The sequence below is a fragment of the Argiope bruennichi genome, chromosome X2, assembly GCF_947563725.1.
Source record: "Argiope bruennichi chromosome X2, qqArgBrue1.1, whole genome shotgun sequence".
Lineage (NCBI taxonomy): Eukaryota > Metazoa > Arthropoda > Arachnida > Araneae > Araneidae > Argiope > Argiope bruennichi.
Window position 1 is genome coordinate 74,997,625 of NC_079163.1, and position 66,268 is coordinate 75,063,892.

General features: G+C 31.5%; 2 protein-coding genes across 4 annotated transcripts; one reads left to right on the plus strand and one right to left on the minus strand.

Moving 5' to 3' along the window:
- Window positions 1-9,823: 9,823 nt before the first annotated feature.
- LOC129959802 (uncharacterized) lies at window positions 9,824-14,236 on the minus strand. The gene has a single exon (XM_056072694.1). It carries the CDS (start codon window positions 14,207-14,209, stop codon window positions 9,824-9,826), a length of 4,386 nt encoding a protein of 1,461 aa, XP_055928669.1. The 5' UTR covers window positions 14,210-14,236.
- A 22,157-nt stretch (window positions 14,237-36,393) lies between these two features.
- Window positions 36,394-55,074, plus strand: LOC129960927 (beta-1,4-mannosyl-glycoprotein 4-beta-N-acetylglucosaminyltransferase-like). Of its 3 annotated transcripts, none has more exons than XM_056074671.1 (3): window positions 36,394-36,714; window positions 48,992-49,089; window positions 53,588-55,074. In XM_056074671.1, the coding sequence occupies exons 2-3, from the start codon at window positions 49,084-49,086 to the stop codon at window positions 54,899-54,901; spliced, it is 1,320 nt and encodes a 439-aa protein (XP_055930646.1). In that variant the 5' UTR covers window positions 36,394-36,714; window positions 48,992-49,083; the 3' UTR covers window positions 54,902-55,074. The 3 variants fall into 3 exon arrangements, with proteins under 3 accessions (XP_055930646.1, XP_055930647.1, XP_055930649.1); XM_056074672.1 differs by having other exon boundaries at window positions 48,995-49,089; XM_056074674.1 differs by lacking the exon at window positions 48,992-49,089.
- Window positions 55,075-66,268: the final 11,194 nt, after the last annotated feature.

The following is a 66,268-nucleotide window of genomic DNA, read 5'->3' on the forward strand; positions in this document are numbered from 1 at the left end:
ATCTCAAGAATTTTATAAGAAATTTCTTTAAGCAAAATACAAATTTTATGCATTTGAAATAATTAAGTAATAGATAATTTGATGAGTCAACTTGATTAATTAAAGTAAAAATAGATATGCCACATTCGAAAAGACAAAACCAAAGAGTGGGAAGAGAGATGAATTTATATTTGCATATAATTAATCATGTAATTAAAAATAGATATCTAAATTCTCTTTATATATTTAACAATAAACTCTTGAATGAGTTAAAGTCAGTCTGCGATATATCTTTAAATAATGTATCAATGAATCCATATTAAAATTTTCCTTTACAAGTAATTGCTATAACTTAGTTAAACATAAATCTCCTTTCTTAAAAATTTCTATTCTGAATAAAAAGTCATTAATAATCATAAAATCATAATTTACGCATTAGCGTAAATCTATCCTAAAAAAGAGCTCACCTTTCCCTGCCGAATTCGAACTCCGTCATCACATTGAGCATCTTCGCAAACTGTTCGCGATGAGCAAAAATATTTTAAACCTACTGGAGTTAATTGCATAGCAAAGGTAGAGATTCTCACCAAACAAAGAAATTTTATTTCATTTCCTTCTGTCCTAGTTTTCGTATTGAGTTTACGAAATCAAATAGAAAAAAGTTCTAGAAAGGTAATCAGTAATTCATGAAGCTAAAAAAGAAAATTCATTGGCAAATTTTGAAATCTCTATGATTATAAAATCTGACTGTTGACGATCAAATGATTTTGGTTGCCTCGTGTCATAGGATGAATGGTGGGAATGCATTTATACAATGGCATCACTTCAGAAATCAGTGCTATAGTATAATTTTTTTAAAGAAAAATTTTGAATTGTTTCCTCTAATTATCTCATTTTTTACCAAACATCTTTTTGTTTTTGAGTGTCGCACATGTGAGTTTTTAAATGTAAAATAAAACAATAAGACATGAAATAAAAGAATCAATTGAAACAATTTTCTTTTATAAGTCTTATTAAGTGGTGATATTAAACTTATAAAACATCTTTATTAATATTATTTTCCTAATAAGGAAGTTAGCGACTTTTTTATTTTGATATGAAAGTTCAATCTAGACGAAATTCTCATGTGAAGAATTTTTAAAATCTGATATCTATTTTGGGTGAGAAAAAGGGAATATCTCCGGCGAATGGATGCTTCATGCATTTAAAGATATATAACGAAACTATCAGTAAATTGCGGCATATTTTAAGAAAACATACGTACGTGATAACAATTGTGACTATAACAACAAAAATAGTAAGAATAGAATGAAAAGCTATTGGAGTATTGTGTTGGAGGAAGTTTTGCAACAATGAGTAGGGCTGAATTAATAAACTGGCACCAATGAGACCGACAGCTCTGGAGAAGGAGAGGTCTCCAAAAATTTTGTTTTTCCTTTTTTTGCGATAACAGAAAAATTTAATTTGCAAGAGTCGTGCACTAGAACTTATTCAAATAAAATCAAGTACTGTTTAAATTTTAGAATGTTATTCAAACAGCATTCTTAATTAACCTGCCCGTATGTAAGTTCTATTTTACGGTGCTTTAGAATTTAAGATTAGATGTTAAATTAGATGTTCGATTAGATGATTAAATAGAATTTAGATTATATTTAAAAAGTTTTTTTTACTTTTATGAAATTATGTTTTGATTTAAATTTTTTATAGGTCATATACTAATGGAAACTTTCTTGGAAAAATAACCTTAAATAACATGATTTGTTATTGCATTTTTATTAAAAAAAATTTTTTTTACTATTTACTAATTCAAATTTTGATACTTAAAACTGTGTATACAAATTAAACTAAATTAAAAAAGTGTTTGGTTTCAGAAGTTGGGAAGGGGAAAAGGTTAATCACGATTTGCTTTTCCTAAGGGCCCCTAGAGGGTTTAATCCGATTCTGATTCTGACCCTCGGCCCCAAAATCGAAACGCTATCATAGCTTGTCGTTGTTCTAAGGGACTTTATCAAGTTTTCTGATATTTCAAAGAATAATTACTTAAAGATACAAGGTATCAACCTGCAAGTTAAGCCTTTATTATAATAATCTCTTTAAATAAAATGGAAGGGGAAGAATGAATGCTCTTTCTATGGCTTTTATGGCTTCTCTAGTAGTCTTTTAGACTACAGAACTCGATGACTTATTAAGCAATTTCTTCCTCTCTTTCTTTTAATTAACCATTTCTTTCTACAAAACCACGCAATTTTTTTTTAAATTCGTATAAAAATTGCCAACAGTTTCAGGCAAAGAGCCTGACAGTAAAAGAATACAAGATTTCTTATAACCAATACAAATCTTTTTTCAATATACTATCATTCTACAGATGCAAAAAAAAAAAAAAAAAAAAAAAATATGGGCCATTAACTTTAAGAAATCTAGCATTTATTTAAGAAATATATAGCGAATAGTTTTAACAATGTACTTTCATTCTTTTCTCACCCATTCTGGCTCCAAGTTTAGAAAGATTCTAAATTGCAAAATAAAAAATAAAAGAAATAAAAAAAAAACTTTTTTACGTAATGCGTATTTTCTGGAAAAGAATCGTTGTAAGCATCCTAAAACAAAGAATTAAAAATCTGCTCTTTCAATAAAGAAATTTATTCCTTAATCTGAATCTATATAAAACCTATATAAAGAGTAACGTTGTCCTATATTAAATGAATGAACTATTTTCTTTTTAAATCAACTTATCTGATTTATCTTTTCATAACAAATATATAATTATCGCAAATCTATATTAAGTATTAATTATACTTTCTTGATGCTACAAGTATGCATTTCGTAGCGTCCTTGTAGAAAGCAAATGACTTCATTGCAAAAGACTGATACTGTAAAACTTCTCAGTCACTGGGAGAAAGCCTCCTATATATAAGTGCCACCTGAAATAGTAAAATGCATGCATTCATTTCAGATATATTGTTTGACAACGGATTCTAAAACCCTCCGTGCTTGTGCGCATGCGTTAGGATAGGTTTAATTCGTCAAAATAGGGGTGAGAGGAAAGATGAAAGGAAGGGATGTTTAGATTTAACAATAAAATAAACTCGGATTACTCGCAGACTGAATTAAAATTATACGGCATTAAAATTATAAAAATCAAGGTCAAAGAGTGATGAAGAATTCCGGAAATGCGCTCATCCTTCCGCGTTTTTCCCCTTAATGAGATAGAATCGTTGAAAAGTGGTCGTCTCAGAATAGAAACGAACAGGACTTTTGCATTTTTACGTAAACACAAGTTTAAGTAGACGAATTGGAAACTCATAGAAATGCTTCTTAAACCTTTATATCCTGACAATACTTTCAAGCACCGCTTCAATCAAATAATTTGTAATTCCGTAATATGACACTTTTTCTGACTATATTCACAACGACACGAGTCTTCAGATAGCAGAGTAGATACTGTGGGCAGAAATTAAATTATTCTAATTATTAATTGAATTAATTATTTAAAAATATCTTCTTTACTCCGGATATTCTGCACCTTTGGAATATTCTTTGGAAATTCAGAATAAAAAGGGGTAGTTGTGGATTGCAATCATAAGTGAGCGAATGCATTAACCTTGGATTTGTCAAAACATCATGCTTAAGCTCTTGATTCAGATTCTTTATAATTAATGAGCAGAAATATTTTGAAAATGTTCCTGAAAATAAGTTATTCATTTCAGTTTTACTGAGTATTACTCTACTTCTTCAATCCTAATAATATAAAATTTAAACCATAAGTCATTGAAATGATGTGTTAGTCAGTTGTGTAAAAATTCAGTACAATATTTTGTCTAAGAAGAGCACTGTAGCTCACAAATAATTGTTCAATAGATTTGAGCACAGCCCTGACTGATGTGACAGCACATAAATGATTAATATGCATGCTCAATATACTTTTTTCCTTCCGAAAGACTAAGATGTTCTAATTCCAAAACCATTGTTTTTTATTTCGTAGAGTTTACTAAATCTTCTCTGAAACCCAGAACATGGCAACGAAATCTATCTTTGTTGCTAATAACCAATTCAGAAAAGTTAGACGTTGACCTTCAATTCGTTAACGCACTTTGCAATGACATATTGAACATTTACACTGAATATAGAGCATAATTCCATTAATTTATTGTTCTATAGTTTTCAATGCACTTTTGAGCAAAAATTATTAAATAATTACGTAAAAGTATTATTTGAAAGATCTGCAACATAAATTTTGTTCCATTCAGACTAGTAAAACGCATGCTAATCGTTTATGAATTGGGTAACTTATTTTTCGCCAGCATTGTATCCATTTCGGTTTACTGTACTCTTTATTTTATGTTACGTTTGCATTAAAATTTAGTTTGGCTTAAAATTAATGCTCCATTTTTTATGCATTTCAACGTAGTTGGAAATTTGAGAAGTTTTGTTTTATGCCAGGCGGCCTACGGAATATAAAACTCCCAATGGTGACATTTCTAAACGCACTCCGTATTTACAAGTATCAAGAATTTAATCGCAAGATTACTTAATCCAGGCCTGGAGTATCAAGAAGTCAAAGTACGCTACAGATTAGGGGCCCCGTCACTTTGGAAGGTCCCGATACCACGAAATTCTCTCGGCAGTTTCATGGTTATCTAATCTTTGGTTTTCATGATTTATTATGGGCGTATACTTAAACATATTCAAATTAAAATCGCATATTGTTTAAATTTCAGAACATTATTCTTAGGACTTTTCTTCATTTTTTCAAGATCGTTCACCAATTATTATTATTATATATATATTTTTTTTTCAATGGGCTGACTGACTCGAAAATCAAAGCCCTGGCAAACTTTGTATTCAAATATTTAGAAAGTGTTCAATAATTTCATATTTTTTATAATTTTGTTAAAAAAATTTTAACTAAATTTTAAAAAGTTAATTTAATTTCTTTTATATCTGAGATACTGAAACGAACTTACCGGAAGACATCCTCAATTAAAAGTATGTCATTTCAGTTTATCGTGATATGTGTTACGATATACTGAAATGACATATTTAAAAACTATTTACATATCGATTAAAATAAAATCGCTAAAAATATATGATTTTTTGGATACGATAACGGAGTTCCGAATCTTACTTTACCTAAGGGCTGCTACAGAGCTTAATCAGGCACTGACAAAGTATCATACTTTTCATCCGACTAACTATGACATTTTGCTTCAAGATATTCTTTTTCTTCAGCTCCTACAGATTTCTAGGAAATGTAGAGCAAACTGCAATTTGTTCTCAGAATTAGACTCATTAATTCTCTTTCAGATTTAAATCCAGATTTTGGTAGGTTATTGCTTTCGACGAATATCTCCTATATAATTGTTGCAGTATACAAGGGCTACCCTGTACCAGTTTATAGTTCTTAAGCAAGAAATTTGAGCCAGTGTTCCTCGAAAATTCCGCACATAAGAAAATAGATTCCTATCTTGATGCCTTTAAATGTACCTCCATGGAACATCTATTGAGTCGAGGAACATCTAATAAAGTCGAGGACTCAGGTTCAATGGATTCCAAATTCGAAACTCGATTTCATCAAAATCCTGAACATTAAATTCGACATCAAGTGACAAATTTTCTGGTTTGGAAGTTTGGAAAGAGGTTATCAATTGTCGTCAGATGTCGTCTTCGTCATATAATCATCGTTGAAATTTACGAGGTGTGTCTCAAAATAAATCGCATGTTGTTTCATAACGGGGCGTTAATTTAGTTGAATAAATATTGGGCCATGGAATATACACAAATGTTTGCGGCAATTTGTGATGATGTCTCCTATCTACGTAGACCATTTTCTGTCAAAGAGTCTTGCAGCGTGCGTTTTTGTATATGATGCTGTCTTTCCAATTTCTCTCAATCAGTGATGGTGATTTCCTTGCCGATTGCCTTGGTGACAGTCCTGCAAATGAGCTTAATGATGATGAGATATGAGAGACAGAAACATTACGGTGTAGTAGCACATGGTCTTGCTTTTCCTAGTCTTCTATATGTGATTTGGAACAACCACACAGTGGCTGTTGCTAGCTGTGAACACATTTAATGTTTCCTCATTAATAGTTCTAAATGCTGGTTATCCTTTGTAGATTATGAAAAACTTTGGACAGTTTCCTGATCATACCCTCAATTTGTCGGAAGGCATGTTCAAGAAGAGTACTGCCATTATTATGACACAACTATTATCTGAATTGCAATATATACTAGTTAACAACTCAGGAATTAGATGAATTATCGTTTGCCAACGAAATGCATACGAAACTCCAATATTCGATATATATATATATATATATATTATTTCATTTAATCAAATACAATAAACATTCATTAACAGCGACAATTTGCGAATGATAAAAAATGAACTTACATTTTTTTTCTACCAGTTATCTGCTTTGTGTAAATCTCATTTTGGATTACCTCGAGTAAAAATTTTCGGGACATGTGTTTTTCTACAAAAAAATTTGCGTGTCTTTTCTTATAAAACACCAGCAGGACCCCTCAGTTTTCTCGTATCCTTACACAATAAGATGCAGTTTGTAGCAACAGTAAGGTGCAGTAAGGTACACAGTAAGGTGGAGTTGAAGAAAATCGAGAAAGCATTTTGTTTCCGTGTCCTTTACTAATTATGCTCTAAATTTGATACAAATCTACGATTTTGGTGTGAAAACCACAAACCGAATTCTATTTATATAGATCTTTACATTCTTGAATTATCAAGGTCACATATACACGAATCGACGGACAATCAATGTCATTGGAAGATTTCAACATATTAGAAGATTACATCTATTTAACACGTTGCATTTTTGAGTATCGCGTTCACGTTTACATCTAACCGCGGTCACAGACTGATTTCCCTTGAAGATATTTCGTTCAAAATTCGACAGAAATGTACAAAGCAATATATCAAATTTCATCCATCTAGATGGTTGCGTCTTTTTTTTAAAGCTATCATATTTATAGATACAGATATAATCTATTTGAAAAATTCTCTTGTGCAACTCCCAAAAAACACGTTATTTGGTTATGAGATTTGGTGACACCTATAGTATTTTTCACTATCAGAACGCAAAAGATTATTTTAAAAAATTTAAAATATTCTGGTAGAATCAAAGTTCAGCTTAGAATTCTTTTTGGAAAAATGAAGTAACTTTTCCCTATCAGAATGCAATTATTTAAGGAAATTTAAATGTATTCTAGTCGAATCATATATTAGTTTTATATATTATCCTTTTTAGACCTATTTACTCTTAAGATGGCGACCACACGTCATATGCTAGGATACTGTGCTCTTGAACGCTTCGATTCAAGAAACATAACGGTTTTTTTTATGCAAAATATTATCAGAAATGCTTTGGTGAGAGATCGCTGTGTCAACAAAAATTCCATTCAGTCAGAGAGAAGAAGATTCAAAAGAAATAAAGAAATCGGCTTCAAACATGAAGTTTAACGCAGCATAAAATTAGTTTTAACTACATCCAGATTGATAATCGCTGTGTAAATTCTTGAACATATCTTCCAAAACTGTTATTTCACAAAAACCGCCTTTGCATTATCTTAAAACTCAAAAAATTGACTACTTAATGATGTCAATTTCATTCCAGTATAATTTTTTTCGTTATTTTTAATAAAACATTTAAATGCAATACGCAGTTTTTACTATGATGATTATAAGTTAAATTTTACTAGCTTATGCTTTTTGAAAAAGAAGGTTTTGCCAATGATCCTTTAAACTAAGTAGAAAATTCAGTTTTTGGCTTATTTGCCCATAATTACGCTATTTGAATAAAACACCAAATATGGTAATCAAAAAAAGCTGTAGCTATCTTTTAATGTTATGATAAAATTTAAATTCATCCATCAAATCTTTCAATTACAGGATTTTACTAGTGTTAAAATTAAGATTTTTTAAAAAAATGTTTTCTTTGCATATAAACTTCGAAAGAAGATTTCCACTTCCGCCTTTATTTCATAGAATAAATATTTTTTTAATTTACAACCACAGTAATAAATAGCATATTGATTCAATTAAATTCATTTCTTCAGCCCGAAAATCTTCAACTAACAAGGCGATTTTTTTTTTTTGAAATGCACTCCATATTCAGGGATTAATATTCTAAAAATTCAATAATCTGGCCGAACAATCTGTTTGTCAATGGCGGCTTGTTTATATTTAAATTAAGAATCATTTTATTTTTGAACAAAAAATGAAAAAATTTTGTAAGTGTAATGAAATGTGTGAAATACACTTCATGGCTGGAATTGAAAAGCACTATGAATTTCCTGTAGTCATGGCCTTAAAAGAAAATCTTTCCAAAATCATTAAAAGATTTTTTTTTTTTTTTTGCGTATTTATATTGCGAAAAGGAAACTCGATTCAGTTTGATAACGCTTAAAACATTATTCTAAAATTTCGTTTGAAAAGATATCCTGTATTCGAATTTTAACATTATAAAGAGGCATCATGCTTAAAAAATAAACAAATAATCGGGATTATTCTTTCCTTGAGTTTCTTGCATATTAATACCATTTTGCGCTTCTTAACAAAGGAAAGAACACCAAGTAGGTATTTTGAACATTCTTTTCTTTCGATTGGAATCAAAAATCTACAAATCTGATAAAATGACCACATATCAAATTTCATTTATCTAATCATTGTATTTTTTTGATTTATCGAGTTTTTAAGCCACGTGAATAATTTTGATCAAATCCATCTCTGGATTGACCATCAGATGGTCCATCCAAAGATGGATTGGATCAAAATTTCAAAAAATTTAAAATTCTGATGATAAAACATTATGCAAAATTTTCCCTTCCTGGCTCTTTGCATATTATCGCGTTCACGTGCACAGAAAATTATCGTAAAGAGTTATCGTATCCATTGTAAAGTCTCGATCCAAAAACAGGTAGCGATATGATCAAATTTTTTTATTTACAGCTTTAATACATAAAAACAACTCTTTCTAATCTAGGTTAAATGAATGATGCTATTTACAACACGAAAATTACACAAGAATAGTTCCTCGAACCATTTCGAAGGAAACAACTTTACAAGAACAGCTAACAGGCTGTTGGCGTCTTAGGCTACTCCGGGGGTAGCTCTCGGAATCCACCGAATTTTCTTCGGGTGGAATTCTACGCAGAAGTCCGATTCACACGAAGCTTCTCCTCCTTGGTTCACACGAAGCTCCTCTCCTTGGTTCACACGAAGCTTCTCTCCGTCTTCTTCCGAAAAATCTCACCTTTTATTTTCCTCTCAGACTCCCTGTTACCCAATCACCGTTCAGAACAACCTGAATCGTCTCTGGTCGCCCGTGGGAAAATGTCCATTGATGATTCACCCTCCACCATGGGAAAAATGCAGGACATCTGGAGTGTTTGACACTGTCGCCTTTCGAAGACACGATTTATTTGCCTGGGAAACGCACGTGTGGTTCCTTATCTGGATTAGCACTAAATGGCCAGATGACCGTACTTAAAAGGAGGGTCTTCCATTTGGCAATCTGGAGGCACTTAACACTGTGGGAGTTTCGTTGATGAAGAATGGCCCGGAATGTACATTATCGAGTGTGGGAAAAAGGAATGTCACAGTGGTCACCCAGGAAGAAGCTGATTCATTACAACTCTCCCCCCCTTTGAAAGGGGACTTTTGTCCAGCCTTGGACGAAAGTCACTACTGGGTCGTGGAACCAACTATCCCTTCTTAGAGGCACTCATACAATACAAATACATTTTAAAAAACAATTTACATTAAAACACTATTTACACATTAAAATACCGTTTACACATTAAAATTTATCACTAGATTTTCCTTTTTTTAAAGGTTACAGCGGCTCAAACCATCAGCATTCTGGTGCTTACTGCCCGGTTTATGTGTGACAGTATAGTTGTATGGTTGTAAAGCCAATGACCATCTCATCAATCTAGGGTTGTTACCCGCATTGGTTTTTAGCCAAACTAACGGATTGTGGTCCGTGACAATAGTGAAGTGCTGGCCATCCAAGTAAAATTTAAGCTTCTTTATGGCGTATACTATACTAGCACACTCTTTTTCAGTCGTGCTATATTTCTTTTCCGCGTCTGAAAATTTCTTACTTAGATATAAAATAGGATGTTCCTTGCCTTCGGAATCTAATTGAGACATTACAACTCCCATCCCTACATCCGACGCATCAGTTTGGACTATAAATTTTTTTGTATAATCAGGGGCATGCAAGACGGGTTTTTTTGTCAAACTCATTTTTAATTCTTGGAATGCTTGTTCGCATTCGGGCGTCCATCTAATCTGCTCTTTCGTCATCCTACCTTTCAATGCATTGGTTAAAGGTGCGGCTATGACAGAAAATTTTTCCACATAGTGTGCGTAATAACCCGCTAGCCCAAGGAAAGCTCGTATCTGAGTTTTTGTTTTGGGGGTAGGAAAATCTATCACTGCTTTGATTTTTGCTTCGGCTGGTGTTCGAACGCCTTCTCCTACCATATGTCCTAAATATTTCGTCCGGCTCTGTGCTAGCTGACATTTTGATGGTTTCACGGTTAGATTTGCCGCTCCTATTCTTTTAAGAACCTCGTCAACATGTTTCAAGTGTTCTTCCCATGTTTCGGAATAGATCGCAATATCGTCTAAGTAAGGTACTGCATACTTCTCACAATTCCCTAATATCTCAGCCATCATCTTACTAAAAAAATATGGCGCATTCACCAATCCAAATGGCATTCTTAGAGGGAGATACGTCCCGAAATTAGTTACGAACGCTGCTAACCGACTTGCGTTCTTCGTCATTGGAATTTGCCAGTAGCCCTTCGCTAGATCTAGTACCGTAATAAATTTTGCGGCGGAAACTCTTTCTACTCGCTCTTCTAAATTGGGCAAGGGGAAGTACTCAGTTTTAATTACACTATTTAATTTTCGGTAATCAATACAAGGTCTTGGGGCCTTTCCCGGTGCCTCTACTAACAGCATTGGTGATGTATAGTCTGATTGTCCCATTTCAATTATTTTCAGATCTAACATCTGCTTTATTTCCGATTTCAAAATTTCGGCCTGGCGTTGTGATGTGCGATATGGCTTCGACCGAACCGGCTGATTACTGATCAGTTCTATATCGTGCTCAACTAGATGGGTTTTTCCCGGCTTATTTGAAAAAACTGTTTTATGTTTATGTAACAACTCTTTGAGTTCCCCAATCTGCTCCGTCGTTAACCTCTCTTCTAAGTTGCTACTTCGAGATATTTCCTCGAAATCGTACGCGTTTACGTCTCCCGTCGGGTATGCGATCTCTAAATCATTTTCCGTCTCCACATTCACTTTTTCCTCGTGGAACACTAGATTCACCTCCGCCAATCTTTTATGGTAAGGTTTCAACAGATTAACGTGAAAAATTTGGGGCTTGGCCTCCTTTCCTGTCATTTTCACTATATAGTTCGTTTCCGACAATTGAGATTGAATTTCGCCTGGCCCTATCCACTGTACTGATAGTTTATTCGGCATAGATGCTGCGAGCACCAACACTTGATCACCGGATTTATATTGGCGATGGACAGCATTTTTGTCATACCATAATTTTCTCTTATCTCGCGTCTCCAACATCCTGGTTACTGCTATATCCTGACAACGTCTCATGCGGTTTATTAAGTCGTACATGTATTTGGCTACCGCCGTTTCGTTTTCTTTCGGTGCTACCCAGTGCTCGTATAACAGCACTTCTGGAGTCCTTAGGTTTTTTCCGTGAACCAACTCAGCGGGGCTAAATCCTGTGCTCTCGTGAGTAACCGTTCTCAAAGTTAACAGAGTTGCGGGAAGATTTTTCTCCCAATCCTTCCCGGACTCTAAACATAGTACCTTTAGAAGTCGCTTAATGGTTTTGTGGAAACGCTCTACCGGGTTTGTCTGGGGATGCCGCACAGATGAATGAGTGACTTTTATTCCGAACTTATCAAAAAATTCTGTGGTTAAATAGCTAGTGAACGACGTACCCCAATCACACTGTATCTCACGGGGGAACCCCATTCTACTAAAAACGTTTAACATAGCATTTATCACTGTGATTGACGTAAGGTCTTCTATAGGGATTGCATCCGGATATTTTGAAGACATACACATCGCCGTTAACAAATATCGATTGTTTTTCTCACTAATGGGTAATGGTCCTACGCAATCAATATTTAATTTGCTAAAAATTTCCGATATAACGGGAACTAATTTGAGAGGGGCCTTTGTCTTCTCCCTTGGTTTACCGATTCGTTGACAAGGATCACACGAGCGAACGTAATTCTCGATATCCTTTACACAATTTGGCCAAAAATAATATTTTAGGGCCCTATCTTTCGTTTTAGTTACCCCCAGATGTGCCGACGTCGACTCGTGGCACATCTCTAATATTGCCGGTCTGAATTTTTTCGGCACAATTAATTGAGATCTCGGGTTTCCTAAATGATCTTTTGTTACCCTAAAAAACAATCCCTTTTCCTTTTTAAATCCCTCATGTCCTTTGTTAATGCGTTCCCTACATTCTTCCAAGGTTCCGCAGTCCATTTGAGCCTTTGAAAATTCTTCTTGAGTTATCTTGAACGGAGTGAATAAATCTTCAGCTCCTTCCCCTATCTCAATGGGTGGTAACGATTCTTCTCTCAGTTGCATTTCAGGTTCTATCTCGTTCTTCCCTCCTGTCCCGCTTTCTATTCTCCTTGCTTTTCCATCCCCTTTCGCGTTTTCCCCCTTCTTTTGTGAACGAGTAGTGACAGCATTCACAGTGGCAATACTGATACGTTTGTTAAGTAACTCGGCCGTGGCGTTACTAAGAAGGTAAATTCCTTGATCGAGAGATGAATCAACAATAGCGGCCTTTGTGACGACCTCCCCGAACTCTGGGCTATTGAGCCTTACACGTGCCAGAGGCAAACACCTCAAATCTAAGTCCAATGGTTGTTTCACCCAAATTACCTCACCGGTAAAATCTGCATTACTGACGTAATTTCGTGTTACGATATCTACGCTGGCGCCTGAATCCCGGAGAATTTTAATTTCCGATCCGTTAACGGATCCTTCACTTATATAGGGAGCAAATAATTCATTTTCGTGCGCGCTTCCTACGTGATTTATCTGCTCTGTCGGTTGATTCTTTTTTAATTGAGGGCAGTTTGGCCTTAAATGCGTCGTAGACAGACATTCATAACATTGTAATTGTTTCCGCTGATCAAAATTGTCTCCCCTCCAATTCCTTTGTGGGGCTAAATTCCTCCACGATTTATTTTCATTGGGTTTAGCGTTTGCCATTCTTTCCGTCGCTTTATACTTCTCTTCTTCCTTAGGCGAAAACGGTCTGTTTCTCTCAACCATTTTTCTTTCGGGGAATTTTACAAAGTTGGATTTCGTCCGCACCGATTCGTAGTGGTCTAGTTTCTCGGCTAGAACAAAAGGATCTACGAACTCCGACCATACGTCTAGAAAATGGTCTCTTATCTGGCTCGGGACGCGTTTTTTTATCTGGTCGGTGATTAACAATTTCTTTAGCCCGGTAAAATCCGTTACACCCGATCCCGAAAGCCAACCATCTAAGAAATGTTCCAGATCAAAAATTAATTCCTTCCACAATGCGTTCGGTTTTTTCTGATGGCTCACGAAACGCTGCCTATATGTCTCAGTTTTTATCTTAAATCGTTCCAGCAAAACTTGTTTAATATGCTCGTAATCCTGAGCTTTGTCTTCCGGTTCTTTCGCTATGATGTGAGCCAAATCTAACGGCAATAATGACAGTAGTTGAGAGACCCATTCAGCCTCGTCAATCTCGGCGGTTTTTAATTGCCTCTCTAGTAATGTCAGATAAATTGACATATCAGTTTGGTTACTATCAAACTTAGGCATTAAATGCTTAATATCTCTTCGCGGTCTAGAATTTTCATTTCGGCTTGAATGTGAGCTATTAATTTCCGAGGAATTAGATATTCTTAAACGCTCCAACTCAAATTCCCGTTCGCGCTGCCTTTCAGCTTGTAATTCTGCCTCTACGCCGCGCTCTTTCTCTGTTTTTCGTTCTTCCACTATAACTTCATATCTATCTTTTACGAAGTCTAAGTCAATATCTGGGAACTCTTTAATTTTCCTGATCAGATCTACTACTTTATTTGAAGGGTCAGTCTCGATCCCTAATTCTTCCGTCAGGGAAAATAAATCTATTTTCAACGCTCTGTTTAAGAAAGCCATTTCTTAATTTAATTCTACTTACAAACTGATTAGCTATCTTACTCTCAAAAAAAAATTTAAGCTACACAAAACTCAACTGATTTTAAACACAAGGAACTCCTTTATGTATCAACACTACACATAAAACACAGTTGATTTATACAATACACAAAATAAATTCTATTAAATATTTCACCAGTTTTGAATAATTTACTGAAATCAGCAGATTTCTATTCAACTAATTACTGCAAACTGTCACACAATTTTTCATCTAATACACATTCGATAAAAGTCAAAGTTATCATTCATCGAATGCATTTGGTTCAGCCACTGAAACCTGTGGTTACATTTAGCATTTACAAGTTAATTAGCATCTACAATTTAACATTACTTCTATAACTTATTAACAGAACTTGTACACCAAAATTTTAATCTTTATAATTAGTCCCAACTAATTAAAAATTTCTTTACTGCATTGCTTTAATAGCCAATTCTAAAATGCTACACTGAAATTTCAAATTTTACTTCAGTGATCGACAGTTACTTTTATAATAAATTTACTGCCTCTAGAGAAAGGAAAGTTAGGAAGCACTCACCGGTGTGCAGGAGACTCGGAACACTTCGTCGGTTGGTTGATACCAGGTTGGAGGTAGAGGGAATTCCAATCGAAGTTGAGTCCACTCGTCGAACTTGCGGCTGGAGAATTCCTTTCTAACTTGGGTCAGTACGCTCTTGCAGCTCAGCGATTCTTCCTCGCTTTGAGTTCCACTCGTCGATCTTGAAGTTGGCAATTACCACGCAACTTTTTAAAAAGTAACTTTAACCTAGATATTGTAAGTTTTCTCAGACTAGAAATCTCTGAGTCTGAAACGCAAGTCCAGTTAGCTAATGATAGCTTACCGCGCAAAGTTCTATCAACACCGCTGCCACCAAATATTAAAGCTGTAAAGTCTCGATCCAAAAACAGGTAGCGATATGATCAAATTTTTTTATTTACAGCTTTATTACATAAAAACAACTCTTTCTAATCTAGGTTAAATGAATGATGCTATTTACAACACGAAAATTACACAAGAATAGTTCCTCGAACCATTTCGAAGGAAACAACTTTACAAGAACAGCTAACAGGCTGTTGGCGTCTTAGGCTACTCCGGGGGTAGCTCTCGGAATCCACCGAATTTTCTTCGGGTGGAATTCTACGCAGAAGTCCGATTCACACGAAGCTTCTCCTCCTTGGTTCACACGAAGCTCCTCTCCTTGGTTCACACGAAGCTTCTCTCCGTCTTCTTCCGAAAAATCTCACCTTTTATTTTCCTCTCAGACTCCCTGTTACCCAATCACCGTTCAGAACAACCTGAATCGTCTCTGGTCGCCCGTGGGAAAATGTCCATTGATGATTCACCCTCCACCATGGGAAAAATGCAGGACATCTGGAGTGTTTGACACTGTCGCCTTTCGAAGACACGATTTATTTGCCTGGGAAACGCACGTGTGGTTCCTTATCTGGATTAGCACTAAATGGCCAGATGACCGTACTTAAAAGGAGGGTCTTCCATTTGGCAATCTGGAGGCACTTAACACTGTGGGAGTTTCGTTGATGAAGAATGGCCCGGAATGTACATTATCGAGTGTGGGAAAAAGGAATGTCACAGTGGTCACCCAGGAAGAAGCTGATTCATTACACCATGTGCAAAGAAAAGGACAGACAGATAAAATTCCTTTTGGTGGATTTGGCTCAAAAATCTGATAAAAACCTACAATTTTGGTATAAAATCCACAAACCAAAATTTATCCATTCTTGCAGCTTATGTTTTTGAGGCATCGTGTTCGCTGAAGGACTGACATGATTTTGAAAATAAAATTTGTTCAAATCGTGGAAATTCATAAAAATTTAGGAAGTCGACTTTTTTTTATATTTATAACAGTTTCTTTTCTGTATAATTCCATATAAGAAAAAGTAAAAATGGCTGCCATATTTTTCACAAAATTTTAATTTAGATAGGAGGGTGTTTCAGAAAGTAAGGTAACAAGTTTTCTAAGAGAAAAGGTTTCTTCCCGAAATCAAGACAGAACGTGATACAGTTCAGTAGAAAGTCATTGGTACATTTTTTTAAAAACATTCAGAACATCGCTCTTTATTTCGGAACTAATAACAACATAATAAAAATGAAAATGCTTGTCGCTGTAGAAGCATGTTTTCTATAAGTGTGTGAAATATTTCTCCGCATAAGTGGTTTCCACTTACACAGAGACTCGATTTAAACTAAATTTTTCGCAAATAACAACACCCAATTTCGAATACATATCTGGATTTTCCAGACTGAAATAACTCGATTACATACAGCATTTTGTGATTTTCAATAAACGATTAATGACTTGCAAACAAATGAAAATTTGAATTCCTAATGTTAAATGAAAGTTCCTGTTTTTTCAATATATTTCAAGACATAATGAATTTTTGAAAATAATTTTTATTATGCATCAAAAGTTACAAGTTGAAAGTTATTAAAAAGTTAAAAAATTTTTAATAGAAACTCATAAACATGTTGATGCTAATTGACGGAGCACGATTTAAAATATCAATTCTAAAATTTTATCCATTTCCAACAAACAGTTTCAATAATTTTCAGATCAGTGTGATTTTAGCATATTTAGGGAAGCATCTCAACTTCGCAAAAAAATTACCTGATAGGAATAAAAAAAATCTTTAAAATGGAACGGAAAACAAAGTATACCTTTCAACATTGCTTTAGATTAAGTGGTTTTTTTTTTTTTTTTTTTTTTGTCTCTTTAAAATAAATGCTAAGGTAAAGGGAAAAACGATATATGTAAGGGATTCTATTCTGATGTCATTTCAAACGGAATTTCATTTTGAACAAATGGCAGCCTATTATAATTTTAGAAATCCCTTGTGAGATTTTTAATTAATTTAAAAAGGCACAGAAGCAAAATTATGTACAAAGTGCAAAATGTATACAGTCTGAAATATATGAATAAATGAAATATTACAAAAGCAACTTCTTGACAGTAGATAATGTAGTGTCAATAGATTTTCACAAAATACTATTTTTTATTTCAATGAAACAAAGGTTTATAAACGTTTCGGTAATTTTTTTATTTAATATGCTTTATAGTAATAAAAAATTATTAAAAATAATTTAAAATATCATTTGGAGTAAACGTGAATAAGCAAATCAATAGTATAATATTATTCTTGTTTAATTTAAAGTGGAATGTTTCAGAAAATAAGCATTCAAAAAATTTAAAATCATGCTTTTTTTATTAATATTAATTGCTAAACTTATTCTGAATTTTTCTTTTGTTAAACAATGTGCCTCGAACTATTATTTATCTGTTATTTATTTGTAATTAAGTATATAAATAAAAGTATGGAATTCGAATTCTTGTTTAGTCTTGTTTCATTATCAATAATGAAAAATATTAAAATGAGGAATGAAATGAAATTGAGGAATCATTCAAATGCATATAAGTAAAAAAGTAGCTTTTTCAAATTCCTATTCCGCAGATTCTTAAAAATTAAGATGCTTCCAATTAAGTGTAGAAAAATACGTAGTCCTTTTTATAACTCAAAAATCAATTAAAATTAGGTTTCCAAAAATAAAATAACAAATAGCTTTATGTTAAAGAGATTATAACAAAATAGGATGACTAAAATCAAATTTATTAAAGAAAGAAAGTTTTTACTTTAAAGAAAGTTCGTTAAAGCATTTTTAAAGATTTCTGCCTCATTGAGATTCCTGTCTCATGCAAGAAAAATGGCAGATATTTTTAGAAGAGGAACGATAATGCATCTATTAATTCCATTGGTTACTTCAGATTTCCTTACTGTATACATGTAGATAAAATGTCATTGTTCCCTTGTTTATACTGATTGGATATCACTTCTTCTGAAGTTCATGCCAAATAATTAAGAATAAATGTTGAGCTTGTTATAGCGAGTGCAAGAGACTTAACTCACAAAAAGCAAGCAATGAAAATTACCGTCTCTAATCGAAAATTTAAGTTATTGTGTTATTTTATGCTTTTATAATGCAGATTTCCTTTTTTTAATTACCGTTAGGAGAAATATATTTTATTAAAACAAAAAAAGAACAATTATATTGAAGTGCGAGAACATTCTATATTTCTTAGCATGCTTTTAAATGGCGTGATTTGGACACGCAACCTTCTGATTTGGAGTCAGCCCAGAAAGTTGCTCCCATGTTTAGTCGAGTTCCCAAGTTTCAAAATGTAGACAGAGTAAAGTATGGAAAGAAATACTTTTACTTGTTCGATAGATTTAATATTTTAATTCTTTTTAAGAGATTAAAGAAATAAAGTATCAACGTTTTGAATAAGTTTAAAACAATTCCATAAAAAACTTTCGAGACCATTTATAAAATTTAGTTTATTACACAGTTTAATATGTCCTCTTGATATCTTTAGATTAATTCTTTTAGATGAAAGAATAATCCTTATTTAATGCCGCAATACTAAAAGCAGATACGTGTGCCTTGCTATCTGCATGTCCATTGGAATCTCACAGGGAAGATACCAATTTTGGCCCAAATATACTTTAGGAAGTGGAAACTTGCTCACATTTAGTACCCTTATCTACCATGATATTTAATCATTTCTTATGAATTAAGCATTTAAGTTTGTTAACATTAAAGTAAATATTAAAAATTACATTTTTTTTTAAATGTAAAACTGTTATGTAATATAAAAAGTACAATTATTTAACGTTTCAAGTTTCCTTCTGACCGCCAATTTAATAGCGTCATATCAGATGAACAAGGTCTCCAAAACTCGGTCTCGGTTATTTTAAGTCAAAAAACAGTACCGAATCAGTGCCCAATAAGTATGTCAATTAGAATTAAATATTTCACATTTGGAGCTCATCAATCGCAATATATTTCGTTGTAAATTGGATAAATTAACTCTTTACACTCGGAAAAGTAATTCGATGCGTAATTATTTATCTAATACTATGACTTGTTTATTACTCCGAAAAATATATAGAATTGTTTTAAGTTGAATTTTTCCGAAAAATTAATTTACATCTTACCATTATGTAGGTATTTTTTAACAATCGGAATTAAAAAATGAATAAATGAAATGTCAAAATGGTGCACGGTCTTAAATGATATTTGAGAGGAGCCCTCCGAGTGCAAAAGATTAATGAATTTTCAGAAGCATTATCAGCTACAAAAGATTCTGATAGTGAAGGAATAATCTTGCTTAAAAAAATAATGAAATTTCGTTTAATAGCTTTTATTAATTTCTAATATAAAATTTTAAGAAACTTTCATCGTGTTCAGAAAGAAAAAACTGAATTAAAGAAGCGTTTAATGATTAATATTGGTTAACAATTGAACTAGATGAAAATCAAGGTGCTACCAGACAATAAGCAGTTAAAAAGACAGAATTTGTAAGTAAAAAAAAATGCAATATTCATGTTTAGATCCATACATTCAATAGACAATAAAAAAATAACAACATTGTTTAAGATGCTAACCTTGATGGATCAAAATTTTTTACTATAATATTAGACAGAAAGATATTTCTGAGTAACTATTATAGATATCTTAACATTTATCATTTCACGTGGTTAAGATATTTTCCGATATCTAAGATAACACTTCAGATGCTTTGAATAATTTCATTATCAGTTACGTGTTACAAACGCTCGTACAGCAAACTAAAATTCATTCTGTAATTTCTGGAACACTCATGCTACAAGATCGCTTATGTAAGTTTGCATTGGAAAAGAAAATTTGGCAGAATTACTTGCAAAGAAATTTTCACGGTATAGACAATAGTTATGCCCACATATTTAATCAAAAAATAATATTCGAATCTGAACTTTTCTTTGAATATTTTAACTTTACTTAGCTCAGTAATGTATATTTGTCGTTTCAGAGTTTTTTGGTTAAGCTAATCTTTAATTATTAAAATTATTTATTTACATTTTTTAATTGAAGCTGAAAAGTTTCTTTTTAACAAAGAAAATTTCAATGAATAACTAAAATTTGTTTAATTAGTAGATTTTAATTAAAATTTAAATTCCGGGTTAATTTTTAAATTTGCTTTTCTTGGAGTTTTTTCATTCATTTATGAACATTGCTAAACATTTATAAAAATAAATTTCATAAAAATTATTTAACATTATAACATTTATTAAAAAATTATGTATGACAAGTTTAATACATTAAAATTTTTGTTATATTTACAAAAATACATAAATTATTTATAATGTAAATAAATAAATCTTTATATATAAAATTAAATGCTCGTTTGTTTGCCTTATACAATCCACACCCCATTTACAGAAGTAAACAAAATTGGGAACACATGTTCCTTATCACTTAAAAGAATTAAATGTACTATTAAAAATGTCTGGGCCCCTTAAAGTGGGTGAAATGGAGTCGAATTTTTTACATCTTTTCGTCATAACTTTCGGACATATCACTGCAAAAAATGTATTTTTACACCATTTAAAAAATTTTTTTAAGTTAGCTCTTTAGTGACATAAATTTCATTTCTGTAAGTCTATTTCACAAAAATAAATAAATAAATAAAAATAAAAAATTTTATGCAATGATACTATTTAAATAAAGGTTGAGGGCTCTTAAAATATCTTAAGGTGTTGACTATAAGAATCCAAAAACTATAGAGCCTAAAATTATATGTATTTTATTTTTTCTTACGTACATATAGAACAAATGTATTTTGTTTTGTCTTACGTTTATATGGAACAAATAAACCCAGGGGGAGCCCTGATACCGTGGCTAGTAAAATGTATAAAGTACAAAAACATAAAAATATTTTATTACAGTATTAATTTCCAGATAAATTCTGTAAATCTACAAATATTTCAAAATGTGCGAAAAAAATTGCTATATCCTGGGCTCTATTTATCCTCATTATTCCACTGTAATTCATAAGCAACAATGTGTGCTTATAGAAGCAGTGTAATATCGATTCGCACACCAATAAACCAATAATATATGGTTTTCTTTCAATAACAACATTTAAAAGAGGATAATCTCAAAATTTTAATTGCTTTTACCAACTTCCTTGAGCTTGACCTGTATCGAGGTCAGCTGCATTTTAATGCTGTAACCTGAAAATGAAATCGCTTGGGGAATCATTTTTTAATCAAATTCGCTTTCTTGTCTGTTTGCATTCTTTTCGGATATGTACCGAATTCATCTTGTAATAATACTTTCAATGGATAATTTTTTAAAGAAATATCACTATTATTTGCATTTAGTTTAAGTTTTTTTCAAAAAAAAAAAAAATTAAATCTTCTATGAGTAAAACGTGTGCTTACATTAATGTGTTGATAAGCGAATTATTTTGAATTTTTAACTTTTTATTAGATTTATTTTTAAGTTGAAACTTCATTATAAAATGCATACAACTTAAATTAATTTATCATAAACCTTCCTTTATTTTATCAAGACAAAATAAAATTAATCCTCCGTCTGGAATATTAATTGCTATGACCTTTAAAGTACATATTATATGGGTATTCAAAGATTGTTCCCGTTTGATTTTTTAATTAATCCTAATTGAATAAGCAAGGACTTCCTTCTTTAATAACCATTAGCTAGTAATGAAGTCATTTTACAATCTCCTGGTTTTTGACAATACTGGTGAATCAAGACATTTGAGAACCACTAAGTGATACTGCTCCACTTTTAAACTGAAAGTGACCTTTTTGGAACGAACCCGACAAATCTGATTAATGATCGAAGGATGATGTAAAAGAAACTTGAACCTAATATCTAGCATTATAGAATTATTTCATAGCATTATAGAATTATTGAACTGCTATCAAAGTTATCACAAAAGAGCTGCACCACTCCCACCCGAAAGAATAAGTGTGATTTATCTGGAAGCCGCTACAACAGTGGTGAAAACTATGAGTCATAAATGCCATCACCGGTGATGATTCAGTCCCTCCCGTAGGAGGATCACGTCAAAGACAAAGGGTAGTCAACCCCACACTTTTATTATATCTACCAGAGTGGTGAGATCCAGCCACCTTACTGGAAGCTTCACGTTCCCAAATCTGAGATTCCTCCCCCCCTGTGAGTTACAATCAAGGTAACCATAAACAACTACTCCGACCCACCCAAACGTCTCGACAGCATAAGTACGAACTATGGTTGAGTCCTAAGGGCCATCATCAGTCATATACAACCCTTTCTGTAGGAGGCACGTCCCAACATCAATAGCCACAACACTGCATTGTTGTACCCACCAGAACTATACTCACAGTTGGTTCTCGCCACAACATTGCTGTATCCACCCGAGAGGGGAGAACCAACCGTTATAGTGGAAGTCAGAATTCCCATATCTGAGATGCTCCTCTGGGAGTTTATAATCAAAGTAAATCCCCAATACAATCACTCTTTATTATAATTATGTTGCTTTTGATAAATTACATTCAAATGTATTATTACGATTTGTACCTCATTTTTTCAATCGATTCCATTTATATATTTGGTTGATAAATGCCAATTTATTTTAGATCATTTAGTCGTGTTTGATGAAAAAGGCTCTAATATAAATTTTTGATTATTAAACTGGATGCTTCTTAAAGACTTCCTAAGGAATAATTATTCTCATAACTGTATATATAATAATTATTCCTATAATTAATCCTTCTTTTATATTTTTATTCATATCAAAAGGAGCAAAATATGTGATGAATAATAGCTTCTTAAAAAAGTGCCACAATAATGAAAATTAAAGATGTGTAGGATAAATGAATGAATATTTATAATGATATTCTGCGATTTGCGTTCCATGTCTATAACAAACATGTATCCTATATATGCGTCTTTATATAATTAAATATTTCGCAATTCAAAAGCATTTGTATAGAACTCTAAGTTGCCGGTAAAGTATGGCAGAAAACTGATTTACGTTTATCAATGAATGAAATACGATACTTTTTTTATGCTCGTATAAGAAAGTGGTGCATCATCTAATATCTATTTATAAGTAGTAAACAATGAGGGTAGGAATAGTATATACTGACAAAGAAATAAAGTGTAAAAAAAAAACATTTAATATTTTTCTCTCTCTCTACCGGTAAGATATTAAATTTAACACTAAAATTAATATTTCTTTTAAACAATAAAAATATATCGAATTCTAATTCTTTCGTTCATATAACAAAACTTTCCATTTTGATGCTTTCATTTTATTGGCGATTCAAGCTCAGATGTAATTTAAACAAAACTTTCAATGCTTTTGAATATTTGTTTGCGGAAAAGAATCAAATTTCTCCCTGGGAATATTTTTTCATGGATGAAGAAGCAATCGATTTTGACATGTATATTGTAATTTTACAGATGCTATTAAAATGTCACAAAAATAAAAAATACTATTACCAACGTCCAGAAAGAATATAAATCTTACACATTTAAATGAGGCAATAACGTGTTGTTGCAGAAAGTCGCTCACTGCCACAACCCCCGATAGACATCGGGGGTTGTGGCAGTGAGCGACACAACCCCCGATGTCTATCGGGTGGCAGCGAGCGGTGACACAACCCCCGATGTCTATCGGGGGTTGTGTCACCGCTCGCTTTCCCCAGACGAAGTGGAAGGTCCAAGGTCATGTTTTTCCCTCTCTCCGCGAGAACCGGTTTCCTCCTCTTCTCCATTCTATTCGCGTTAGTGGTGAGCCGCTATAGGAATCCCCCACCAGTGACAGCGAGATTTTAGGAGTACCGACGATTAAATTGTACACGACGTCCGGAGCGAGTTACCGTTTCTGGTCGGGTAACGTCCCCTGGCGTCTCTGCTGATGCGCTTTGCTGCGCCGGGGACTCAGACGCCGAGTGTCCTGTGTTGTCGCAAACGTGCAAAACATCGACAGGTTTTACACGTTCAATATTTACTGTGAGACCTTTTCCATGTTTATCGATTTTGAAGGTTTTCTCGGTCCTATGGAGCAATCGAAACGGACCTTCATAAGGAGTTGGAGACTTTTCTTGGGTGCATTCGTCCGGAGGAGCAGATGACTGCACGACCCAAGATCCTTGCTTACAAACACTGTCTGCTGACCGAGGAGTTGCGGTTAGGAGGCAGTAGTCGCTACATTACCTCTCTCAGTTTTCCCACAAAGGTAAATGTAACGGGACTGTCCACTATTGGGCTTAAAAATTCCCCTGGAAGTCGAATGGGAACACCACACAATATCTCTGCAGTTGTCGCTTCCAGATCCTCCTTCCATATTTCTCTGAATCCCAAGAGAATTGTCGGCAGTGCCAAAGACCATGGTACTTTTGCTATTTTAGACTTATTTAAGCAAGGAAAACGATAGTGTGAAATCGTTCATCTGCTTACTGTGCCTCGGCAAACAGAGTCTGATGCAGTCTGCCGTTTCAAAGAGCTTGGCAATGATGGTCGGCTTCCAGGAAGTGAATGAAAACGTAGGGTGAACACTTTCAATAGCCGTACCGCCATCAGAAAGCGAGTTCAATGAAATCCGAGAGTTTCAATGAGAAGGATTGCTCGTGAAATGGGAATAAGTGACCGAGTAATGCTACAAATGGCAAAGACAGAGCTTGGACTGATGCCTTACAAGTTCCAAAAAATTCAGTTTCTCACCGAATAAAACAAACTCGTTCGGCTCCAAAGATGCCGAAAAGTTTTAAGATGGGCTGCAAGTCAGCGCTGGGAGAGATTCTTTTTCACTAATGAGAAGCTCTTTATCGTGCAAAAGCTCATAACTCCTACAACTATAGGATGTAGTCTGTTGACTCTCCAAGCACTTCAGTAAGTGTTGAACATTTCAAAAATTCAAAGTCGGTCATGGTCTGGTGCGAAATTCGTGCAAGCAGCAAAACACCTCTGATTTTTGTGGATGAGGGCGTTAAAATAAATGAAAAAGTGTACCAGCGGAACGTTCTAGAAGTTGTTGTACTTCCGAGGACCAAAATGCACTTCGGTAATATAAAGTGGATGTTTCAACAAAACTCCGCACAAAGTCAGAAGCCCAAAAAGACGCAAGTGTGGTGCAAGGTGCATTTTCCGGACGTGATATCATCTGGAGAGTGAGCACAAAACTCGCTGAATCTCAGTCCCATGGATTACAGTGTATGGTCCATTTTGGATTCTAGGGCTTGCATCAAACCATGCAAAACTTTGGACTCTCTAAAGCAATAGCTTCGGTTAGAGATGCATAATCCAAGATTTTTTGAATAACAAATAATTTTGCTATTGTTATTTTTAAATATTCGTTCCCAATATCTGTTATTTCAATCATATTATTAATTAAAAATTATTAATTATTATTAAATATAAAATTTATTAATTGTAATTAATACTTAATTTACTATTTTAAGAAACGTGTGATTGAATAAATTTATCTATTTCAGCTTAGTTTTTAATTTTATTTTTTTCAAAACTATTCATTTTATTTATTTATTGGAGTAAACCATTCTCTGAAAAGTTGAATTTTTGAAAAAAGTAATATCTTTAAAATGTTCACTTTAGTTCTATATTCTGCCAATAGATGGCGCCTGCAGAGTGAAAGGAATGTATGCCATTAGAGAGTCATGTCACAGGCAATTAGAAATGATCTTCATAGGCTAACGCATTGTCAAATGCGAATATCGGAAAATCAAGCGGAGCGGTGACTTCACAATTATAAACACTTTCCTGTGATAGCTCCACTTTCAGTGATATGCGATTCAATGATACGATAATTCTAAGAATAACCGATCCGTTCACTTTTCAACTCATTCACAGATTTCTGATTGAATTCTTGTTTGAAAGCTTCCATTGGATAGATCGTATCGATTGTTACTTTCTATCGTGATCCAAGACCTGTAATCGAAATATCAACAGTAACATCATGTCAAGGATTTGAATCACACCCTTTTTGAAAAGTATTGATCACTGGTATTTGTGACTTTTTGATATTGGTTACGTAATAACCGCTCTTAAAATATCCGTCATCCCTAGCTTCGGTGGGAATGGGATAGATAAAAGTTAGAAGACTTGCGGCCCAAAAAATAAATTTCAATAAACGTTTGCGCCTCTGCATCGCTGCAGAAGGCGGTCACGTTGAAACCAATTAAATTTATTTATCAGCAAGTGTCTACTCTTATTATTATTTGTTATATTTAGTAAATTAATTTATTTTTAATAAAGGTATATTAAAAATTGTTTGTCCGGGTTTTTTGCCGCACCCTGTACAATCTAGATGACAAATTCACAAATCCAGATAAAATGATGTAAAAAATACATATTGTTCGGTGAGTATCTGGAAGTTTTAATATCATGGAAATATCCACTATCCAGATTGTTGGAAGAAATATTCATTCTTTGAAGAAATAAATGAGAAAACAAGAACATTGACTTTACTGAAATCTTCGAAGTGCTTTCCAATGTTTATCAGCCTATTTTTTCCTATTCAACCACAGATATTTTGAATGTAGAAAATTAGGTGCAAATATTCGACGATGCAAACGACGAAGATATTTTGGCAAAATTAAATCCGGATGATGAGGAAAAAGCCGATGACTGTTCTCAAGATAAAACTCAAATTTCTTCGGAGGATTCCATATATTTAAGTAACGCTCCTAAAGATTTCTTTTACAACAGGGTGAAACATTTTCGGCGAACATCTAAACTTGTTAGATGGACTAAAATATATGTGCATGCAAATGCGATTTACATCTAAAAGTAAACAAATAGAATTTAAATTTTTCTACATTTTTTCTGTAATTTTCTTATGAAATACACTTATAATTATAGGTATCACTCCAAAGTATATTTTTATATTATTTATTGATAGTTAGTAAAATTTTCATTTCGAAGTTCTTATAGAAAGTTTAAATAATTTAAAATTTTAAAAAATATAATTTTATATGTTCAAACTATCTATAAAAATATTTTATCTGGGTCCCTGCAGCATCATAATAAACAAGTTTCATTGTATATTGTTACGAAATTTCCGGGGTTCGTTTGGATAGTGGAAGTTATATGGTGTGAAGAACGCTCAATCACCAGGCGGCAGTAGAAAATAAAACAACGACGTTTATTTACACGAAGACACACAGGACAACACAAAGACGACAACTATATACAGCACATAAGACGATTATCTTCAGCCGAGACGTGCAGCATACAACAAACTCTACTGCAGACAGTGGAACACACTAGCTTCACTCCGTACTTCACTAGCTTCACTAACTTCACTAGCACTAGCTTCACTAACTTCACTAGCACTAGCTTCACTCCGTCGCTGCTCCGCTTATCACCGGAAGGCCACTTCTTTACTGTCGTTTCCGACTACTCTTCGACTCCACTGGTCCACGACTCAATTCACCACTCAACTCACTACTGCCCGGCAGCTGCGGGTGCTTCCTTTTATAGGTCTCAGGAACCAATCAGGAACGTTCGAGGCGTATCTCCGTTCCTACTGGACGGATCGGGAAAATTCTCGATGTTTCGGGTATAGTCTATTTTGGCGCCAAAGGCACCACATTTGTCGCCAAGCTCTGGGACCTCCTATGGAACCAACTATGCTGGGAAGCAGCATTACAGATTCGTAACAATATTATCATCATTTCAAATGTCTTCAGGTTAGACAAGAGATGGATAAGCTCTCACTAAAGAAATTTAGATTAAAACCGTAAAAAATTAGTAATTTATTCTAATTGTGGTATTCATTTGTGTTTATTATTCAGGAAGGAGTATTATACTTAACAGAAGAGTAAAATTTAAGAAGAAAAGTATTCCAATAAGAGGGAATAAAGAGAAAATTCAACTGTTTTATCATTCAAAAATATTTATCAGAAATCTCTATCTAAACATCTATTCTTTTTTTTAAAAAAAGTTTTGCATTAAATAAGAACAAAAATGGAATGAATTAAAAAAAATCCGTACAATTTGGAAGTTGTGTAATTAATTGTAAATGCCCGGTATTAGCCGATGTATTGCACAAACGTTATTTCGAAATCCATATGGATAACATAATATATACTACATATTAAAAATGCAGGATGTAAAGTGCTAATACTTCAATCAGATTCCTTTATTTGATGCAATTGTTTTGAATTAAATAGTCATTGTCTTTCAAAATATAAAAATATGCAATTCTTGAGAAAATTTGATTTTTTTTTCCATGCATTTTACATTCAAAAATATCAGTATGAATTTTTGAAGGTTTTTGGAGAAATTTTCCAATTTCATTAGAAACATTATCAGCCCTTCTAACATTTAAATTAAAAAAAAAAAAAACTTTATTGCGATTTATTGCCTGGGAGAGAGATAAGTCCTTTATTAGAGAGTATGCGATAAACTTTAGCGAAGACTACTCCCCCCTGATTTTCATCCATTAATCACAAAAGTTTATCAAACAGTTTTAAGAAAAATGAATGAATTCAGCATACAATATAAAATTACCATTATCAAATTTATGGTAAAAAAAATAAGCGAGGGTATGTTTCGGTAATGCTTCAATGAAAAATGAATTCATAAATGTATCATAATTGTATGCATTACCCAAGATAAAGAAATTCGATCAATCCACAGCGGATATGTGAGTAGATTGTTTGCATTATGTATAAAAGATACCTAATTCACATTTACCATTATAATTTACCTTATTATGAATTTTACACTTATTCAATTGACTTCGTGATAACTGCAATAACAACTAGAATGAAAATAATTATTCCTTTACTGTTCAGATTTTTTTTTTCCTTTCACGAACAAAACAATTTCTTTGCACAAATGATAAGAATTATGTTAAAGTAAATTCAGAAGCAAATTTTCTGTTTTTATAAATATTCAAATAACAAAATGAATGTAAGGAAGCATACAAGAACTGGTTAATTATATTTGCTAAAGTATTAGTATTATCCTAATATATTATAATTTACAGATTTTGTATTTTTTTACAAACTTACTAATTTGGGAACTAGGAAAATAAAATTCTTTAATTGTTATGCGGCCCCCTCTCAGCCTAGGCAGTTGTCTGGTCGAAAATCCGCCAATGAGTAAATTATTGGATTTAAAAAGTCTTCAAATGAAAGTCATCTTAAGATAAAGGATTTCATACTTTGGAATCATGATCAAATAAGGAGAACGGCATTTGAGACTCTATAGCACTTTTCAGCTTCCATACCAAGCAGTTCACCTGCCTGCCTCTTGATCTTACCGAAAGCACTCCTCAGTGCCGAAAAAGGAATCTGTACTTCCATTCGTTTCATCCGTATCTTCCTCCTACATTTTACATTAAATTTGCAGATAATTTTTTATTACCGTCTCCTATGACTGCTTCTTCTTCGGGTTGATCATTTTATGTCTTCATTTTGATCTTGCTGAACAATTCTCTTAAAACAGGAAAAAAATGATGTCTTGCATTTCATCTCGCTCTTTCTTATAAATTTTAAAATATTTTTGTGATCTCTCTCGACTCCGCATTTCCTGCGCATTAAATCTTATTTAAATTTAACTTAAATATTTTTAATTAATAAAAATTACAAGCGTGTAAAAAAACTAAGATGAATGGAATTAATAACGAAATTTTTAAATGCACTACATAGTCAAATCTTATTTTAAATTCTAAACTCTCTCTGCAACTAAATTCAACCTCTCGTACAATAGGCGAATTCTGAGAATATCTTAAACTATACACAAATTCTCACTGAAATATTATTCGCCTGTCCTTCGACCTCAGACAAAAAAAAATGTATTTAATGAGATGGGAAAAAGTATAAGCCTTTCGCCTTATAAATTAAACAAATCGCTTTAATTAGGTGGTATAAACATTCAGTTTCAGAATTACTTGACACCCAGGACAAAATGTTCGTCAAGTACTCTTTAGATGTTTTCTCGATAAATAAACACAATTAGCTTTCAGAAGAATATTATACTCTAGATCAAGAATGGCAAACCAATGGCACGCGACACAATATTTTGGGTACGCCACCGATCAAAACGGTTTGCATTTTAGTTCAAAATAACCAAGTTCACTATGAGGTATTACCGTTCCTTTTATATCACTATGTCTTGTCGAAAGTACTGATGTCACTAAATCTGCACGTTTGGCTGTTTTTGCTCGATAGGAAACGTCATTAAGGAAGAATTAATTGAGATAACATCGTTCCTAACAACTACAAAGGGCACAGATATTTGTACGGCTTTTAAAAATTCGCTTGCTGTGAAAGAAATGCTTGATTCGCTTCAAATCGCTTGATTTGAAAAGAATCGTTTCAGTAACAACTGATGGTGCTCCAAATATGGTGGGCTAAAAAATCGTTTCATTAGTTTATTTCAAACAGACGTTATACATTCGATTTTTGAATTCCACTGCATTATTCACCAACAAGCCTTGTGTGCTAAGAGTGTTTTAACATCTCTTGTTAATGTGAAGGTGTTGGTCACAAAAATAGTCAATCTCATATCGTCGCAGGCTTTAAATAAGCGAAAGTTTGATGCTTGTTGGATGACGTCAGCTCGATGTATAATGGTTTACTAATGTATAATAATATTCGCTAGTTGAGCTGTGGGAGTGCACTTTAAAGATTTGTTGACAGCTTGCAAGAAACCAGACTGTTTCTGCAAAATGAGAGGGAAATTGAACAATATTCACAGTTGTTGGATGTTATGTGGCTTACAAAATTGATGTTTTTTACAGACTTATGCCACAATTTCCATGAATTGAACATAAAGCTTCAAGGCACAAAAAAACAATTCGCGCTTTTGGTGCTAAACTGCAGGTTTTTCAGAAACGATATTATTACAAGAAACCGCAAGTACTTTCCAAACTTGAAAAAATATATCAAAGATTTAAATGTACATGAGAAACCAGACTAAGAAAAAGTTATTGAAGAATTTATTTCGGTAAATGAATCTTCAATCAAGGAATTTTCAGCGAGATTTTCTCAGTTCAAAGAATTATCCGAAACCCTAAAGTTTATTATGTACCCCGATGTGACTTCATTTGATAAACTGAATTTGTCCCAATTCGATTGGTTGGAAATTGAAGAATTTGAAATGCGACTGATTAATTTCCAGTCTAGGTCAATATGAATTCAAAAATTTATTGAATAAGGAAAATTTTTAATTAATTGAAACAGAAAGATTAACAAGCAATATAAGTAAAAATACCAGTAACGAAATTTTGGAAACATGGAATTCGATTCCAGACACATTTAACTGTTTGAAGAAGCTGGCTCTTGCTATTTTAACCATACTTTCATCTACCTACGGCTGCGACTCATTATTTTCAGAGATGAATAACATTAAAGACTCGCTTAGAAACCGTTTGGCAGATGACTCTAATTCAGCATACATTCTACTAAAAGTAACTTCTTACAGTCTTAAAATAAGTTATTTGTCATCTAATCTGCAATAACAGAAGTTTACGTATAACTAAAACATTTACTACTATACAGTGCAAAATGTATTTTTTGTAGTAAACTAGGGTTTGTCGGTTTTCAAACCCGTTGTTAAAAAACCGGTTTTTTAAAGTAAATCTGTCAAATTCGAAAACCGGTTTAAAATTAAGAAAACCGGTTTTCCGCAACGCTTGAATATTTCTCGTCTTCAATAAATAAATAAATAAAATAAAATAAAAAACATTTTTTTAATTGAATTTTATCGGTTGAGTCCGATTTATCTAGAAGCTGAAAGCTTACGTTGATGAGATGCCAATTTATTAACAAGTGAAGGTATATTTGAATTTCTGTTAATTGAACTAAAAAATTTAAACACTGAAATAAGTTTGAAATTATTATATGCTTTAGAAGAACGAATTCAAGAAAGAAGACAAGTAGAATTTACTAACTCTTTTGCTGTATTTGCAAAATCCACAAAACATTTCCAGTTCAGCGAAGAAATCTAGTGTACTTTCTTTAGCTTCAAAAACCGAAATTATTAAGTTATCTGGAAACCGATTCTGATGAAGAGCAAACCGAAGATACTACATCAGAGTAATGTTTTTTTTTTTTTTTAAATGAAGCCACAGAAAAATCAATTCTTAAGTTTCTTGAAGACCCTGAAGAAAAACTTACAAATCCAAAGACACTGAAAGCTGAATTTTCATTATTTACGGCAACGAATAAAGATTAGATTTGTTATTTGATGCCCTGAAAACTGTAAAACCAAGCTCAATAGCTAGTGAACGAGTATTTTCAATTTCAGGCATTATTATGTCCAAAATAAGAACAAGATTTAGCTAGCGTTCAGTGAATAAATATCTTATGTTTTTTAAAATCCTATTTTCTTAGGAGAAATTAAAATTGGGGAAAATAATATGAATATTATTTGAAATTTTTGTTTGTGTTTTCGTTATCTTGTGTAAGTAATGTGTATATGTAATCCTTAATTTTTTTTTTAATATTTTGACTTTGATATTAATTTCGTTTTTTGTTATTTTATATAAATTAAATAAAATATTTTTCTCAACTCTATTTTTTTTTTGACAAAAATTCAAAAACCGGCTAAAACCGGTTTTTTGGAAATATTGAATTTGAAAACCGGTTTTTCAAAAAATCAGTTTTTGTATAAACCCTATAGTAAACAATGCATTTTGAGTTATTAGTATTTAGTTTTATCATTTTCCCAATAATCACAAGTCAAAATTACTTGACGGCAGTTCTCTACCACATTAAATATTTCTTTAGAAAAAATGGCACTTTGATCCATAAAGGTTCGCCACCCCTGGTACCCCTAGATGGCGCCATCTATGCATAACTGGTACCATCTAGACTAAATGGTACCAGTTATGCACATATGGCGCCATCTATACTATTATAAATAGATAGCGCTACTCTGTGAAATTGTTTGCTGTCATTTTCAGGATTACTAAAAATATTGACTGAACTTTAGAGATTTACACAGTAATTGCAGTAAGCTATCGGGCGTTCTAACAAAATTTTAGACTTCAGAATATGTAATAATAGTGCTGAAATAATTTTGTTGAATTCCACAACCAGGACTACTATCTTAAAACACCAATGCTACTTTTCCCCGAATTCTTTGCCAATAAGAAAATAACATAAATCCGATTATTTGATTAGGCTGATCAGTGTAATTATATATTTGTGCACTGCCTCAAAAAGTGTAGAACAGTTGATTCACTCTCCTTCACTTTCGAAAACAATAAAGCCAGGATTTGAGTCTAAGAAATGACGCAATTATATGAATTCCTTTTGTCTTAGATAATCTTTGGCTTTCAATTTACACGAATTTCTTTGCTCCCCTTTTAACGACTTTCATAGTTTAGAAAGAAAAACCTTTTCCTTTACATTTGAAGACCAGCAAATTCGCTTATTACGCGACAGACCCATTAATTTTATAACTGTAAGATATGGATTTAAAAAAAAAGAATTTAAAAAAACGGTTGGCGTGGCGAAGATTTCTTACTCAAGCACTCTCATTCTTACTCAAACACTCCCAATCTTCATGTAAAAAGAAATATCATCTGTTATCAGGCAGGATATCAGAGATCAATAAATATCTGAGAATTCGAAGCAACACCGTCCTAGTATAGAAGTTGTGCCATCGTAACATAAGCCTTTTTGCTTTTCTAAAATTGATTTTATAAAAGATGGTGACAGATTGCTTGAGTAGCTTCTTCCTTTCTCTTTCTCAAACTATTAGCTCACTGACTAGATTACCAGCTTGCCCATTGGCAAGTGGGCTCCCAGAATGGTGTGTGAAAGAGAGTGAGCGCTAGAAAATGGGAGAACATGTTCCAGAAACGATTTCTAGAATTCCCTTTGCCTTTAGAAACTAAGTAAACAAAATAGCAAAAAATTACTTTTTGGTACAAAACACTCTATCCCTTCAGAGGTTCGGTCACAATGACCTCAAAATTTTATAACTGTCGATGTTCTGCGGCGAGACGTAAGGAATTCTAAACCGCCTTGCTGACACACACATAATGTGTGTGATGTGTGGTTTTATTTTTTACAGCTGCATTATACTGTCATAAAACTAATAAATAAACCAATGGAATTTTCTAAAGTAATAAAATCTTCTTTGGATTACTAAAATCCATACAAGAAGGTAGAAAAATAATGTATATGATGACCAAATCCAAATTTGGGATAAACTTACACCCTTTTTCTTAGATTTATGTTTTTAGGGTTATTTATTTGAGTTTACTGTGTTGTCTGAAAGACAAAAAGGCCTCAATCTTATTGAACTAATTTCTGCGTATTCCTTAGGGGAAAACAGTTGGAAAATAAGGTGGTATTCCTGTTTTTAGTAAGTAGACTAATACAAGCGTATCTTGCAAAAGAAAAATTTATTGAAGAGTTTAAATGTTCGTTTTTTTTTTTTTTTTTTTTTTTTACTTTGCTTTTGCTGTATTAAACACTGGTAAACTTCTGCAATCAGCTGAGTCGCACCATTTTATTATTTGTATTAATTTAATTTTATCAATGAACTTTAAATTCGCTAACTTAATGTAACCTAAGTTCAAAGAATTAACTAATAAATAATTAGTTCACAGACAATAAAAAATAAATAAATAAACAGTAAATGCATTTTTATTTGAATTAAATTTTTTATGCAGAATAAAACGTACTAAAAATCATGATATTCAAAGACGATTATTTTTCTTTTGATTATGTATAAAACGATTTTGAATTTCAAATATAAAACTTATTTCTCTTAAGTAAATATTTCTACTTCTAATAAAGATGAATGTGTGTGCTATGTCGTTCTATAGGACACTCCGTTAGACCATAGGTTCACAACAGGGAATGGTACAGCTTCTTATTAGGTGCGGGAGCTATTAATAAAGCAGCAATAGGTCCAGAAGTAACAATATATCAATAGTTGGTGTGATTAATTATTATAAAAGAGGTGGCGTTGAAATGGGTTTTTTCCCCGTGTTTTCTTGTCATGACGATAGCCAATAGAAGGATGACAACTCATATTCATATTCTTCATATTTTCAAGCTTTTATTTTTTCTTCAAGTTTAAATATTTTTGAAAATAAGGGTTCTAAACTACTTTTTCGTTTTTAATAATTTACGACCCCCTGGTTCATCAAATCAACATGTTACTTTCATGAAAAATAGCCTTTAAGAATGTGCTTTCACTTAAAAAAAATATTCATATTTGAAACAGCATTTATTATTTTTTTTATTAATTTTTACAGTTTCCAACAGTTCTCCGACTCCCTATATTTTTGCGATTTTCACCCCCTAAACGTCGTTTGGGACCCCTTGTTGTATGGTGATTCTTTATCCTCTTGATGCCTACTATCAGCCCTCTGAGTTTGTCGGTCGAATTCAACAACACCCTGTATATATATAAGATTAGGAATAAATTATGTTAATTTATTGATTTTGATTATATTTGTGTCCGTGAATGCTCTCCTCCTCCCCATTGCCACCTGGCAACTACTATTTTCATTTCTGGTCCGCATCTGTCACACACACACATTCTGTTGCAAGTATCATCATATGGATAGGGACCACTTTCCATTGGGGAAACTGACCATTTAGCTTAGCCAGTCTGCTACTGGATTACAAATACGATATTCCACCACTTTCAACTGGAGACTTTTTAGGTAGATTCCTGTACGAAGACTACTTATTGCAATGGTTCTCATGACAAGACTTAGGGAAAATTTCTTCAGTTCTCCACCGATCATGGTCCCTGGAACCCATAACCACCCTTCGTTGAAAAGTTAAATGTGTATAACTCTTTGCTCGTGTTATCTTATGAACAGGAATAATTAGAGTAACTTTGTTTGGATTTTAACTGTCTTGGAATATGTTGTTAGAAATGTAAAAGTTTCGGACTAGTTCATAAATGGTCCATCTAGCTCAAAGGGGGTGAAAATGGGGGATGAAATTTTCATTTCGCTATAAAATAGAGAAAACAGAAAAATAAATCCAATTAGCTAAATTAGCACCTCATTAAAACGAACCATTTTTGTATTTAAAGTTTTTCGATAACTGCAATATCTTAGGAGTTAGGGGCTGAAAAGTGATTTTCATGCCCTAATTCGAATTTTTTCTAACAATTTATGTTGCCAGATAGTAACTCAGATGTAAATGAATCTATCTTTGCCTTCCAGCTAGGAAGAAGGGTTTTTTAGGGGGGGGGGGGTGAGGGCTGTTTGCAGCTCTAGTGTGACATGAATTTTAGCCGTTCCCGGAACTTAAAAACAACTACAATTTCATCTAGAAGCGCGGATACTGCATTTATTTTTATTGCTTTGCTTTAAACGCTACCTTCAAAACAAAACGATACTTTACCGTATGGAGTAAAAAGTAACCACTTAAGAATTTGCCGCCTCTGCTTTATTATACATTTGAAACATTTTAAGTATCCACTAAAGAGTAAACGGTATTAAAGTCCGTGAAGTTTTTTTTTATTTTCAATGCAAAATAAAGCTTTACCCGCATGCAAAACTGAGGCAGATGCATTTTTTACATTCAAGTTTTGATACAAATTTTCAAACATTACTTATATTTTATATAAAGATACGAATATATTGAAAGCGAGTTTTACATGGTGAGTTTATTAGATTGATTATTCATTGCATTTAAATTTTCTTGTGCTATGTTAGTCCACTCTCATTTTTTATTGATATTAAAATAGAAAGTAGTTATTACAATGATGCAAACCTAGCAAAATATTGGATGTATTTTGAAATAATTCATCACAAAAATTTAAAGTAATTAAAATCATTAATAGAGCGCTGTGTGTTTATAAGTGGTTTTATTTTATTTTACTATTTTAATTTTTCTTTTGTTGACATACATAAGAATTCGAAGCGAAAACTTCCTATTTTCTATTATTTCACATTGTAATTACGTTAACTAAATATATTATACCAGATTTTTATTATTTCTTTAAAAGTTTTTTTTGGCCTTTCATTCATTGATATCTGAAATAAACTTATTTTTTGTTATTTAAATAGCATGTGTTGCAGAATGTGAATTATCCACTTATTTTTGCTGTTATACCACAGTTGCAATGTGCTATGCTAAATTTGATTAAATATGTTGTGCATAGACATGTGTTTGAAGTAATCAATTCATTTTTACAATATTGCTGACTTAGTATACTATATATAGTGAAAAATTGAATCAAGAATAATGATTTTAGTATTTCACAAGCTATAAAGTTGTAATGTTTTTTTTATTTACTGGTTTGTAAGCTAATACCTTGAAGAAATCTGCTGAAATTATTTATTTAATTGTTAAATTCATTTAATTTTAAAAGAGTTTCTTTTTTCAGATAATAAACAGCATTATGCTTTTTTTATAGGTATTTGCTATTCATGTTCTTTTTCTTTTAACTTAATACTTTTTGAGAGATATCTTTTAAAGTATGTATTTATAAATTTTATTTATTAACTACCAATTTTTTATGGAAGAGTTATTTAAGAAAAGAAATAATTGTTATGAAATATCTTGCTGTTGGATAGTAAAAGTTTATAAATTGCAAAAAACTTAACATTATTTATATTATCTAGAATATATAAAAAAAAAAAATATTTTCATTTTTAATCATTACAATAATAAACAAATGTTCTTCGTGTTTTTTTTTTTTTTTTTTGTTAGAGGGAAAAAACCATATCTTTCCTAAGTTTTGCTATAACCATAAGGATTGTATCTTATCAGTGATACAATTTTATAAAGGATAATTTTTTTCTCTTTCATTTCATTAATTCAAATTTTAAAACTCAAAATTGTTTTGAATTATTTTTTTTTTATTAAAAAGTAATGTCTAAATTCTTCCTTAACTTAATAAAAGATTATTTTAATTTGTACGTAGAAATGAACATAACTTTGTCTCAGAAATATTCATAAGTTCGATTTAATACTTTTTTCTCACCTTATACTTTGAACTTAATTTATGTAAATTCTTCCTTATTATTCAAATGCATTTTCATTGTTTGGAAGTTAAGCTATTATCTGTAAGAAAATATATAGATACTTTACCATTTGAAGTGATATTTTAACCTGTCAATTCCCTAACATTTCTAGCATTTTATTTATATATTTATGAAATCTCTTCGCTTTTATACTCATCTTTGAAAAGAGATAAATTCAATAATTTGTGATTTCAAGAACCTACAGTTCTATGTCATTGTCTTTGCTGAATATCATATTTCCATTTATAGTACTTTGTTCAGTGTTTGAACTCTTATGTATAAAACAGGCTTTTATTATCTAACTTTATTATCTATACAAGAATTACTATTTTTGGAGCTGCAATAAACTTCAAGGAAAAGAGAAAATTGTGTTTCTTTGCATTTAAGTCTTTACTATTTTATTTCATTCTAGTTTTATTATTAGAAGATTGTTGAAATGACTGTTTTTCAAGTTTCTCAGTCCCTTTTCTTCTGTTGGCCCTTAAATGCATATGAAATTACTTATATGCATAAGCATTGAAATTTTCTGAAGCACTAAATTCCACATTTTCTTAATTGAGTATGTTTTATTTATTTTATTTACTTTTAGTAATAACAGCAGTTTAACTTCCCTTAGCATAATCCTTGCATGAATGTGTATTTGAAAATTGATCTACCTGGATTTGAATAAATGATTTGAAAAAAAAAAAAAAGAAATGATAAATTGAGTTAACTGTGTGCATGAAGTCATAAATATTTCTTTCACAATAATTTTATTGGGAGGGACTGAATCTGCAAGATTAGTCTCCTCTAAAAAAATTTGCATACACACTAATGAAGTTGTCATCCCTCCCTGTCTCTTGCATAAAATTTGGGAACCTGAGTAAGACTGTGAACACCATGAGTACTCAGATTTTTATTTTCAGAGTCATGCAAATAAGATTTTTGTGTTTTGTAGTATAGTGAAGGGAGCTGAGTAATATTTGGCATTTTATTATTGATTAATTGAAACTGAAATCTGACTTAGAACTATAATACTCGAAAGCTACAATTTTAGTAACAAGATTGCATACCAAATTTCATTTGTCTAAGTTATTGTGTTTTTAAATTCTCTTTACATTTAAATATATGGACCAACAGACAATCAACCCATTGGCAGATTTTGTTCAAAATTTGTTATGTATCTTCACTTTAGAAGCAGAAACTGTGCACCAAGTTTTATCTAGATCTTTGTATTTTGTAATTATTGTGTCTGCTTGCACTCACACATATAAACTTCCTATGAAGGGATTTTATTCAAAATTTAACAAATTTACAAATATAGTTATAAATACCAAGTACTAAATGTACTTGTCTAGCTCAAAGTATTTTAGTGCTTGTATTTATTGGCATAATTCCAAAAATCTGCTTTTGAGATTCAGGGAAGTCTCAAATTTGGAGAATCATCAAAATGTCAAAGTTTTTTTAAAAAATTAAATTATCATATTTATAATACTTTCTCTCTGCATACTTCATGTATGAGAGTGTATAAAGAGTATAATTTTGCATAACATGTGAAACATTGAATTACTTTGTTTCCAGCTTGTTTAGTGCATCTTTCAAGAATAATCATCATTCCATAATTAGATTTGAACTGTTGATTTTGATCCTGTAAAGGGTTGAGTACATATATATTGTCAAGAAAACCTTGACTGGTTATACATCTATCTGATTTTTCAGCAAATAATGACTCGCAAAGTTATATATACATGTACGATTCATATTATAAATATTTTATGAATAAATATATTTCTGTGTTTATCAGTGGTAAATGATTCACTAACCTTGTTTTATTTTGCTTTTTATATGCACAGTTAATATTACTGATTTTGTTTTGTTTTATATGGGATAGAGGAATATGTTTTGATCCAAATTCTGTTTCTGAAGGAAAACTTTAAGAACTCCTACTACAAATCTGCATTAAATATCTTTTTAGGCTTGCTGGTTTTTCATGCAGCTTCATATCATGCATTTCTTTCTTTTTCCTTTCCATTTGTTTGTTTTTTAATTATTTTTCAAAAAGACAAATTTAAATCTATGGACAGGGAAGGGGCTTCCACAACAATACCAGTATAACTACTGAGCTAACTTTTTTGTACACATTTATAATTTAAAATCAGTTAATTAGGACTTTCTTTCCTTGTTTTTCAGTAGTTTTTCTTTTATAATGCATTATTCTTTTACAAAAGCTTTTTGATTGAGTTATATAAATTTGTTTCATCAACTTTATTTCTTGAATCTTTGTAACTGTATTGACTATGTGCGAAAGCTAATTATAAGCACAATAAATTAGATTTTTGTTAATGTTTTGTTTGCTACATTTCATCTTACAGTTATTCATTCAAAACTATGATGTTCCTTGGCATTTTTTTAAATTTCAATAAGTGCAAATATGATTATAATTCCTCTATTTGAAGAATGTAAATTGCATATGAATATACAAACAAAAACTTAATTTGATTTTATTATCAGTTTTAATTTTCATGATTTTGAAACTTTTGATGAAATTAAGTTGCAGAAAAGGATTTTCAAAAGTTGCATTAATATTTTTTCACAAGAGGTATTATTATTAAGTTGTATGAATTTTTTTTATATATATATCTTTCACTGAAATTTACTTCCTTTGCTGCTTTAGCATCTGTTATGATATTTTGATGTTTGTGAATGGTGCATTGATTATTCGGAGTTTTGTTGTTGTTGGATCTTTTTTTAATGTATTCTTTTCATTTCATAAAATATATATACTGTTTTCCAGATTTCTGTGTAAAATCCAGTACTCTCCAAAATTTAATATCCCCCCCCCCATACACATTCAATCATTACTTTGTTCTTCTTCTTTTTTATTTACTTGCTTTGTTTGTGCTGTCATTTGAAGCCGTATAAATTAATGTCAGAGTCTCGGCTTGGCTATATGTCTATCTCAGAATAGCCTTAATGAAGCAACTTCCAGATTTTTCCAAAATCGTCATTTTAGACCAATTATTCGGCAAATTTTGAAACAATGATGGGACATAATTATGCATTTATTTTATATATGGTGAGTGCAGTTTTGTGAATTTTCCGCCACCTAATTCCACTAATAAGCATAATTTATTGTGTTGCCAAATACCATGTAAACTCCTCCTCCTCCGTCTTTCATCTTATCCCTACTCATTTGGTGAAAATAATTTCTGACGCATGCATAAAAATGAGGAGGGTTCCGTTATCTGATAATTTTCTTTCCTTATTTGATGCGCCAATCAATTTTGATTTGACCAAAATTGGGATGAGATGACTGATGGAGAAGATGTTTACTTTTCATTTAATAATATATAAAATCTTTACAGTGTTACAAATTGCAAAAAAGAAAAAGCAATGAACAAAGAACTCTGGATAAACACTATCATCACTCTCTGCACTGAATTTTGCACTCCTCTGCGGAAGTTAAATCATGCAAAAACGATATGCATAGTATTTTGAATCGTTTTTGTTTCTTCGATTTCTATTGCATATCAAAACGTTATCGTTTCAATTTTATTTATAGATTGTAGAATGCATATACAGATTTGTAAATACCATTAGGCTAAACAAAATTCTGTTTTTCATTATTTTTTAAATTGCAAAATGAAACTTCTTATCTCTTGTATCAAGAAGGCTTTGATTTTGAGACAGAGGAGGATGTAAGTATTGAATTGTAGGCATAAGAAAAGGATTCATTAGGGAAGGCTCCCTCTTTTAGAAAGGCACTTTTCATGAGTAGTCTTCAGTTAGTAATGAAGCAGTGTGATTTAAAACATATTAAAATATATATTAACACATTTATTCATTGCTTTGATTGCATGTACTCTGAATTCTTTTTAATGTAAATCTATAAAAAATGTACATAGTTATCCATACATTTAAAAACACAAAGCGACGTAAATTACATGTTATTATTATTTTTAATATGTCAGTTTACATGTTATATATCAGATTTTGTGAATTTATCGACACATTTTAGATATTAGGAGGGAAAAGGAGTAACAAATTGGGGCTATTCCGCGACCTCCGTAAAGCACGACCTTCTTCCACGATATTAACGAGAACTTTCAACCGGAATTTAACAAAATTCAAAGAAATTACATTGTGCTGGGTGACTAGCCGACCTGGAAATTAGAAATGGTCAGAGAATTCCTAGAGGTTTGGGAAAATTCAAGGAAGTTTATTCTGAAACTGGATTTTATTTTTATAATTTTAATCTTGACACGACAATTCGCTGGTCTTTCTTTTATAAGTAGAATGAAACATCGTTTGCAGACAATAAATGTCGGTCGTTTACTGAAGTCAGAAACGGAGACCATACGCGCTTTTCTTCGCACACGCCAGGTGAAGAAAAGCTTTTTTTAAAGGTTAATTAGCAAAGGTTAAATTTTTGAGGGACCAAAATTTCTGCCTTATAGGATCGTCATCACCATATTTAAGAAGTGGTTCTGAAATGCAGATGTTACATATCTAGTTTGTGATGAATTTTGCTTCAAATTTTGCAGGCTAATTTAAATTAACTAACTCATTTATCGTGTTTCTTACTTTTATGTTATATTTATCAGTATAAAAAAATAACTCCTTCGTCGATTTATTGCATCATTTATAATACTGTAATAATGATTTGATAATATTATTATTTTTTAATTCATTTTTTTAGATCGAGTTGCGTTTGAGGTTTGATTATTTTTTAATTCATTTTTTAGATCGAGTTGCGTTTGAGGTTTGGTTTAGCATTGGTTCTCTTAGTGAGAACACAGTCACAGTTGATTATATTAGTATTCGGAACTGCAATGAGAGAAAAGATTACATAGCATTTTCTCTGAAAATTTTCATAAGCTTTTTTTTCTTCCTCAACGCTAAGTTAATCGGCATGATTAGTGAAAATGGTGTAGCTTTTCTGTTTTACGGGAAAGGCAACGTAACTAAAGCCAAACTCCATTTTTTTTTTTTTTTTTTTTTTGCTATAATGGATCATTTTTATTGAAAAGAAGAAAAACGAAATTGACTATTTTATTTTTCCTTCGAATGCCAAGCCGATCATGCCACGTGTTACAGAAAGAATGGATTTTATATCATTATTCAAAGTTATTTTAAAATACATGCTAAGTATTGACTCACCGTTATATTCCAGAACTAATTTTTTGTAAATAAATATTGTAACTGAATGAATTTATTTTTCTACTTCTCGGAGATCTTTTTATTGAATTAAGTATCGTCCGTTATTGCTAATATTTTCTTTAAGCATTTTAAGTCGTCACAAATATTTTCAAAAAAAGTAATTTTTTCCCCTTCTCTATGTTTAATCATTTTGCATCGATCTATATAGAAATCACACTTCAAATAGATCGTAAAATGTGGCGTTTGACGCTTTATATTTCTAAGAGTTAATTATTCGCTTTCTTACACAAGCTATTTGAATGAAGTAAAAATTAATCTCTCTTAATTATATGCAAAAAAAAAAAAGTATTTTTGCATAGCTGGAAGAATAAGTTGAAAACAGGGTAGAAAAAAATTACTTGTTATGTAATCATAATTATGAAAAGTCTGGCTCTAAAGTAATTGAAAATGTGTGTCATATTGTGTGTATTATTAAGCATTCTCACAACACTGCAGAAATGTAAAATGACTGCAATTCAAGATTAGTTGTACGTAAGTAGCTAATGAATTAAAAGATATACGAGTTGAAATATGGATAACTGAATAATTTTATATATAAAATTAAATTTTCTTTGTTTATCATACCACTTCTAGCAGAGAAGAAAATTGAAGCATACAGGGAAAAGATTTAACTTCTTTAACCCTTTAAAGGGCCATTTTTTTCTAGTCACATTAGGTTAAAATATTTTTAGGCTTGAAATTAGAATAAGAAAAGGGATTCATTTAGCTTATTAGATGAATTGAATTTGATTAATTAATTTGGTTAATTAATAATTAAGTAACAAACCAAGACGCATCATTTTGTGTGGGATAAAGAACTGAAGCATCTAAGTTTCTGTCTTTCTAAAAAAATTTGTCAGAACTTTTGCCAACCTACATAATTTCATACAAAGATTGATAAATTTGGTAGGAAGCATACTTCCCATCATTCTCGGATGAGGAAAGCCGTGATTATTCTTAGTTACATGAAGAAGAGTTCTGCATTCAAATCTTATTAAATCCGAGATGAACATTAAATCCAAGGCCATATGTCCTCCCACTAATAATGGCACAGAAGTTTGGAGAGATCGTGCTGGCTCAGGTGTTATCTTCGTCATCTAATCACAGCTCATAATTATGAGATCCTTTTAAAAATAGTCGCCACTTTGCTATGAAAGGAGAAATGAGTATAAATTAAATTTTGGATTTAGAAAATTTTCATGAGTCTAAAGTTTTAATATATTTTTTTAAAGTTATTAAAACAATGCTATTAAGAGATTTAATTTAAAACAGTTATTTAGCGAAATTTAAGAAAATCTATTAAGTCAGAATGATTTGCTTGGAAATATTAAAGAAATTGGAAATCAAAAACTGGGAATTTTTGCGATCCACAGATCAATAGGAATGTGTAGTAAAGCCACACTTGCTAATTTCCAACTCTCAAACTTTGAATTATTTACGAGTTCGTGAATTAGCCTCTAACGTTTTGTTTTCTTTTAAGCTATTTTAACTGTTAACCATGTGCGATGGTTATTAACTTAAGAAAGTTTGATAGTTTTAATTATCTTAATCAGAGTCAGTATTTTTTTTCCCTTGCTAGAATCATTCGCAAATTCAATGTATAGGCATATCATTAGGCTTAGGTATTTTAGGGGCGTTTGTGAAATTTCCAATTTAATGGCAGTTGTACAAATTAATGTTTCGGGATGAGAATGCAAATGAGCAAATAAAGGTAACATTGTGGATTAAAACCATTATCGTGTTATCCGACAGTCTTTAAAAGAAATCCTAGTTTATTTGAATTAATAAAGTCGTCTACCGCCGTCTGTAACGCTGGACGGAATTAAAAATACCTCCAACTTTTGGATTACGTCTTCATCGGATGCGAAATGCAAACTTCAGTTTTGGCGTTTAGCAACTGAGACAGGTTATTATTATTATTTATGTTTAAATTGATATACCGATGTGCGAATAAAGTTAAGCGTGAATGAAAGTTAGTTATTGGATCAAAAACTTCACATTTTATTTGTACTTTTTTAATGCTGAACTGTAATAGAGGTTAACAAGTTGGTGCCAGGAATTTTATTATTTTATGCATTTTTTTTTTCTTTCATTAGTGGATAGCTATTTGTTCAAACCGATTTTAGTGATTAGTTTTGATTTGAGTGTTCTTAAATATTATGGACACATTACAAGGAAATAAAACTTTTAGTATTTCTATATATTTTTAACTAAAGTGTAATGCAATTTTTTTATTATTACCTAAGCACTCTCGCATGAGATTATCTATTACAACTTTTGTTAGCTAATCTGTCAAGTCAATGTGCATGAAATTTTCTACTACAGTCTTTTCTAGTTCCTAAAAATCGTATCCAAGTTAATAGGACCATTAACATGCTAACCCGTTTAGACAGGTATATTGTTCATTTCTAGTTAATTAATATTTGAACTTCTGAAAGATTCCAGAAATTGCTATGCATTATTAACAAACTGAAATTAAAACCACTTCGTCTTGATGAGACTGGTCAATTATTTCTTAAAATTGCTTTCTTGTCGGTTTATAAAGTGGCAAATATTGCTGTGCGAATGGAGTATTATTTACAGCTAATTTATCAATGATTATATTCATTTGAATAGAACACATTTTACAAAACATTATTTTTAAAAAAGCTTTATTATCAACTTGAGAATAATAGTGTCGGCTCCCATTAGGGCTACAGAGTTGCAACACCCCTGAAATTACTTTTAAAAGATTCATTTTAGCTTTTTGTGCAATTTAGCTGTTCATACATTCGGAGAATTCGATGCTCTTTACTTACTTTTTCACTCTAAGAGTTCATCTACGGCAATAGATAAAAACAATGAAAATGTAAAAATTAGACTGGAAAGGCATCAATAATTAAGAAAAAACTGATGTCGGAACTGATCATCTTCGAGGGCCCATTAAGACATCCTGATTATTTTTAAGTGAGAGATTTATCAGAAAACCAAAAGCAAACGCTTTGAATTTAAAGGCATTACACAGACCATTACCAGGTTGGAGTGCGATTAACTAATCTTTATTTATCCTTTCTTTCTTTTTTTTTTTTCTTTTTTTATTCCTCTCGCCCATTCTTATCCAAAATTTACCTTTGTTCTCTCAGTAACCCCCCCCCCCTTCTTGCTTTCCCTCATTGGCTGTTAATGAGTTTCGGTTTCGATTCATGTTGCCTCTGCAGAAACATAAGATTTATTGGTCATTCCGCTTCTTTTGTTAGAGGTCTTCGAAAAAAAGTACATAGTTAATTTTCAAAATTGTTATTCAGATAAAAAAAAATTTTATAAGGAGGGATCAATTATTATAAATAAAAAAAAAACCGGTGAATATTGTATATCTTATTTAATGTTCATTTTTGGGCGAGTATTATCATGCTGATTGAATTATTAGTTAATTATCATGTTAACTTATATTCGGGAAGGTGGTTAGAAATATTTCCTCTGAACGGATTACGCTGAAGTTGTTGTAATGGTCCTTTAAAATGTTTTATCTATCTAGCTGAAAGTGTTTTTGAGCTATCGTCTTCACAAAAGACAGACAAACAGACAATGCCAAAAATGTACGAAAATGGAAGTATGAGTGCTTGGGATGAGGTCTCTTGTACTTTAATCTACTGAATCATCACTTAAATAATTTGTTAAATGATGATGTTCAAAATATTAGGACAATTATGGATAAAGCAATCTTTTAAAAAAATTCGATCTCTTGAAAAATACCATAATCGATTGTAAAGACTATAGTTAAATTTAGCTCTTTTGTTTATTTTTAAAATTTTCGACCTTATATTCATGAGTAGCTCTATTCATTGTTTTTGAAATTTTTTTTATTTAGCTACATTAGAGGATATATCATCATTACATAAAATGAATAGAAGATGCATAGAATATCGAGTTATTTTGTGGTATATGAAATCATTTCTGTTTCTGTACCATTCTCGCAGAGCATTCATTTTGCTAATGGTAATTTGCCATTGTGCAGAGTTTCTGTCAGTTGCTTTCTGGGTATTCTTCATCTTGTTTTTATCAAAAATTATCGGTTTAGAATAATTTATTCTTATTTATGCAAAAAAAAAAAAAAATCTTTCATGTTACACTGCAACTGAGAACCTCTGAGTAGTTAATACAAAAATTGTATAGACGCAAAATAATGAATAAATTAAGTTCACTAAAAGGAAGATCATAGCATAAGAGTAAATAACAGAAACATTTTATTCAATCGAAGTTTAGTAGTCGTTGAAAAATAAATAAAAAGCGGTTTTAGATATGTCTTGAAATAGGGCACTCAGGTTCGCTTTTATCTTTCGATAACAAATGAAATTTTCATCAAACTATTAATCCTTAAGTTTTATTTCAAAGTCAAGTTTTTGAAAGTTATTTGAAGTTTTTTTATGACGTTAAACCAAAATTAACTGATATTGGAAAGAGTTTCTTGAAAGATCTTAGGGATCATGCAGTTTTATCTCATTATTTCTTTTTGTGCCATTATTTCCTTTTCGAATGTAGGCATACATTCACATGCACGTTTCCAATTTTTTTTTTTCCATTGTTATTTATTTCCAGTTCAAGACCACCACTTTTTTGCATATGCAATCACAATCTCCCTACCCTATATATGACGACAACGTTGGCTTAAGGTGCGTATATACTGGTTAGCTGCTCATTGAAATTTTCACGACGAACCAACCGAAAACCGTAGCATCAATCATCGATCCCCAGTTGCTGGTACGCATACTTGAAATAATATCTTCATGCGTGAAAAATTATTCAATTCAACAATATTTCCTGAATATACTATCGCACGAAATTTAACTGTTTACTCTATTTGAGAACCTCAAAAACTCTTTTTAATGATCCCAGTTTAATTGTAAAATTTTTACATAATTTTAATACATTTTTAAAAGTAGTTTATGAAAGATTTTCGACAATACTTAGCATTGTTATTATGAAAACTAAACCAGTTTCGTCTCATGTTTTCCCATTTTTTTAAAGCTATTGTCAACAAAGTTTGCTTTCATTGATATGTTAACTTCGAAGTAGATATTGACTTTCTTGCAGTTTTAAAATATATTTAGTTAGTACTTTTTAAAATCTATTTAGCTGAAGCGTATTGAATGAAGAAAGCATTAATTCATTTTAATATAAATGAGTCATTGAGACAATGTGTAGACTTTTCTCATCTCCTCCTAAAAAATTGGGCAGGATTCGGCCAAATTCTGCACACTTATTTTGTCAGACAAGAGAAAAATTAATGTGAATTTTCGAAGTACGAAAATTAACTAAATATTAAGACAATTAGGAAAAAAAGATGCAAACAAAAACAAACGATTTGCATTTTTTCCCCCACAATAATTTTGAAGGAAAATGTTCCATAAAAAGTAGTTTTACATTATTTTAAAATTCAACATTTTATCTTTTGAATGATGTCAATTTTATTTGTATAATTTTTGCTTCAGTTTATATTCATCTTTTTTTTAAAAAAAATAATGTATGCTATAATGAAATGAGGAAATTTGTAAGTACTCCTTTGCTAGGCACTGTTAAGTCTAAATTACTCTGCTTCATTTTTTCTTTTTTTAAATTTCTGATTTATTTTAAAATATCTTTTGACAATTTTTTTAAATTCATTTTTAAAGTAGTGAGTTTTTTCTTTCTTTTTTAAATTTCTGATTTATTTTAAAATATCTTTTGACACTTTTTTTAAATTCATTTTTAAAGTAGTGAGTTAACGACGCTTGCCAGCAAGTATGAGCCAGTCACTCAAATGAGTGAAGGAAAAGTAAGACATTTACAACCAAAGGAAGAAAGGAATGAAGGTGCGTATGCTTCAGAATCGTTGTTCTTAGCTTTTGCCGGGTTAACAATAATCAAAATTCACGAATACCAAGAAAACGTGATAGCTTTAATTGCGAAAATATTCAAAAACCTTTGCAACCAAATCAAACAGGTATTCTATCTTAGTAGCAGCTTCAAACTATGAGGGACCGTGCCAAAACTTCTCAAGTTGGAAGAGGTGCGAAAATGTCATCTTCAAAAAGAAAACTTTTTGAATGATATCAGATTCATTTCTTTGCGGTTATTTTCTTCAATTTTTATTATTTTTTTCAAAATTTAAGAAATAATTGGATAGTCACAGGCGGTTTTAAAATAAGGAAATTTATAGATACTTTGTTCAATAGGCAATGGTAAAATTTTGAAGTGTTCTATTTTAATTTTTTTAATACTTTTGTTTTTTAAATATTTTAGCACATTTTTTTAGTTCTAAAAGAATTTTAAAATTTATTTTTTATTAAAAAATTATTGCTTCTAAAGTCTTCTATCACCTTAATCTGGGTCTTCTATGGAGCAATTAATAAATAATATTGTATTCGAGAAGAGTATAGAACTCCTTAACGATGCTAAAAGAAAATGCTTATTTACCTCTCAAAGTCAAAAGAAAGCTAGGAAAGTAAAGCTTTCACGAACAAGTAAGTTTTTTTTTTTTTTTTTTTTTTTTTATTGTTGAAGAACAAAAATACATACAAAGAGCTGTCGCCGGAACACTTGAGCAAAATTCTAAAAGGAAACTTTAAAAGCAGACGATTAGCAATTTTTATCTAAAACAGCTATAGATTTGGTTTATTTTAATACTTTTATTTACGAAAAATTGACTGGTTAATTTATTCTTTCAAAATGTTCTTTAAAACCTTTTTTATACTTATTTCTGCATATATCAACAAAATCTGAAGTACTAATATAGTAAATATTAAACGCTTATTGAGAAAATTAGCTATCAGCGATTTTTAAAAATCGTCTGCTTCAAATGATATTTTAATTTTTAAAAAAATTCAGATAATAAAAGGATTTTTAAAAAAAATCTTTTAATATTTTATTCAAAAGTGGTTTTTACGTTTGAAATATTATGCAGGAAAGAATTTTAATCCCGGAAAACGCTGGGTGTATTAGTTGATTTGGTTATATTTTTTTGCATCAATTTCGAATGAATTCTCTTTCACTATCTCGTATACAAGGAAATAGTAATCGACAAAAAATTCGAATTATGTATTTTGACACATCTCCACGTTTCAGACCTCCTAGAGTCTGGAAAATATATTTTTAGAATTATGTCTATGAACAAGATAACTCAAAAACGTTTGGAGCTAGACAGACGAAATTTGGTATATGGTCTTAACACTAAATATATAGAATGAATGTTTTTGTTCGTATTTTATGCGCTGCCCTACCGTTAATCAGATTGCGATAAAACTTTGCCAACTTATTGCTTGTACTTGCACGAAGGTTATAGGCATAGTACAATTATTAGCATTTATTTTGAACACAATAAAATTTGCAAAAGAAATCATTTCATACGTTTCTATTATAGAACATTATTTTAAAATTGACAAAAGATAAATAATAAACGACAGATATTGTTCGGAGTTAATAACACATATATTAAACCAAATAAATTATCATTAATGTCAATCAGTGTGAGTGAAATGAAATCGAAAATATTTAGTGGAAGCGCTATTTTTTTTTTTTTTTTTTTTTTTTTCGTTAATGAATAGTCATCTACACAAGATATTGTCATTCAACATTCACAATATTTTGTCTGCGGGGAATCACACATATTATTTAGAGTTTATATCATACGTACAAAATAAAATTACTATTATCGATGCCGATCAAGGTAAGTTATATATAATGAAAATTTTCCTGTAGAAACAGTAATTTTTCTATTTATCAGCGTATATACATGGCAAACGACATTTCGGTTACGCAAGCGTATATCGTGTTGATTGCCTCGTCAAAAAATATGTCTTCCAAACGTTCGTCACTTAGTAGATCTACCAGCTCAGCACGTAGAAATAAGCGAATTCGAGCTTCTCAAACAAACGAGGAACTACAAGCGAGCAATAAAACAGATCGTTTACGAATTGCAAATTCTCGTGCTTCAGAATCTCAAGATTAACATGCGGCAAGAATCGAAAGGCAACATTTATGTGCTAACGGATCACGCACATCAGAATCAGAAGAGTAACATGTGGCTAGTTTCGAGGCAACTATTCTTAACGGAAAGTCGAATGATGAAAATGTGCGCATTCCCATTATTCCCACCGACATGCTTTTTGATTTCAAACGACCGCAGTTTCCCATTCGATTTGCATTCTCGATGACCATCAACAACTCACAGGGTCAGTCACTTCGAATGTGCGGATTGAACCTAGAAAATCCATATTTTTCTCGTGACCAGTTGTATGCTGCAATTCATTCTGTGGAAGCTCAGCTCTCCGAATAAAAGCTCATAGGGTTTCTACAAAACGAAGAGAGCTGGATGGATAAAACTTGATACACAGATTTAACATCTAAAGTGTAGATAAGTATCAAATTTTGAATCAGTTCCGTCGAAGGGATGACCGTCTGTGCTTTCACCAGCATGCAAACGTGATAACCTAAAAACAGAAAGATGTATTTAGAATTTGATATATGATTTTGTGACTAAAATTGTCGTTCTGTGTCAGGTTTTGGTTTTCATCAGAAGAAAAAAGAAAAAAAAAAAAAAAAAAAGCTTTTAAAATACACATTCGGTTTTCTTGTACTTGAGTATTGACTCATCCCAGCTGTTAATAACACACACAAATCCACTAAAGACCGCACTATAATAAGGCTTTTTCATAGCTACCGTTCGCATGGCATACGGTTAATAATACACAAGTACATTTATTAGAGAATATACGAGAGGATTTCCGAAGATCATTCCCTCTAGTTATAATGTGATAACGGAATCTAATTTTTGCTTTACTTTCTAATTACAAATTTTAAATTCCGTTTTGATTTCGCAATTCCGCAGTGTTCACCCTAAGTCTGCAAAGTTTAATTCTCCACAAGCCCCAAAACCCGTATACACCTACATTGCCAACCATCTGCTAGCAAGTGATTTTTTTTTTTTTGTACCTATATGTAAAAGGATTTTTTGACTATAAAAATTTGGTAACGTTTGAAAAATTAATGCACTACGAAATGTAATTTTTTCTCCTTCCTGAAGTATTATTATGTTTGCTCAATAATATTAATATGTTTGCTGTGTGTGTGTGTGTGTGTGTGTGTGTGTGTGTGTGTGTGTGTGTGTGTGTGTCGTTTTATTTCATCTTGGAGAAGCAGGCATTATGTACAAGCAGGAGCGACGAGCAATACACACAACACAGAAAGAAATGAGGAAAAAGCTCTTGAACATTTTATCCCTGATCTTTTATAACCTGAGATTTTGATAGGGAAAATATTTCTTTACAGTGCTAATATGAAACACATGGATCTTTTAAAAAAGAATGCACTTATTGGACATTTTTCTACCCCTTCACGCGGAGTGTGGGAAAGTTAGGCTTTTAGCCGATTCAACAATTTTACAAAGCTCTCTTGAATTAATTAAGTAGAAAAAGTGGAATTGGATCACGAAATAAGAGAATATTTTAGAATGAAGTTACTATGGGCTAAATTAAGATAAAACCTTGGCAATTAATTAAATTGAAATTAAAGCTTAAAATATCATTACACACATACACACAAATATATATGTATATATTGATAATCAAAATAAATATATGTTCGTCTATCGATTCTCTACGAGACAAGTCATTGAACTTACTGGTACCGAATTCGGCGCGATTATATTTTGGATGCTAAAATTGTGTAACTCATGGCCGTAATTTTAAAGTGCCAATTAAAACTGTAACTAAGAAACTAAGATTAATAAAAAAATTCTTAGTTTTCGTCAGTAATTTTCGGCAGATTCATCATGAAAAAAAAAAAAAAAAAAAAAAAAAACATTTTTTGCATCATTTAAAAATTATTTTTTTTTTCCATCACATGAACTCAGATGCCTTAAAAGTCTTCCGTTTTTATAAATTTTTAAAAACACCATGGTTTGTTCGCCGCAAGCAAAAAATTCAAATGGAATATTTAAGTGGCAGTGAATATAACTACATTCAATAATTTGAGTTTAAAATTATTTCGTTGAGTTGCTTTCTTTTAAAATTATTTATACCAAAAGCAATAATAACCATTTTAAGCCACTTGAAAATTTAAGCACTATCAGTTAAAGAAAATCAACATAAGTGATAAGAGTGAAGGAGCTGATACTAAATAAATTGTTGTAATGATTTTTCTTTTATTTGCATCTGTATGTTAGTAAGAAGTATTTGTAATCCTATGAAAAAATTTTAAGTTTTTTTTTTAATTTTTTTTATTCATTAAAATTTGTTTTAGAACTTATTAATGTAAAATTTGTCAGCATGAATCATGTCTATTTGTTAATTTCATTATTTCTTTATTTTCTAGGAAAAAGAAGAAAAGTGTTCAAGCTGTTGGCCTTGTGCACTGAGATTAAACAAGAAATTGCTATTTATTTTTGTTGCAATTAACATTACTTTTTGGTTTATTTATTATAACGGTTGCTGTTCATCCTTTTTGCAAAAGAAAACTAAGAAGAATCACGCCAAGCCTGCTATACAATCACCGATATATAATGTTCCTCTTTTCCATATTCCACTTCTCAATGATGTTGATATGGGAACATTTTATCTAGAAATTAAATCTAATATTTGGTGCTTAAAACTCGGTACTGAATTAACTAAGTCTCAAAAGGAAGGAAAATGTGTGTGTATGGAGAATTGGTTTGGATTAGACTGCGGTATTCCTGCAGCTGCATGGAAATCTGGTTTCCTACAGGAAGGGAAAAACAACAATGTTGAAATAAGGCGACGGCGGAAACCTCGTCGTATAGTAGTTTTATATGCTGTTGACGATCAATCGGACTTGTTGGAGATAAACATCCACAATGCGTTTTTGTTCATAGATGTTGCTTTGACGATTGAGGGGAAAGGTCACGATCCTTCTGTACTTAATCTTGTTAAAGATGGATATTTGGCTGAGTATCAGAACAAAATAATACCCATACAGTTGAACAGAAGTTATGTTGTCGAAAAGGAAGATCAATGGTCTGTCTTTATGTTAACAGAATTATGGAAAGTTGTTTGGAAAAGACTTGCAGATTTCCGTCCTGATGATATATTCCTTTTTTCACATGTATCATCTGTAATATCAAAAGATGTGTTACTATTTTTAAAACTTTATGACGGTTATCCAGAGCCATTCTTTTTTGAGCTTAGGCCTTTATTATTTAAGTTTTGGAGGCAAATGAAAAGCAATAGTACAGACGCCAAGTTTGTGCCTTTCAAACCACGAGGATGCACTTTTCAGTACATTGCTTCTCTCTGTGATTATGAAGTTTCAAATTTTTTTTCAAATATTTGTTACGCTGATTTGGAGCGCAACAAGCGCTTTGCAAAGAACTATTGGTCTCCATCCGGTTGGGTTTTAGGTAATTCATTTACGCCTAGTGGTTGGCAGTGTAATTTATGTTGCAATAATGAATGCATTAAAAAAAATATTAACGAGTATCGCAAAAATGGTAGCACTTCCTTACCGTTACGGTATTTCCTTGGAAACACGTCTGTGATGGAACATTTTATTGAGAAAAGTGATTTATTTAACAGCAAAGATCTGTTTTTTGAAGTAGTTCCTAACAACGATCCTTTTTTTGCTCCTAGTATTGTGCTAAGCAATCGCAGGTATTCTCATCTTATTGATTAACATTTATCGCTTGTAACTAAAAAGTTAATTTCTTTCATTGTGTATTTGTTTTCATCTTGTTGTTTGTTATTATATTTAAGAGTACGTCGGTTATAAAAATTTGTTATATTTATTATGCATTATATATCGTTTTGTATTTTTATGAGCAATATTTTATGATTGCTGTTACGTGCATTAAAGATGTATGCTGTTAACAATGAAATACTGTTTTGAACTGTGTGTTGTATTCTTTTTTTATTGTAAGAATATTAGCTTAAGTGTATCATTTTCTCTTATTATGAAAAAATAGTTTGGAAGTGGATTTACTCTCAATTATTCGTAGGTATTCAGGCATATATTTTAAATTGATAATTCTAAACCTTCTACTCCATCTATTTTGCCTGGGCGGCCGCTGTGTCTTGGTGCATCAGGTTAAATATTTCATGTGTAAATCATTCTCCAGTTGGTGCGAAAGATTTGAAAGGAGGCTGCTGGCTGGTGTGCCATCCCTTATAATCTATTTAAATTACGAGGTGCATCCCAGTATTGCCCTAATGTAGCTTCAAAATAAGACATTGTGCCAAATTAATCTAAACAAAAAGCCCTCCCCCCTTCTTGATGGCCAATTTAAGATTTAGATCTCTAACTGTTCATCAGCAAGATTATTCTTAAATCGATTTATACCAAAAAATCAGTTAACAATTTCAAACTGAAAATTTTGAACTTTCACAAAAAATACAATTTTGTTTCTAAGGAGATATTAAAAATAAATGCTCTTGAAGGGAAACCACTATTTGAACGAGTAAATTAACCTCAGTTTTTGTGTAAACAGTTAATTTTAAAAAAAGGAAGTGCAGCGAAATTCGGTGAAATTAATTAACTATAAATTTTCTCCATTTATGAAATTCCTCATTTTTTAAACTAGGATATTGATTTGATTAGTGACATAAAGAATTCTTTATTATTAAGCAATGTGACTACTTATTAAAATCGGATTATTTGTCATAATTTAAGATTTTGATCACATCTATGGAAACAGTTTTCTTTATTATTTTTTGATTCAGTGTATCAAATAAATTATCAATATATTGAAGATAGCAGAGCACATTCTCTCTCTCTTAGATTTTATATACTGCAGAGCTTTCTAACCCTTTCTAAGGCCGTGGGAAGTATGTTTCCCACCAAATTTATCAATCTTTGTATGAAATTATGTAGGTTGGCATAAGTTCTGACAAATTTTTTTAGAAAGACAGAAACTTAGATGCTTTAGTTCACACAAAATTATGTGTCTTGGTTTGTCACTTAATTATTAATTAACCAAATTAATTAATTAATCAAATTAAATTTATCTAATAAGCTAAATGAATCCCTTTCCTTATTCTAATTTCAAGCCTAAAAATATTTTGACATAATATGACTAGAAAAAAATGGCCCTTTAAAGTGTAAAGAAAACTTTTTTGAAATATGTGCCAGATATTTAATTAAAAACCCAAGACAAATACAGTAATATTCCGAAGTCAAAATCACAATAGATGAAGTGTAGCCACATTCTAGTTTACATATAAATACTTTCGAATTTTAATTAATTAGGGGTAAAAGCTTATAAGATAATTGTTTGATTGAAAAGTAGGTAATAAAGAATGCAGTTTCCATGTATGTTTATACAAAATTAATATAAAAGTATAAAAATAAATAAAGTGATACACAAAATGGAATTATTTAAATGACGATAGCTTTATAAAATCTAACAAACTCATTTTGCTCGTATTAACTTTTTCTCCTCCTATAGAGTTCTTAATTAAATCTTCCATAATATAATCAGAATCTTAAATTAAAATTTCTTTACGGTAAGTTGATAATTTTTTTCTTCCTTACCTTGTATTTAAAATGTGATCCTTGTTAGACTCTATTGTCTCTAAAATTAGCATTTCTATATCAACTGAGCCTAGATCTATCAAACTTGAATTGTCATATACTATCGTGCCAAAGTTTCCATAAGAATGACTCATCTCTATAAGCTCATCGATTTTCAGTTCTTCTGATGTGAGTTTAACAGCTCATTGGCATCATTTTCAACTTCCTAGCATTACTGCATGGCAAAGATTGGCAACTTCTATTGCATAAGGAACTTGGTGAATTTCTTACATTCTTGCCTGTTCTTTTATGAGAAAAGCGACATTTTTCTTTGTTTAGAATTTTAGATCGGTATCACATTTTGAAATGGGAATGGGGCCTAACTATTGAGTGTTATTGTAAGCCAGGGTAACGTAACTCAGGTCATTACTGTATCCAGTTGTAGCGTTTTTATGGTAAAATCTGATTTCTTTGAATTGAAAATGGTGCAAAAAATTTGTAAATCTGCTAAAATCATTTATCGCAATAAAGATATCATTTCAAGAAACATAAGTTTTGTAAACAAATATATGAAAATAAGTATAGTAAGCATTATTTATTGTAATTTCTGCAGTATTGCCATGAGGAAAAATTGTCAGTAATGCGCAGTGGTTTCTACAGAGTTCGAACTCAAAAGTCGAGCCTATTAAAAAAATTACTATAGCAGGAAGGTAAGTTGCTTGACGATTAACTTTATAACATGGATTGATAAGATTCTTTCAATTGAGAGCGCATCTTTTTAAGATTTTATAATTTGAGTATTGTAAAATAAAGAAAGGGTAATAAAAATAAGTGGAGTAATAAAGCATGTTACTAGTATTTATTGAGTCGCATTTAAGTAATGGTTATTTGCCATGATTTAGCATAGTATATATATATATATTGATTCATGCGTAAATTTCGTCTGGGGAAGTTTTAAGATGACCGAGCATTTGAAATGTAAAAACTTACACTCGGTGCTTAGAAGTTATAGATAGTGTATACAAATAATATTTATAGAGGTTTAAATTTTGTTTTAAAAAGTAATTGACCATCTCTGTTGTCACTCCTGCTTTCCTCTGAATTGCATTTGGGCTGCGCTGGTTTAGTGGTAAAGCCTCAGCTTCAACGCCAGAAGGTTCTATTGAAAAACCGCCTTGTAAGTGGATCTAATGGACGTTATATTTGTCGGGGAAGATGTTCTTTCGTTGGTGTGGTGCGGAAGCTTAAGGTGGTGGGTGTCAACTTGGATACTGTCATCTGACCGAAATTACAGTGTTCGTTCTAAAACAGCCCTAATATTTCCTCTAAACGATACATAGCATAATTACTCTTAATTGCATCATATCGCGCTTTGAACATGAAAGAATATATGTTGTACAGAGCTGCCGTCTACATACTGTGGCTATTTAAGATCCTACATATATAACGGTAGTAAGTATTCCACTCCTTGCTTTGAAACTTAGGGATTGTAAAATTTACAGCCCATAGATATAATCAGTGATATTTAGACTTCATTCTCTGATGATCTCGTAAAAGACTGAGAAAATCTTTCCGCAGTGACTAAAAATAACCAAAATAATTTTAACTATGACGAATGAACAATTCTTTTCAATCTACTGACTTAAATAAATGTACAAATATTTCCTAAAGATATGACAGCAAAAGAGGCGAATTTAAAAACATCATCCGAGATGGAAATTTATTCACAATAACATGAACCGATTATAAAATTAAAACATTTCGTTTGCAGTTATGAAAAAATGCTTAGAAATGGCATGTTCGTAAATGTATTCAGTTTCTTAGTTTTAGTTGTTTCTTAAAAAGTTTCAGTTTCTTAGCAATGAACTTTCTGATAAAGCTTTGTTACATTCAACGGTCAGCACTCCCCCCCCCCCACAATATTACTCATTTTCTCAAAATTTTTAATTAGTAGATTTTTATTGTATGAACAGAGTGAATTGTATCATCCGCACGGAATGTGCGTTATTCAACAATCCACAATTCCATTTCTATGAATCGCAACTGAATATTTTTACTGAAGTAAACACTAATGTTTTTCTCCTAATGGAATCATTTATAAGTATAATTTAAGGTAAGATCTCTGCTTCAATGCAGGAAGGCTCTATTTTCGAAACCCGATTTCACGAAAACTAAAAATCCGTCGTGTATACGAACCTGGTGCACATTAAATCTGACGCCTTCCCACTGGTGTGGTGCGAAAGCTTGTGTAGGGGATGCCAGCTCAGGTGTCCACCTCATCAACTGACCAGCGTTCAAACTACATGGTTCGTCCCAAAATAACACTCATGGTGCTTCCAAACGGGACATTAATAGAACTAAACTAAATCGGCCCAAAATAGTCCTCGTGTTACTTAGAAACAAGACTTAATTGCAATGAAAGTAAATCTTGGACTGAGAAAAATTTCATAATATCGAAGTTTGAATTAAAATCTTTAAATATTAAAGATAATTTCTAAGCAACTCAATTGAAATTGTTATTTAACTAAATCTAAGAAAATCTATTACGTCAAGATAATTTTCTTGATTTAGTTTGACTGATAAATGCTGATCGATATTGGAAAACAAAAGCTTTTGATATGTGGGGACAATTCTACGGTCCTTATATATACCTGCATAAAAATTGTTTTTCTTCATATACTGTATGGAAAGTGTGTTTTTAAGACCTAAAGTTTTTTTTTAAGGATATAGAATTTTTTTTTTTTTTTTTTTTTTTTTTTCGTCTGATGCCAGCAACGCCAAGAATTTGATCCATGAAAATACAGTTTTTTCCCAACAGATGTGTCGTTTGAAAATACTTATAACTGAAGATAGTTTAAGTGCATCAAAACTCTGCTTTCTTGCCATCGCAAGGTACAACGCTGTGGTCAGAACTATTGATTTGTAATAATGTACAACAAAGTTTAAACATGTAATATTCAGACGTCAAATGACTTGACTCAAAAATGATTATCAAAATTTCCAACGTAGAATATAGAGTTTTGACATTTTGGAAATAAAATAGTGAATAGTCATCAGAATATCTGAATACGCCTTGAAGTTTTCAAGTCAAATATTTCTAAATGTATTGTATACACTGTATTTTAAGTGTACAAGTGAAGTTTAAGCCTTTTCGATATTATTAATGTCTTATTTAAAATTGATACATGCTTTTAATTTGAAACAATATTTAAACAACAAAAGAAAAATAATTGCATTCGTTTTGAATATAGCGCCGTTATTTTGGTTTGCTTTAGGAGAATATATGCATATGTCAAGTTTAAATGAAATCATTCTTATAGTCAAAGATAATGCAAGTAATCAGGCCAGGCCTTTCATTTGAAAATTCTTGTTTAATTATTTAAATTTGTAAGTGTTCACAGTATGTGAAAAACATATGCTTTCCGAAACGAATTTTAAGATTTATTTGTTCTTTTTCATGATGCATTTATTTTCATAGAAGTGATAAATTATTTATAAGAATTATGTTTAAGGAATTTACAGATTGACCTCACTGAAAGCGATATTATTTATTTGTGGTAATTAAGAGCTCCTTCAATGATGGAAAATCGGAGTTATAAGATATATTATTTTATTTGGTCCTTTATTTATATATATATGTGACCCACATGTGATATTTAATATATATACCCACATGTGAACTCTATAAAACTACTCTTTTCAGTCAACATATTTTAAAATATGAATTCTATATTCCTTTGGGTGGCGCTAGTGGAAAACCTTGATTCTCTTATTGGGGAGGATGTCCTCCCCCCCCCTATTGGAATGAAAAAATATCTTATGCGGGGGGGGGGGCTTTCTTCCTATTGACAACTCTTCTTTATTTCACCTGAGAAAATAGGAGATTTACTGTGCACACATGGATAGCTGAATTCTGAATGCTGTAGGACATGAAAGTCTTGGTACCATAGACATCAACATTGTTGAAGACAGAAAATATCGTTGCTTTTGGTCAGTTGTACTGTAGAAAATTACAAGGTTTAAAAATCAATCTGAAGAATATGCGTTGTGTTTTTGAAAGGATGCAAGATGCATCTAAACCGAAAACATTATTACAACTGTAACAGTACATTTCTCGACTTGCTAACGCATTTTACAAAATGAGTAAAAAAAAATTGCATACACTCTACCAATGTCAATGTGTCCATGTTTCAGTAAATTTCGATTTTCCCCGTTAAAGGGTTTTTTAATATTCTAATAAAATACATGCGCAGTTCAATGGAATGATTCATTATAGTCTTCAAAACTTTATGGTCTTTGGAGTGTATAGTAGTAAGTCAAGAAAATTAGATTTGCATCGTATTATAGAAAAGATTGATAAAATGTATCCTAAAAGCCGAATTCAGCATCATTAATACCTACTATCTCTAAGAGCCGGTTTATTATGTTTTCCAATAAAACGTAACAATTTCGTAATTATGTCTTTTTTGTAATACAGTACACTCCCGATAATCCGCGGAATTGGGTGGCGCGGCCGCCGCGGATAACAAAAATCGCGGATAATCCGAAAAAAGCTAAAAACGGGTATAGCAAAAGAGAAAACTGTCATCCCAACTTTGAAAAATCGTTTTATGTACAATAAAACGTAAAATAAACAGCAGGAAATGTTTAACTAACGCTTAATATTTTAGTATATCACTCAAAACTAATCTAAAATGCATTTTGTTAATGAAAACAGAAAAGTGCTTTGTACTTACGAGAGGCGTCAAGGTTGCACAAAAAAATTAATACATATGTACTGTTTTAATACTGTAATGTATTACGTAATTACAAAAGCATAACTGTGAAACTGCACCTTTTTGAAAAAAAAAAAAAAAAAAAAAACTTAGTGCGGCAGGCGCGGATAATCGGGAGTCTACTGTATATGTATTATAATTTAAAATCCCTCCCTTTTTTTTTGTAATGTGAAATATTTCATTGGATATCTGGAAATGGGCGCAAAGCTACGCTACGTATTTCTAAATATTTAAATTAAATGTTTTTCTCATGTTTAAATATTTCGCATATGCTCCAATATTCTAAAGAGCCTGTTTAATTCAAAATATCTCTAAAAATAATTAGTGATTTGTGTCTAACTTTTTCATTGGTGGAGGTAATTGTTTCTTTTGAAATGTGTACAACTAGAATAACAAGCTAAATAGAAAAAGAAAAATTGCTTTACAGATTTTAACAATATTTTTATACCTCTTTAACGCAGCGAATTATTCAACTAAAAAGTAAATCAAGATTTGGAATCTTTGAGAGGGTCATTATTACATTCTTCATTCCTTAGGGAGGACTCTAACGCCTCTCTTATATACTTCTCAGTCAGAATAGAATACAAGGCAGTTAGGTATCCCATAGCATCGACAGAGCGCCGAAAAATCCTATTACGCTATCCTACCATAGAGCTGATGTATAAATGGAGGAAGCTAGTCGCTTGTTTCTTGTCTAAACAAGTGTACGCAACATGAGTCACGTGACTTCGGAGAAATCTGGCCTTTAGAATACTTTTTTTGGCGCCATATCGCAAATCTTGGCATACTCAAACACTGCCGCGCAACATTTTGCTTCCCGGAATTGGGTCCGGTCGGTTTTCATTTCCGGTTAACATTTCCTAAATAATTTATATACATATCTTCATTCTTTGAAAACTAAGGAAACTGGTTTCGAAAATAATGTTTTCTTTTTTACATCAGTAGCCGAGTTTGTTGATTTAAATTATGTTTAGTTTTTTTTTCACTTTCTTTTTGTGTATTAATTAAAAGTGATTATTTTTCTTCTTTAAGTAAACATTTTAACTAAACTTTTCTTTACCTAAAAAAATCTAAAAATTTTACATTACATGTTCAAATACTTTTATCATTATCTCATGCAGATAAAAAGAAACTTTTTATAAAAGCAGATTATAAAAGTGACGTAAGTCTTTATTTTTTCTGAATAATATTTAATTTTGCATGAAAAATGAAAAAGGTATTAATTAAAACTGTTAAATTATTTTGAAATAATTTGGAAAGATAAAAAAAAAAACACTAGCCCAGAATCGAACCCAAATATTCTGAATGCTACGCCAGTACCCTAACCATTAAACTACTCGAGCACTCGTTCGGGTAACACATTATTAGTATATAAGCTAATTTGAAAATTTTAAGGTTGACTATTGATTCTTAATATTTTCATTAATAAACTTTCTAAATGTATACTATCATTATACAAAATCTCATTCCGAACTCAGTTTTAAGCCTCGTGCCTTCTCCTTGTTAATATCAGTTTTAAATATTTCGCTTCTGGTTTATAGTTTTGCCCGTAACTTTGCTTCTAACTAACGCAGAAACAAAATTAAATCATTTTTGGAATCTTAAATGTGTTGATTTAATACAAAATAATAAGGAAATTCGAAATTTTTACGAAACCTGATTTTAGGGTATGTGCATATCGCAAGTTATTAATAAATGTTAACAATCAGACAAAATTTTTATCTGTAAAGACAGCATTTCTCTCTTTAATAGTTTCTTATCTTTAGAATATCCACTAGTTTCTTTTTAGATCTTAATTAAAATTTATAAAAACATGCAATTACTGCTAGCACATTTATGAAATTTTACTATATAACATTTTCAATAAAACATATGCTTTAGTTTCACTATTTCATTCACAATGATGATTTAATATCTTTCACAGTATAATAAGATTCGAATATTAATGGTAAAAAAGAAACAACATATTAGAAATAATAAGGAACTTTATTTACACTAAAATAAATACACAATTATTAATCGGTCAATAATGTTGATGTAAACACTTGTATTGGCGAGAAAAAATCACGCCAAGCTTGCAGCCAAGCACTTGCAACACATTCGAGATTAAAATAAAGTAAGTAACAAAATATAATGCAGATACATCAGTTTAAATGAAGCTTAATAACAAATTAAATAAATTTAATACAATAACTAAACCAAACTATGAAATATTATTCAGTTATAACACCAAAATCACTGAGTGATGGAGGTTACAAAATTTTAAAATTGACTTAAAAGGAATATAAACAGAATATGTTTATTGTACATACCTGTGAAATGATACAGGATAATCCAATTGCACAGCAATAATTAACCATGACTTAAATAAGTTTTAAAATCCAACAGTTAAAATCGAGAAAAAAATCTGCCATTGAAATATAATGGGGAACGGAGAATGCAGCTACAGCGAACATAAATTCTGTCCCAAGGTCACGTGATTTTATCTTGTCCTACACCAAAGTAGGGTTGTACTCCCTCTATCAGTATCTCAGTTCTGTGTATTCTACCCACAAAGCCGCTCTTTTTCGAAATTCGCTCTACGCCCCTTCGGTTCGATAGCTTCAAGTCTGCCATCTAGTAGCGGCAAAAGAAATCATATGCTGTGCAGCATAACTGCTGAGTAATAGGACCTCCCTACAAGATTTGTGTTACACTATTTTCCATCAACACATAGCCGAATTCAAGTCTTTGTGGATCCAGATCATTTTATAAAACAGAACAATAATAAATAATTTTACACCACATAGTAAGTAGACTTAATAGAGATTAAATAAAGCTAATTAGAAAGGCAAAAATAATTATTTTAATTCTTGTTAATTATATTAAACAAAAATATGCCTGGTCTTATACTTCCGAGGTCTATAAGAATGAATAAACAGCAGCACAAAATAAAATAAAATTAATAATTTAATCGGATGTGGAAAAAAAAAAAAATAAGCCATAAAATTTCCTTGCCGTTGAGCGGGGGTTTTGTTGTTATTTTTTCGTTCTTTTAGAATTCAAAAGTATTTTCATAAAGTAGAAAACTATTACAGGAAAAAAATTTTATCCTCGGTATTTTGAAATGAATATTGAGACTAGCAAGAACCGTCTAGATAAATTTTGCTTTTTTTTTTTTTTTGCACTTGGTAAATTGTAATTCCGCAATTAAAAAAAACAACAACTTTGAAACACGAGGCTTAATTCTATGACTTTTCATAAGGAAGTGTCGTCTTATAACTAGGGGGTGTGATCTCCCATCACTTTCTCATATTCTTTGCAAGTTTTACGGTGTCAAATGGTGAACCATTGATTGTTTGCAAACAGGAGTGTAAACAACCAAAATCTAATGCACTTTGTCCCGAAAGCTTGTAAAATTCTGTATTTCCTGTAGAATTTTGTATTCTCTTTGTTGTATATGATGTATTTCCATACAACTTACTGCATAAATATTAATATCTATTATATTAAAAAAATAGTTCTACCCACGCATATTTCATATCAATTTTTAAATCGCAGAATAAATGAAATAATCTGTCCCAAAAGTTTATGAACAAGTGCAATTTCAGGCAAATGTAGTATCGGTAATCATGACGTCGATATGAAGTCTAATAAATATATTCTAAGAAAAGGAAAGCGGTCGTTTATTCTGCATTTCAAGATGCCTAAAACTTTGCAACTCTCTAATAAAGAAGTGACTAAAATTTTAAATTACAAGGTAAGACTATTAAGAAAATATCGGAAGTTTTAAATTCTTCTAAAACTATGATTTAATGTATGTTAACTCATATGACGCTATATGAGCTAAAACCGTCGTTCGGGAATACCACGTGGGACATTCGCAGTGATAGACATATACAATGATTGGTTTCCAGTCAAAAATGGCATTAGTTTAAAAATACAAGGTCTTTCCAGTTGCAAATGTCCACGAACACTGTTCATTAATGAATTATAGAATCTGGTTGCACATTAAACTCCAAATTAGCTAGCAGATTACCACTCTCAAAACTTCACATTGGTAACAGATTACAATGAACTCATAATCATATGCCATACGGTGACAGACGATGTCTGTCTTTTCCAGTGATGGAAAAAGAAAGAAAGAAAACACCTTCGATGGATGTGACGGGAATATAAAATAATGGCATGATTTAAGAAAAGAGCCCAAGAGCTTTTTCAGTAGGCAAAGTGGTGGTATATCTGTGATGGTGTGAGCTGCTGTCGGTGTCAAAGGTCAAATGGGCTTGGCTGTTTTAGATGGCATAGAGAAATATCCTAAATACATAGAATCAGTTCATGTCATTTGTCGAAGACATAGAGAGACGAAACTGGGAATATCAGTGTGATAATGCCTCCTCTCTACCTCCAATGCTATGAAAAGTTTTTTAAATTTGAAAATGTTACTATTTTTGAATGTCCCCAATAAGCCCTGATCTAAATCCAATTGAGAATGTGTGGGGCGTCTCGGAAGGTATATGCAATTGATATATTTTGGCTTCATGGATGTTTCTTTTTTCAATTTTTTTAATGCTAAAATTTTAAAATATAATTATTTTCGAGCTCTTTTCAAAAAAATTCATCTCGAACGTAGTCACATACCTTCATTTCTTGACCTGCTACTATGCATTTCAAAGATCATAAGGTTTAAAATTTTAAAATATAATTATTTTCGAGCTCTTTTCAAAAAAATTCATCTCGAACGTAGTCACATACCTTCATTTCTTGACCTGCTACTATG

Coding starts and splice junctions, on each gene's coding strand:
- LOC129959802 (XM_056072694.1), bottom strand. CDS start 14,209: ATGGCTTTCTTAAACAGAGCGTTGAAAATAGATTTATTTTCCCTGACG.